We start from the raw sequence: 71,486 nt of genomic DNA, 5'->3' as shown, positions 1-71,486 counted from the left end.
TTTGGTTGTAGCTATGTTAAATAAAAAATGCCTTTTTCTCAAAAGTGCTTTTTTAGGCAGGAGTAGTTAGGGGTGATGGGTCATAATAACTGAAATTCACATTCAAAAGGGTCAACAAATAATCATGCTCAGAGTATGTGTATATATAATTTTATATGTATATTTATGTGTACATGTGTATCTATAGAGATAGATAAAGGAAATGTGAAAAAACACATGTTACCAATTGGCATAAGGGCATCAATTGATCTATGGGTGTGTGTCAGGATTCTACCAGAGAAGCAGAACCACCAGGAGATACATATTAGGTTTCCTGCAAGGCACTGGCATATGCGACTGTGGAGCTGCCTAGGCAAGGGCGGAATCTGCAGAGCAGCTGCCAGGACAGGCAGGCGGGAACTCTTGGGCACAGGTGGAGGGTGTTGTTCTTCTTCCTCAGAGAAGCCTCAGTTCTGCTCTCAACCTTTCCACTGATTGAATCAGGCCCACCTAGTTTATCTAGGATAAGCTCCCTTCCTTAAAGTTAACTAGTATGGACTTTAATCACATTTACAAAATATCTTCACAGCAACACCTAGGTGTGTTTGATTGACTGACTGGGGATGACAGCCTAGTCCAGTTGACACATAAAACTGATCCTCACAGGGTTTTTATTGTACTGCTTTTGCAGCTTTAAATCTTCCAAATAAATATTTTTTTCTTAAAGGTATAAAAGCCTGGGTGGTTGTTACTTGGTAAGGGATGGCACAGTTCTTTTCTTATCCGAGCTGAGGGACCAGACCTTGCTCCAGCCCAGCCCCCTGTGACTGACCTGAGAACTGGGTGACTCCAGGCCACCAAAGGAAGAGAATGTCCTCCTACTCAGTGAGCCAGGCCTCCTGCTGGTGAAAAAATCTAGAACATATTTATGTTGGATTCAGTGTGGCTTCGAGTCATAGAAAGAAGGCCTTCTTCTGTATTCAAATCTTGATTTTAAAATTCCTTTCCATCATTAACTCAGGGGTAGACATTTGGGTGTCCTGGAGTCTATTTTCTGTGCGTGTGTGTGTGTGTGTGACCATTTCAGACCACAGTGGTTAAGGGCTTGGCTGTTAACCAAATGGCTGGCAGTTTGAATCTACCAGCCATTCTTGGAAACATTATGGAGCAGTTCCATTCCGTCCTATAGGGTCACTGTGAGTCGGAATCAGCTCTCACACTTTATGACGGTACTTGTTAATCATGTGTGGGCCTTGCTGACATACAGATTCTGGTGCAATAGGTCTGGGATGGGCATGGGATGCCACATTTCTAAGAAATCCCCAGTGATGCTGATGGTGCTGGTCCTAGGGTTACTTTTAGAGAAGTTAGGGCATGAAGGACTTTCTGGCAACTTATATATTGGCCACAGAAGGCATGCCCATTGTTCAAAGACCTTGTTCAAAGATCTATGCAATAACTAACTGGCTGTCCTGTGCTAAGGGTCATCACTATGGTAACCTAATGAGAACTCTGTGCCTCTGCCTACTGCCCTCGGCTGCTCAGAAGCTCAGCAACAAACGTGTTGGTGGTTAAAGCCCTGAGATTGGATGAGCCATCTATCCAGCAGAAGAAGAACAAGTGGAGCTGAGAAGAGGTCCAAGAACTGGGCCTTGGGCGCACCATTAGGATAGACCTAGGTGAGTTCTCATGGACGAGGCTGAGATTGTGGATATTCTTCGTATCTGGAAAAGCAAAGGTAAGTGATGTTACGCCTTCCCTGGAATGAACAAGTGAATCAGGACCATACTGCTCTCTCCTGGAGAAGCATCTGAGTGAACCGCCCCTGGTGGAATCTGGAGCAGGATTCTGTGTACCTTCCAGCATTTTGTGATAGCAGGAACCACGCTGTGGTGAAGTATCTACTTACATGTCTTTCTCCTCATTAGACCCAGGACTTCTTGAGAGAAGAACTGAGCTTTTTCATCTTTCAAGTCAGCATCTGACACATCATAAGTGTTCAATAAATATTTATTAAATGGATGAGTGAATGACATGGAATTAATAATATTTTTTATGGAGGATTAATAAGTACAAGTGACTCTATCATGGGGTGATTCGGGTAGAAAAGGCAGTTGTAATAAGATGCTGCCCATAAGGTAGCACCACGGGGGGTATCAGGCCCAGCATCTAAACATTTATTCACAATTATTCACAAAGAAAATGAAGCATGAAATGCTATTTTGACCACTGAAACTTTCTCTTTGTGACCTGGACCTGACTGAATCAGGCATGATCTTCCTGGAGAATGACTTGACCATCTCTATTAGGGACTTAAAAATCTTTGTAGCCTTTGACCAAATAATTTCAATTCCAGGAAGAAAATAACCCAAAATACACATCAAGATTTTTTCTTATAATAATATGTATTTTTTTTTATCACAGTATTGTTCATTATAGAAAAAAAAAGTGGAGAACAGCCTAAAATTCTAGCATTAGAGAAATAAATTAAACTATGGAATAGCCATAATATGGACTAAAAGCAGGGATTTCAAAGACTCTTAATACCATGAAAAACGCTAACGATATCACGGCAGTGAAAAAACGCATCGTCAAATTAAAACATCCCGCGATCTCAGTGTGGTAAAAATACCTAAGTGCACACACAGGCAGACACAAACACACACACCTGCACAAACTCACATGCAGGCACATAAGTCATTTATCTTCTTTATTTTCTTATTTGCTTTTACAATGAACAGGTAGTACCAATTTGATCATAAATAAAAACAAGAACTTGTACCTTCAAATGTGAGGAAGAGTTGGAAAATATGCTTTGTTTTTTAAATCAGATTTGGCTCCACTGATGATGGCATCATTTTTTCCCTTCTTCGAGGTTCTGTCTGGAGCGAGAATTAAAAATAGCTTTGTGCAATAATAAAATCTATTAAGAAAACATTCTGCATCCCACTTTGGAGAGTGGTATCTGGGGTCTTAAACGCCAGCAAGTGGCCACCTAAGATGCATCAATTGGTCTCAAACCACCTGGAGCAAAGGAGAATGAAGAACACCAAAGACACAAGGTAATTATAAGCCCAAGAGACAGGGCAAATCACTTGAGCAAAGGAGAATGAAGAACACCAAAGACACAAGGTAATTATAAGCCCAAGAGACAGGGCCACATAAACCAGAGACTATGTCAGCCTGAGACCAGAAGAACTAGATGGTGCCTGGCTACAACCGATGACTGCCCTGACAGGGAACACAACAGAGAACCCCTGAGGGAGCAGGAGAGCAGTGGGATGCAGACCCCAAATCCTCATAAAAAGACCAGACTTGATGGTCTGACTGAGACTAGAAGGATCGTGGAGGTCATGGTCCCCAGACCTTCTCTTAGCCCAAGACTTGAACCATTCCCAAAGCCAACTCTTCAGACAGGGGTTGGACTGGACTATGGGATAGAAAATGATACTGGTGAAGAGTGAGTTCTTGGGTTAAGTAGGCATATGAGACTATGTGGGCAGCTCCTGTCTGGAGGGGAGATGAGAGGGCAGAGCAGGTCAGAAGCTGGCCAAATGGACAAGAAAATAGAGAGTAGAGGGAAGGAGTGTGCTGTTGCATTGGGGGGGAACAACTAGGAGTATATAGCAAGGTGTATATAAATTTTTGTATGAAAGACTGACTTGATTTGTAAACTTTCACTTAAAGCACAATAAAAATTAAAAAAAAAAGCTTTGTGCAGGGGGGGAAGGGGGTAGAGGGGGACAGATAGAGAGGAAACAATTAACAACTTTAATAATATTTTTCTAAATATGACTTTTCCGCCCTTATATTTCTAAGCCTAAAATAAATCTCAAATTTCCCAGCAAGATAAACAGGTTTGTATAAGTTTTTGTTTGGTGAGATAAATGCTCATTCGAGTCCGTGGTGTGCGCTGTCTACCCCTTGGACAGGCTGAAGATGGGGTCTGCCTCACCAAAAGAGCTCTGCTTATTATTCTTATAATTGCAATAAAATATTTAAACAATAAATTTTGAAAAAGCTAAACGATGCTCTGTAGTATGTGGATCTTTAGCTGTGGGCATGTAGGATCCTGTCTGAGCCTCTCTGTTCTGCTCAGACCACAGCCCCTGCCACTTCTTCTCACCTGTCCAGAAGCTTGAAAACCTTATCGGGAACCTAATGAGATCATGAGTAGCTTGGTGCCAACTTACCCGTCAACAGGTGGGAGACATCATCATTTTTAAAAAGAAAGGTTCAAATAAAGCCAGCTTCTGACTAGTTGGGCTTACAGGGAAGACAACTACAACCTCAGGAAATCTCCTTCCCCTCCCCCCACAAAAAGCCCTTTTAATTTTTTTCCACCCAATCTCCTTTAAAAACTAGCAAAGGTAAAATGGTAAATATTAGGGAAGATGAAAGAAAAAGAGAGAGAGAGCACTCCAGAGATAACAGGGGAGGGGAGTTCCAGGTTAAAAAGAAGAAAGGGGAAGAAGAAGCATCAAAAAAGGCACAGTAATCCAGAGTTGCCCTGCTCATGGTGACAAACGCTTCTCGGAAATCCTGAGCGAGAGACCTCCTAAGGTTCTTTTGAGGATGCTCACTGGACTCCACTCGTGACATCTGAAGACTGATTTATAAAAATACAACTTTAAACATGGATAGATCTCTCAAAAACATGCTGAGTAGAAAAAAGCCAGACATAATGTAAAGTCCCATTTACAGGAAGTTTTACAATAGACAACTATTATTATGGGGAGAAATCAGTACACAGTTGTCTCTGGGGGTGGGGACCCAAGTTGACTGAAAAGATCTGAGGGAACTTTCTGGGGTGATAGTCATGTTCCATATCTGTCAGGGGTTCAGGTTACACAGCTGTATGCATTAGTCAAAATTAAGTGAATTTACACTTACGGTCTGTGCATTTCACTATAGGCAAATTTTACAACAAATGAAAAATCTGCAAATAAACACTGAGTTCTAGTTAATGACATGCACGCTGAAATGTTCAGGGGTGAGGTATACCCACTCTTCAATAATCAACATGGTTAGGTTCCAAAGAACAGGTCATTATAGGAAAATTGGCATTACGTGAAAATGGAGGATGCTCACATCAGATCACAAAATGGAGGATGAGTACGTCATTACATAACTGCCAAATTACATCATTACGTAACTGCCAAACCACTGAAGATAATGGCGCAGACAAGTTGACACATAACCTTAACCATCACATCCAGGGTTACTCTCACCTTGCACTCTGGCATTTATTACTGCCAGACGTGTATTGTTAATGCGCAAAATAGTTGGATAGTAGTTTACTATTGTCACAAATGCCAATGTCAGATAAAGAGATAGTTAATAAGAAGTAGGAGTATACTGATGTTTTCAACTTACTTTGAATGCATCAAAAAAAAAAAAGGACGTGTAGATGGACAGACAGGTAATAAAGCAAAGTAAAATATTAGTGGTGTAAACTAGGTGGTGGTGGGTAGGTATTTGTGAGTGTCCACATTTACAACAGAAGGAACAGGGATCCTCCTCCAGCCCCAGGTCGCTAAAGGAAGTGAAACTGAAGGTTACGCCAACAATGAGAAGGAAGTCAGAGCAGTGACATCCCATAGATTTGGAAAGGGAACCTTGACCACTGAGATCTGGATGCCAGTGGGATTGCTCAGCCCCACCCAGGACGCCTGTTCTCCTCATGGCCACGGCTTCTGCAGGGCTGAGGTCCAGAGACAGGCCAGCACTGCACACACCAGCTGCCAGGGTTCTGGAAGCCACTCCCTCCTTCTTCCACTCAGCTGCTCTGGCAAACGCACTGCGTGAAAACGAATGCTGACTTGTAACACGGAGCAACGAACACTGTTCACGTGATGGACCCTGGCCTCCCTGACAGATTGACCAACTGAGGTGACGAGGAAGAGTGCTACAGATCTGTTGGGGAAAGCGAGTTCCAAGAGGAGGGCATAGCTAGGGCAAAGGCCCTAAAGCAGGGTCTTGCCCCTGGCAGGGTCTGGTTGTACCCCACATCCTCCAGCAAACCTCCCAGCTGTTCTGCCAAGGTGGGGGTCTTTCTGAACCCGAAAACACTGAGGTCACCTCATGACACTTGACATGTGCTCCTGGGTGTGTGTGTTTGCAGGCATGTGTGTGGTGTGCATGCATGTGTGTGTGTGATCTGTGTATCTGTGCATGTATACTGTGTGCATGCGTATGTATGGTGTGGCGGGTGTGTGTGCATACATATGTGTGTGGTATCATGTATACGCACATGTGTGTACACGGTATGGGGTGTGTGGAAGTGTGTGGCATGGTGTGGCGTGTGATGCACATGTCTGGGCATGTGTGGAACCATCTGGAAGTGTACATTCACGAAGACGACTTTAAGCCTTGGCACCTGTGATGTCAGACACCTGGTAGTGAACATCTCCCCGCCCCAGGCCTTCCTGTGCTGCTCAGTGTTGCTGCAGAGGGGAAGGGGGGGGAATGATGACAGGACTTCCGCTTCCATGTCCTGTCATGACTGGATGGCAGAGCCAGGCCTGCAAGCAGCCGGCCCAGAGTCCCTGGAGGACTCTCGACTCCCTGGGAGGGCCTAGGGCATGAGGCCCGCCTGAGATCTGAGCTACAAGGAGCCAGAGACCAACATGTTAGGACTTCTCCCACTGCTGCTGTCCACAAACCCAGCCTCCTGCTCCTCCTCACAACAGCCTGGGGAGTGCAGAGAGAGCAGCCTGGGCAGGGTGGAGATGCTGCAGCCGCCACATAGCACCTATGGCACATGCTGCCCTTCTGGGGTGTCCTGGAGCTAAAGGATAGGACTGGGTGTCCCCACACATGCCATGTGCTGGGCATTTACAGGGGCGTGGTGACTCACCCCAACCCTGGCTCAGGTTACCATCTTGTTTTCTAGACAGGAAGGCTACTAATAATAAGCACAAGCGACAGGGCACATCTGAGGTCATTCTCACCAAGCAGGCCCTCTTCCTCCTCCCCCAATGCCCCTGCTTCCTCCACCACCACCACACCCCCATCTTTCTCTTTAACCTTTCTCTGGACCCATTTCTCAGGCTTCTCTCAGGCTCATTCATGGGTGCCTTACTGGGGGGCATTCTAGTCCCTGCACAAGCACCCTACACTCATACCTGCTCTAATTCCCCACATGCAGCACACCTGTGGTCCTGACACAGGGCCACAATAGGAAGCATGCAGGTGTTCAAGCTGCCCCACCAACACACACACACCCACCCCATACTCCCACCATTGGCAGGACCCAAACGTCATTCCTGATGGGGGAACATGCTGTGCGGAGTCCTTAGATTTGCTATCACCCTCTCCACAGCTGCCCGGGGTGGGATGAGAAACCGCGGTAGAGAGCCTATGCCCCATCCTTCAGAGATAACCACGTTCTCAGAAGTGTCTGGCCAGGGGCAGCGTTTGCTCCCTGCTCTGCACATCTCCACACTCCTGCCTTCCTTTATAACCGGGAAAGGCATCATGTGCAGCCTTCTTTGAAGACCCCACACTCCCACCAAGATGCAAGCACTATCCCTGCTACACCCAATGCATATCTAGTGGGCCATGACTCTTCTAGGGGCCCCTTAACCACAGCGGGTTAGTGGTAACTGGGCCTCAGGCCAGCAGGCGTCACAAGCTAACACTTAACATTAATGCTCATTGTTAATATCGTTCCATGTGTCAGATTCCTGCTGATGCAGGCCCACTCGTTGTCTAGCCCCAAGATCACAGCAGGCTTGAGCAGGTGCTGACCATCACCCTGGCCACTCCAAGACAGCCCTTCTGGGTGCCCTTCAGAGGCTCAGAGACCTCCCAGTGTTCCTGGCAAAGCCTGCCATGAGGTCATTTCACAGGGTCACGTGCAGGAATGGAGAATGGGGTTAGAGAAGAAACCAAGCCAATCATCTATTGAGAACAGCCTCCCAAATTCCCCAGCCTTGGAGCCCTATTTCATCCAGGCCTGCACCGGTCCAAGCACAGTACCCAGCTGATCACATTCCCTCAGTCTGGGGAGAAACGGAACTAACAACTGGGTTAACACAACGATATGGGGGAAGCTCGAAAATACAATGCTGAGTGAAAGAAGCCAGACACTGAGGCATTCACACCGCCATGACTCCATTATGAAAAGTTCTAGAATGGGGAAAAAAAAAATAATAGTAAGTCTACAGGTACAAACGGGCACAAGAAAACTTTCTGGGGTAATGGAAGTCTTCTAGGTCTTGATGGAGGGTAAAACTGGTACATACATTTGTTAAAATTCCTCTGTCTATACACCTAAAATGGGGCATTTTATTGTATGCAAATTATATATCCTTAAAGTTGACTTTTTAAAAATCAGATAAATTTTCCAAGCAGTAGACAGAGGACCAGAGCCAGCTGTGTAGCTGGACAGGGAGGATAGGCTCAAGTGCTCAGACACTCATTCCCTCAGCTGTCCACACCCTTCTCTTCTTTCCCCCTCACCAGCTGGTGGGGTGTTCCTGTACCCTTCCACCCCCGGACCCCACAGGTTATTGTCTTTACAGCTGCCAGGGTGAGATTCCAGATCCAATTCCTTTTCTGTTTAAAAATCTTCCAGAGCCTTCCTGTTCCTACAACAGTCCAGTCCAGACCCACCTCAGGGCCTTTGCACTTGCTGTGTCCTCAGCCTAGAGCTCCCTTTCCATGATCTTCTCAGAACTTCTCTCAAATGTCTTTTCAAAGAGGCCTCCCTGATCCAGTTCGAGCAACACTTCCTCCCTCTTTATTATCCCTTCTATTTTATTTTCAACAGCCAGCTGTCACTCTCTGATCTTAATTATTGATCTCTGCCTCCCCCTCACCAAACACACACACCCTAAAGCCAGGCTGTGCAGTACCACAGCCACCAGGCAAATGTGGCTATGGGGAAATTCAATCAACACCTAAGTATAAAATACATACCAAATTCCAAAGACTTAGTACACACACAAAAGAAAATAAAATATCTCACTAATAATCAGTGTATAAGGAATACATGTTGAGATAATATTTTGGCTGTATCGGGTTAAATAAAATATATTATTAGAGTTATTATCACCTGTTCCTTTTCACTGTTTAAAAATTTTCATTGTGCTTTAAGTGAAAGTTTACAAATCAAGTCAGTCTCTCACAAAAACTTATATACACCTTGCTACATACTCCCAATTGCTCTCCCCCTGTTGACACAGCCTGCTCTCTCCTTCCACTCTCTCTTTTCGTGTCCATTTCTCTAGCTTCTAACCCCCTCTACTCTCTCATCTCCCCTCCAGGCAGCAGATGCCAACATAATCTCAAGTGTCCACCTGATCCAAGAAGCTCACTCCTCACCAGCGTCCCTCTCCATCCCATTGTCCAGTCCAATCCCTGTCTAAAGAGTCGTCTTCGGGAATGGTTCCTGTCCTGGGCCAACAGGAGGTCTGGAGGCCATAACCACCAGTCACTTTTATTTTTTAACGTGGCTACTAGAAAATTTAAAATTTCTCATGGGGTGTGATCTACGTATCTATTTGGTAGGGCTGTTCTACAGCTGTACAATGCCAGGTCCATGTCTCACTCATCCACCTCCAACCATCCTCAGGCCCTAGACCACCTGGCCCAGGGTAGAAGCTCAAGGAGCTTTTGTTGATTGAATAAATAAATGAACAGAAACCTGATGAGAAAAAGAGAACTCAGTGGCCTTTTCAAAATATAGATTAATTCAAAACAGGGCACAGGGGCCTTCCTGAGACTAGGAAAATGAAACTGCACCCCTGCCCCCCGGGAATCACTAGACAGTGACCCAGTGACCGAGTGCTTACTTCGCACTGGGAGAGCACTGACACTGACCTCCAGGAACCACTGGCCACCCAGGAAGGAGGATGGCTGTTTTCTCCTCTTCAGAAGAGACAGTCTTCAGAGGTCACACGGCTTTGTCAGGTACGGGAGAGGGGTGACTCAGGGTGAACCAGGCCTAGGAACTCCAGGGAAATAGGAGAGGGGCCAGGGAAAAAGGAAGGAGGAGCAGGGAGGAGGGGCAGAAAGGAAAAGGAGGAGAAAAGGGAGGAGAGGAGGAAGGAAGGAGGGCAGAAGAGGGGGACCAGGGAAAAATGGGAAGGGGGGAACGAGTGAAGGAGGGCTAGGGAGAACGGAATGGAGGAGGGGAGGAGAGAAGAAACGGGGCAACAGGAATGTGCGGAGCTGGGGGCGAGGAGCAGAGGAGAGAAGCTGAAGGAAAGAGGAACTCTCACGGGAGGAGGGATAAGGCCTGAGGGGTGAGGCGGGCGGGAAGAGCGGCCGCCCAGGAAGAGGCGGGCGGAGGGCGGCCGGCCGGGAGGCCCGGCAGATAAAGGCACAGCGGCGAGCGGCGGTGGAGAACCTCTGCGCTCTCGCGCTGCCCTTCGGCCTGTCCGTCCGTCCGTCCGTCCGCCTGCCCACACCGCCTGCCATGGCCGCGCCCCTGCGCGCCCCCCTCTTCCTGTTGGCCGCCCTGGCCCTGGCCGTGATGCTGAGCTCGGCGGGCGCTGCGAGCCCCGCCAGGCCCCCGCGCCTGCTGGGCGGCATCATGGACGCAGACGAGAACGAGGAGGGCGTGCAGCGCGCCCTGGACTTCGCCATCAGCGAGTACAACAAGGCGAGCAACGACAAGTTCCACAGCCGCGTGGTGCAGGTGGTGCGCGCCCGCAAGCAGGTGGGTCCCTGGCCGGCTGGCCCGAGCGCAGGACTGGGCCCGGAGGGCCGGGGGTCATGAGCGCGGGGCAGGGCGCCAGCCGGCTCCCGGGCCGGGCCGTCACGTTCGGACGGTACAGCCCACATTCTCGCCCCGGGCCGCCCGGCGGCAGCTGGTCCACCGCCACCCGAGCTCCCCGCCCCGGGCCCCTCCCTGAATGCCTCGTCCTCGTCGGGTCCCTCGGCTCAGGGTCCCTGGCCGGCCCCTCTGGAGTACTGCTCTCCCACACAGCCTGACCACTTCCGGAGTTCCTGCTCCTCCCAGGTCCCAGGCCCCTCCTGGGTGCCCTTATCCCAAGGTATCAGGCCCCTCCACGAGCACCTCTCCTCCCCTGGTCCCAGATCCCTCCCCCAGTTCCCTTTGCCTGGCCCTGGCATCTCACCTTGCCCTCTCCCAGGCCCAATCCCCTTCAGAATTGTCCCCTCTTCCGGGCCTGGCCCCTCCCTTGGCGCCCCCGGTGTGTCCCCTCTTTGCCATCCTCCAGGCTTCCTGCAGACCAAACCTCCAGACTGCAGCCTGCGCGCATGGGTTTGAACAAGCCTACTGCTTCTCACGCAGCACAGTTTCCCCAGTGGACCCAGTCTTCCGCAGGGTGTCACTGGGCCTGGCCTAACTACTGCCCTCCCTGGAAACCGGGTTGGCACTGCTGGCTTGAGTGCTTTTATTTCTGTTTTAAGCATCAGTGCGGCCAGACGCTCCTTGGCTTCAGGGACAGTGTCTGAGTCTCGCTTAGCCAGACCCCAGTGCATCTTGTGAAATGGACGCTTTGACTGGAGAAGAAGGGAAGACAGACCCAGACACCTGCCTGCCCTGTCTAGTTTTGCCGCTAAATGATTTCTTAAGGCATTTCTTTCGACAAAATTTTGGGCTTGCACAGCAGTTGCAAAAATTGTGCAAAGACTCTCTGTAGCTCTTTAACTTGGGTTCCTCAGGTGTTGATACTTTACTATACTTGCTTTACCTGCCTCTCTCCCCACATGTGTGTGTGCATGGGTGTTGTGTCTATATACATTAATTTTTCTGAACAGTTTAGAGTACACCGTTCAGTGTATTCATCCTAACAACAAGGGGACCTTCTCTTCCATAACCTCAGTACTGAAACCAGGAAGTCAGCACTAATACATACCATCATCCAATGTGCAGACCTTATTCACATTTCCCGAATTGTCCCAATAATGCTTTTATAGCAAAAGACACCCCCATCATGAAGGCACTGAGCCTGTCTCTTCAGCCTCCTTTAATCTGAAACAGTTTCTCAGTCTTTGCTTCCTGATCTTGGTATTTTGAAGAATCAAGTCAATTGTTTTGTAAACTGTTGCTCAATTTGGGCTGGTCTGATGTTTCCTCAAGATTAGATTGGGTCATACCTTATGCACAGATTAGGTGTGTGTCCTCTTGCCAGCGCCCTCTCAGCTGTGCCACCAAAACTCACCAAGCCTCTGTTTTCTCCTCTGTGCAGTGGGAACCTGGCCACCCCTAGCAATCATCCTCCTGAGGCTGGGCCCCTCACTGTGCTCCTGAGTGCCCAGAGGTTCCTAACAAACACCATTGAGTGAATTCCAGAGCCCAGGGTCTTGCATAAGAATCCAAATTTGCTCTAGAGATTCCTAAAAAAAAGCCCCTGGGAGGTGCTTCCCTCCCCTCTGTGGGACCTGGGAGGAGCCTGGAGGGTCTGTGAAGCACATTCCCCCACCCTGATGTGAGCATGCCTCCGCCACCAGCTATAGGAGTTAGGTGCCACAGGGTCAGGTAGAACTGACCACTGCCTTGGCTGTGTAGTGTTGCCTGTGACCAGAGGAGGGGGGTTGGGGGGGAACATAAAGGAAGGGCTCCTGGGCCTTGAACTTGTCCTTGAAGGAAAGCTAGAATTCAGACCTGAGGGCCATCATCCCGTTTGCAGAGCAGGGCACAGCAACACAGCAGCAAACATGTTGCATGGGATGCAAGCACTTAAAGTTGAAAATTGAGATGAGGGGTCAAGACCAAGCCCTGCAACAGTGGGCTGGCACTGTCCCCTTTGGACTGGACGGTGCCCGCTGAACTGCTCCGTGAATATGGCACTAACTTGGGGTTAAGTACAGGCTTTATAGATCGTCAGACCTGAATGTGTCTCATTTAGAAATGGGAAAACTGACATGGGGGGATAGGGGTTGGCAGTGTGGGAGGTCACATGACCAGTGCCTAGCACCCTGGTCCCGTGATTCCTGGTCCTGTGCTTTTCCACAGTTCAGACCATGCTTGTCTGTGAGGTGTCCTGATAATGAGGAGAGGGTTCAGTTGTGTACTGTAATCTCAAATGTAAAAGACAGGCAGATGTGTAAAATACTCTAGAAAGATTTCCCTTAAAAATAATATTTAAAATGGAGGTACTTTGAGGGACAGTCTTTATCGGCCTAAAAACTTCATGTGTGTGAAGCATCTCATTTCCTAATGTCAGGTGACGGAATAAGTAAATCTGTGCTAAACAGAGGAGTGAGATTCTCGACAAAACGCCAGTAACTGGAAGTTAGCTCAAATGGCTGTTGTCGTTAGGTGCCATCGAGTCTGTTCTGACTTGTAGCGACCCTGTGTACCACAGAAGGAAACACTGCCCCATCCTGTGCCATCCTCAGAATCGTTGCTGTTTGAGCCCGTTGTTGGAGCCACTGTGTCAATCCATCTCGCCGGTGGCAACCTTCCTAAAATAGACCCAGTGTCTCTGCCTCCTTAGCAGAACTTAGCTGTACCTGTGCTGGTGGCACAAGGGTCACTGTGGGCTTTAGCACTTGCCCTGTGGGCTCCTGGGACTGTTTATTTACCTGCCTTCCATTCTGAAATCCAGTTAATGGGCTCCATCCGAGTCCCCGACCTTCCCCTTCAGTGTCTGGGCTCCCTCCGAGTCCCTGACCTCCCCCTTCAGTGTCTGGGCTCCATCCGAGTCCCTGACCTCCCCCTTCAGTGTCTGGGCTCCATCTGAGTCCCTGACCTCCCCCTTCCATGTCTGGGCTTGACTGCATGAGACCCCTTGCTGAAGCCATGCATGTTGCTCTCTAAACTAATTACTTGGGGGATGAGGTGGCAGCCACGGTGCCAAGAGTCAGGAGGAGGGTGGCTTGTGTGCTTTGTGGTGGCAGTTCTGGCAGCTCAGGGGTACTGGCCCGAAGGCATTAAGGAGCATGCAGTTCTCACATCTCAGCAGCCACACAGTACAGTCAGAGAGCTGTGTGGATAAGATTGACACACGGTGCTGGAAACAAACCCCGCTCTCCTGCACGCACAGATCGTGTCTGGGGTGAACTACTTCCTGGATGTGGAGATTGGACGAACCACATGTACCAAGTCCCAGCCCAACTTGGCCAACTGTCCCTTCCATGACCAGCCACAACTGAAGAAGGTATGTGCGTGATACGGGGCGAGGGGCAAGTCGTGCACAGGAGAGGGGTGGGGTGCATATGGAGCGCATACAGGTGGGTGTGTGTGCTTCCACATGTGGTACATATAGGTGTGTGCCTGTGTGTGTGGGAGGGTGCAGGTGGTGGGTGTGGGTGCACATGTGTGGGGTGCATACAGGTGTAGGGGGGAAATGCGCCTATGTGTGGGTGATTGTGGGTGTATGATTGACTTGAATTCTTAAGGGGAAGGTTCTAGTTTGGAATTGGAGCACCTTTAAGGAAGCAGTGCATGCATTTGGGGGTGTTGCCTACAGGACGGAAAGTGACAGCTGCTGGGGTGGCTTCTGCAGAGAAAGGGCTGTGCTTAATCCCACCCTTGGCTCACGCTGCCTATAGCCACACTGAGCAGATCCCCTTGGCTCACATTGCCTACAGCCACACTAAGCAGATCAGTGGCTATGTGGAGGCCTGTGAGCAGCCTAAGCCCTGTGGCTCTGCCCTTGCTCACGAAATAAATTCCAGCCTCTCCTGCAGGCTTTGAATGGGCCCTGAGAGGTCACGGTCTTGGGAATAGCTGTAGTTCCCTCTTGTCAGCCTTTCCATGCCCTTCCTTTTTCAGGGGTCATTTTCTGGACCCAGGTCTCCAGCCCCCGGGTTCCTGCATCTGGACCTGTATAGGACTGGTCCAGGCGCTGGAGGTGGAGGGAACACTTTCCCCTCCCTGCACCCCTGGGCTGCAGAAATGCCCTCCTATGGACTCCAATGGGCTGCTCTTACAGGGCTGTGCTGGGGCAGGGTGAGGGGAATTCCTCAAAGCACAGAAACTGCTCCTATACTTAGCACGATGGGTAGGGTGGTGGGAGGTTATGTTCCAGAGTGTTCTGGGACCCAAAGGAGAGGGGGCCAAATGTCTCACCACTATTATTCCCCGCCCTACACTTCTACTTCTAATGGCTGGGACTTTTTCCCTATAACAGTAGCCGTCACTGACCACCCCTCTCTCTTTCCTTCACAGAAAGCCCTCTGCTCTTTCCAGATATATACTGTTCCTTGGCTGGGCACAACCTCCCTGACGAAATCCAGCTGCCAGGACGCATAGAGGGCTGCACAGCAGCCGGCAGCGCTGACCACTCTCACCCTGCCCTTTTAGAGCGCTGTCACTCCTTTTGGGTGTCTTAGCCCTTACTTAGGTTGGTGGTCCCACCCTGCTCTGCCTAGCATGCCAGCACCAGGGGAACGATGAAGGCCTCTCGGTGTTTTTGGAACAGCTAAGTGGCTCTAACCCTGCTCCCTTTCATTGCTTTTCAAATGCACCCAGCCCGTGGTGCACCTATTCTGCTCTTTATTCAATAAAAATAACATCAGCTGCTTCTCGACTTGTTCACTGCCTTCAGGATGTGGATATAAGAAAGATGTAGGCAGTTCCTTGAACAGGTGCTTTCTGTCCCAGTGGCCTCTAGAAGAAGACGAGGAGGCAAGAGCTGGCATGACCAAACATGTGAGACAAGCATGCTATACTGCCATTGTCCAAGTGATCGAAGGCCAGGGAGGTTAGGTCACTGAGCGGGCACAATAGCAGGCCAGGGCTCTGAGCCCAGGCAGCTCAGTTGCGATGGCTCTGGGTGAATAGATGAGGGGGTGGACAGGACCTAGAGCTGGACCTGGAAACTTGACCACTTCCTTTGAAGAGAGAAGTTGGGATAAGGGGGCTGGTCATGAGAAGCTATCAATAGTGCCCTAAGCCCAGGGTCAGTTCTCAGCCCGGTGATAACTTTCATTCATGAACATGGAATCAGTCAGATTCTAGGGACTGACCCTAATCAAGTCTCCCAGAGACTAAACAAATAGTAGTGTCTGTCTACTGCTTTCCACAAAAGGCTTTAGACATCTGTGAAGAAACAAAGGCTGAAAGTCTGTATGTGCATATGTAACTGGTTGGAGAAGACAGCGACTAGAATCCAGGTCTGGCAAGCCACGACTAAAAGCAGCGCCTTCTCCACATTCACTGGGAAACTGTGCTCCCTAAGGGTCTTACCAACGGTTGTCTGCTCCCATCAGTCTTGTGCCTGGGGCTCCAATTTAAAACAAGTTCCTCCCTTAGAGCTTTGTGTTAAGAGATGTAGGATTTTAAAACATCAATGAATCTGACATACAGTGGATGTTCTTTTTCTAAGAAGGATTTTTTAATAAAGAATGTCACATCTTTTGGAGCCCTGGTGGCACAGTGGTTAAGAGTTCAGCTGCTAACCAAAAGGCCAGCAGTTCGAATCTACCAGCTGCTCCTTGGAAACCCTGTGGGGCAGTTCTGCTCTGTCCTAGATTGTGGCTGTGAGTCGGAATCGGCTCGGCGGCAACGACTTTGGCTTTTTACGGGGTTTATCACCTTTTAGTGTCAGCATCATTCTGTAGAATAGTGGATATTTCAATAATCTTAAAATAGGAAAGACACAGTCCTGAACCAAAGACACGTAAACACACACAAACACACCCCTCCCTGCAAAGGCCTTACATTTATTGTCTTACTCCCGAGGGGTGGAAACTCCCATGGACAGGTTCTGCTGGGCTCAGCGTCCCCAAAGCTCCTCCTTCTCAGAGCTTCCAGTACAGCTGTGATGAACACGGTGGGCAAAAGGCCAAAAAGGTATCCCGGGTGCTGCTGGGAGCCCAGCCACCAGGGTGCACTGGGTGTGCTGCTGCTTGGCTGTGACACCCTGGGAGAGAGGGTGAGGGGTCCCTGCAGGTGCTGCTTGCCAGGAACCTGGGACACCTGCAGCATGGAACTTACTGCAGGCCTTTTCTCTGGTAATCACACCACTGCCTTCCTGTGGCACCTTCTTAACCCAGACTTACTTAACAAAAGGACTTCAGGACTTGAGGGAGAGCAGTGTTCAGGGGCCACTGGCTGGTTTGGTGTGTACCAGTTGTGGGCCTGGGACCTGGCTTCAGCACACCCCGGTGCTGGCTGCCTGTATCTGGCCTTTGTTCAGTTTTTTTCTGAATGGATGGTTTCGGTCTAGAGGCTCCAGCAAGGGCCAGGCCTGTGATATTCTGTGTTACCTCAGATCAGAGAAAGGAACTGTTCATGCCTCTCTCCTACTTTCTAGTACCTGCCAGCAATCCTGGGCTTGTAGATGGATCCTCACGGGCCATCTTCCCCTGTGTGTGACTTTGTGTCTGTCCTTTTCTTTTACAAACCACCACTCCACAGGAATTAGGATTAGCAGTCACTAAACTAAAAACACCTGCAAAGAAAACCATTCTTTCCCCAAACAAGGTCACATTTACAGATGCAGGGTTTAGGATTTTAACATGTCTGTTTGGAGGACGCAATTCAATCCATAACACACTCTTCCCACAGCAGGATTTGGGGCAGATGGTGGTTCTACCACACTTTTTTCTTTCTTCCTACATCACCTCAACTTTTTTTTTTCCTACCTGAGGCAGGTGGTCCCACAACCAGGGCTGCAACTACGAGTAACAGAAGCAGGGATTCTTCCTAAACAAGAAACTAACTGTATACCTTTAAGCCTTGTCAGAATTCCTAAGAGCATGGTGGAGTGGGTTGTGCCTTCACCCCGTCTTAAAAAATTGGGGCTAACACTGAGTGCAGCTATATTGCCTAGTGGCTGAGATGGCCCACTAGTTCTGTCCCTATGTGACCCCACCCTGTATGAATGAGTGGAAGTGGACCGAGGAGAGGCACTGGCTGGACTGGTATTGCTGCTGGCAATCTGCACCAGCACTGTGGCCGAACCTAACGTTCCTTCCAAAGGGGGAGAAGTTTGGACATAAATGGTGAGAAGGAGGAATGGTAGCTGAGGGTAAAGGAATGAATAGTGTGTGCAATGCGGAAAATCCAGTGTTACGCTAACACCTCAAAAGAGGCTCAGAACAGGTGACAATACTGTCTCCTTGCTGCATGATACCAGATGACCACCCCTGCTTTTGGAATCTGACAAGTTAGGTGGGTACCACAAACCCGAGTGGCCTCACTCTGGGAGACAGTTCAGTCATACAATAAGATGATGGACTGGACTAGGGGTTAATGACCGACTGGAACTCTAGTCATGTGCCAGCATCTTTTGATTCTTAAGTTTTCAGGTTACACCTACCATCCTGCAAATGAAATAACACTGGCATTGTTGATAAGGTTGTAATACTGATACTGATGGTCAGATGTATTGGGAAAATGAATTAAAAGCCTTCAATCACTACTCTGCCCCCAAATGTTAGGCATATTCATGTTAATACTATTGCAGCATCTCTTATGTAAATTCTAAATGTAGACGCTCAGATAGCTGTGACTATTTTGTTATAAGGTAACCATGGCCGAAGGCCAGAGGGTGGCTTGTGTAATAAAGAATTTGGCTGGCTTCTGTCCTGGGTTCCTGGAAGGTAACCTCTAAACCCCTGGAATTTTCAAGTGATTGAGAGCCTTTATTGGTTAAGGTGGGCCCCTGGACCTCGCCAGATAGTTTATGGTAATGAGATGACTGAGGATGGGGGCTGACCACTCTAGAAAGACCAACCACATGATGAAAGAGTTGGAGCTATGAGGCACAAGATGTATTCCAGTGAGGGAAGGGGAGCCGGAGATTCAGTTCAGTCACGTGGCCAGTGACTCAATCAATTGTGCCTATGTAATGAAACTCCAATAAAAACTGTCAACACTGAGGCTCAGGTGAGCTTTCCTGATTGACAAAAATATTCTTTGTATTGTCATACACCAATGTGACAGGAGGATGGTGTGTCCCTGAGGACAATGGAAGATTCACTTTGGGACCTTCCCTGACTTCGCTCTATGCATCTCTTCCATTGGCTGGTTTTCATTTGTATCCTTTTACTGTAATAAAATTGTAATCCAAGTATAACGCTTTCCTGGGTTCTGTGGGTTATTCTAGCAAATTATCAAACCTTAGGGGACAGTAAAACCCCGGTGCCGTTGAGGACAGTGGGAACTCCTAAATTTGTAGCCAACTGGTACGAAGTGAGGGCAGCCTAGGGACCCCCAAGCTTGTGGATGTGTCCTGAAAGGGTAATGGTGACCCCTGGTTTGCAGCCAGCAGATCGGAAGTGATGGTGGTCTGAGGACCCCCAAGCTTGCAACTGGTATCTGAAGTGAAGGCAGTCTCTGGAGGGCTGAGTCCTTAACCTGGGAAGTTCAGCCCAACTCTGGGTAGTTAGTGTCAGAACTCATTGCACACTGGATCTCAATCCTGGGTAATGTTAGCACGACCTAGGGAGATACGTAAATTCCCAGTGCCTGGGCCTCATCCCAGATCAACTGAATTTCATTATCCTCCCCAGATGTTCTCCTTTGATTTGGAAAATCAACAATTACTTTTCCAGTGGTTCTTACATTGGAATCACTTAACCAAACCAAACCCATTGCCATTGAGTTGATTCCAACTCACAGTGACCCTGTGGGACACAGTTCCCTGTGGGAACTGCCCATAGGGTTTCCAAGTAGCAGCTGGTGGATTCAAACTATGAGTCAGAATCAACTCGATGGCAACAGGTTTGGGTTTTTTGTTGTTGTTTTTGGTGGCTCCAGTGCACAGACAGCGTTGGAAGCCAATGGGTTGAGCTTCCTGGACAGCACTTAGAGAGGGTTTTCCCTGACCTCTTCAAAGGGCTGTGAGAAAGAGGACACTGGCCCCAGAGGCAGGTTTCAAGATTACATGACTATGTTTGAATCCCAAAAGAGTTAAGGTGAAAGCAAATAATCATGATTAAACCAAATATGACTTTCAAATAAAATGACAGTTTATCAATTTCTAACAAAGAGGATTTGTAGTGTGGTTTAGTTATCTAGTGCTTAAATATCACAAGTAAGTGTCTTTAACAAGGAGGGATTTATTTTCTCACAATTTAGGAGGCTGGAAGTCCAAATTCAGGGCACCAGCTCTTGAGGAAGGCTTTCCTCTCTGTGTTGGCTCTAGGGGAAGGTCCCTGACTCTTTCAGCTTCTGTTCCTTGATGGCTTGGAGATCTGATGTGGAGTGACCTCTATCTTCCCCCTCCTCTGCTTGCTTGCTCAATCTGGTCTTTAATGTTTCAGAAGAGATTGACATAAGACACACCATACACTAATACTGCCTCATTAACATAAAAAAGAAAACCCATACCTGAATGCAATTGTAACCACAGGTATGGGGGTTAGGATTTACAACACATATTTTGGGGGGACACAATTTAATCCATAACACAGTACATAAACAGGGTTTAATGTTTAGATAACGTATTTGTTCTTGGTTGTGGCAGCATTACGAATGTTTTAGGATTTTCTAGCTCTACCTCCAGACAGTATGGACGGCGGATCTCAGGATGAGAGGTCAGGCATTTATACTTACACGTGTCCAAAAAGGCTCTACCAGATGTAGCTAGTTCCACCCAAGAGTGTCTTTTTCTCTTACACCCATTCCGCTTTCTTTTCCTCATCCTGATCCAAAAGTCCTTGGCACTCTGCTTTTTTTTTTTTTTTCTCCTTCTCCCTCCAAGCTCTTAATTGGTTCTAAGTCAATGAGTAACTCCTTTCAGGTGACCATAACTCCACAACTGTAGATCAAATTCCATTCCCACCCTCTCGTTGGGCAGTTCCATTTGGTACAGAAAGAAGAGGCAGACGTGGACTAACATCCCAACTCCAATTCAAGGGAGGTGACATGAATACTATTGTAGGTTCAAGGCTCTGTATCAAGAAACAGATAATAATGTCTATTCATCACACTCTCTGTGCTGGCATAGTCCAATGGGACTCTGCAGTAAGGGACACATTCTGTGTCCACACTATCTAATATGGCGGCCACCAGCGACAGATGGCAACGGGGCACGTGAACTGTGGCTGGAGCAACAGAGAAACTCACCTTGTAATTTATTTAATTTTAATTAAAATTTAAAACCTGAAGCATTGTAAAATATTTTTTCTTTGAACGAACACAACTTTATTGCTTTGGTAGGACTACATTTCACTTGAACCGCTGAAAATTTAATGTCTGAGCCAAGATGTGCTGTAAGTGTAAAATACACAACAGATTTCAGAGAGCTGGTGCACAAAAAGGTTTGTCTTATTAATAATTTTTATAGGGATTACATATTGAAACAGTAATATTTTGGCTATATTGGAGTAAATAAAATATATTTTTTAAATTTCACCTGTATGTTTTTACATTTGATAACGTAGCTCCCAGAAAATTCAAAATCACAAGTGTGATTTCCGTTACATTTCTACTGGACAGCACTGGGCAACATGGTAATGCTCTTAAAATGCTTCAGCGTAAACAGAAGGAAGTATGCGTGTTTACACAAACTCTTAAATCTAAGGACAGCTATGAGAACTCAAGAGTTCCTTCATCAGAAATCCACACCCAAGAGAGCTTCATCGGCATAGACAGTCCCTAATTAGGGAAGTGCCAGATGGGCTAATGCCTCCCATTACGGGAATCTACACCAGGAGTCTTAATCAGCACAAGAGATGATAGAATCAATTTTTGTGAAAACAGTCTAGGAGCTGGTTTGGGGGAAAGGTTGCCCTAGCTTTGCCACCTGTAATGCATGATGTTTCGTATCTGGCCAGCCCAGGAGCCCTAGACACTTGGAGCCCATTTACCTGGACAGTCAGGGCAACCAGGGTGCACAGGTCCCACAGCATTCCCCTTCCTGGAGGTTTCCATTCCTGAGCCTAGCCCACAGTGGGCCTGCCTGGTACACGACCCTCTTGGTTCCCACCTTGGAGGGAAACTTTCATCAAAGCACCAGCTGGAGACAGACAGTGAGCGACCAGGGAAGGCCGCAGGACGCCTGCTTGGCAGTGCATGCGTGCATGTGTGGAGGGGCTTGTGCACACCCACACACCTTCTGCCTTTGTTTATGTCCTCTCTCCCTCCTCCTCTCCTAGTTTCCTTTCTTTTTTTTCTTTTTTTGTCACAAGTCACAAACCTCCTCCTTCCCCTACTTCTCTCCATTTTTGTTAATGGAACACCCTTAATTACCTAAACTTAAAATTATTTTCACCTCTCTTCCTCTCTTTCCTTTCTTCATTCTTCTCATATAAAATTCAGCCAAATTTCTTTTTTTTTTCCTGAGGGCTTCTTGCATCTGCCACATCCTTTTCCGTTGTTCCAGGCACTGAAGTTTCATGTTTATGCCAGAAACTATTTTCTAAAACAGCAGCACCATTCCAGTCACCAGGGTGGGAAGTGGGAGAGCCTTCAGATGGGAATCAGCAGGGTATATTTCAGAGGGCTATTTTCACTGCCACAGTGTCTCTGGACTGGAACCCAAAGAGATCACAGTGAGGCACAGGGCTAGTCCCCCTCTTTCCTTGAGCTCATCTTTCAGTTCTCAAACCCAATCACAGCTTTGAGAGGGGGATGCAAGTAAGATGCTTGTTGAGGATGGATGTGTGTGTAGTGACTAACTACATGCTGGGAGCTTGTGACCAGTCCTCTTAAGAACCCCCCAACCACCCACTGGCACATTGTCCTGTATTCAGGATGCATACATTGAATCCAAGCATCACAGACCTGAATGCTCAAAGGACCCTTGAGACCATGTATCCTAGTAGTTCCTGAAGGCTGGCCTGAAGACAGCCCCCTGGTGGCTGCATCAGACTCACCTGGAAAAAAACCTGGAGAGTTTGCAAAACATCGAGGTTCCCAGGCTCCAAATCCAGAGGTTCTGAGTCTATCAGATAAGGCTCCGAAATCCGTAATTTTTTTAACTCCCCAGGTGGTTCTGATGAGCAGTCAGACTTAAGAATTGCTGGCAGTGCCAAAGAAAGATGCACAAAGTCCACTGAAAATAACTTCTCATTTTTGGAGTAGGAAGATTCAAGTTTGAGTCCTGGGTCTTGATGGTCTCCCTGTTACACAGGTGAAAATATACACAACAAAACAGGCGCCAATTCAACAATTTCTACATGCATAATTCAGTGGCATTGATCACATTCTTCAAGTTGTATAACCATTCTTGCTATCCTTTTCAAATTATTCCACCCCCATTAATATGTGCCCCCTTAGTGGAGCCCTGGTGGTACAGCGGTTAAGAGCTACAGCTGCAAACCAAAAGGTCAGCTGTTCAAATCTACCAGCTGCTCCTTGGAAACCCTCCAGGACAGTTCTACTCTGTTCTATGTGGTCCTTATGAGTTGGAATCAACTCAATGGCAAGGGGTTTGGTTTTGTTTGATTTTAATGTCCCCTAAGCATAAACTTCCCCTTTCCCCCTCCCTCCAACCCTTGGTTATTGTTGATATGTGCCATCGAGCTGATTCCAAATCCTAGTGACCCCATGTGACAGAGTAGAACTGCCGCATAGGGTTTTGTGGCTGTAACCTTTATAGAAGCAGATCCCCAGGTTCTTCTTTTACATAGCCACTGGGTGGGTTCAAACCACCAACATTTTGGTTAGCAGTCAAGTGATTGGTAGCCAATAATAATCTTTAGTTTTTATATACAGTATTTGCTTAGGAGTCCCTGGGTGGCTTAAATGGTTAAGCACCCTACTGCTAGCCAAAGCGTTGGCGGTTCAAACCCACCCAAGACGCATGTTAGAAGACAGGCCTGGTGATCTGAAAATCACAGCCTTGAAAACCCTACTCTGCACACACGGGGTTGTTGTCCCAGGGCTCAAGCAGACAACTGAACGAGGCTCATCCCAGGTTTCGGATGTCCACCTAAGGACATATCGAAATGAGGTCCTGGGTCTGAATTTAGTGCTTACCGTTTTTACCAAGGAGTCCATTTTATTTATTTGTTTGTCTAATTTTTTTTTTTTTTTTTTTAGGGCCAGGGTGGGTGAACTCTGTTGTGAATTATCTTCGAAAGCAACATTGGTCACTCATGAGATGGGGGCATGTGCGAGCTCTGGGGAAGAACATACTGACAGAGATAAGGAACACCAGACTGGGCCTGAACTAGGAAGGCCTGCAGGCAAATTCTCTAGTGCCCCAGCCTTAAGCTAGGGCTTCGAAATTTGTGGTAAGTGATGACACATTCCCTATGATTATTTCAGACCATTTAGTCCAGGAAAACTGAAGACACATGCCACAAAATTATTCCCTGTGTGACTCAATAGGTTTTCCAGTAAATTTTCTTACATCTCTCTGGTCTTCTTTATGGGGACTCAAGGTGGAGCAATCCCTTGAGGAGCAGGTCTCTCTCACCTCACACAATTTTCACCCCCCAGGTCCCCAACTACATCTCCCTGTTGGACCTGACAGCTTTGTTTTGTATTCGAGAAGATGCAAAAAACACTGAGAAATTATTTTATTTTTGTCAGAGTAAGGTCTTGATAAAAAGTGCAGATAGGCTTAAAATACAAAGCAAATTCTCTACCTGCTTCAATCCTCTGTTCCAGCCCCAAGAGCAGACTGTTCGTGTTTCAGCTCTTCTCCTGTCTTCCCTTATAACTCATCTAGATCACACACTTATACCATCATAAGTGGATTTATCCATTTTTAGACAATATTGGTCTGACACCTGATATGAAGATGATGGGTGACTCACCTCCAATATTTGATAATTATATTTTTCAGTACTTCTATAGGTTGTCACTGAACTTGAACTACAGTGCATGGAAATTAGAGAAACATATTCCAAATGTAATCCTTTAGCCTTAATTCACACATATTGTGGTGAGGCTTAGGAAGATGTTAGCATAGTGGAGAATAGCTGATATTCCTGGAAAAGCAAAGAAGAGGGAAATAGGCTTAACCAGTTTTTTGTCCGCCAAAAGATAGTTTTATCTTAGCAATGCACTGACTGTCTGATGTTTCCAAAAATAAGTACCGATGTTGGACATTTGAGGTTGAGCTCTAAATAGAACTGAGGAAGTGGAAATTTGGCTGACTCAATGGAAACCACTACAGGAGACTCTAAAAGGGCTCTGAATGGGGTCATTTCAAGGAGAAAACAGCCATTGTCCATGTCTGGACAGCCACTGAGGCTCCAGTTGATTGGTATTTATAGTTGAGATTTGACAAAAAGAAAAGGGACACGTTTCTCAATTTGGCCAAGTCTAAAGAGACTGCTTTGAAAGGAGCAGCTATAAACATTGCCCAGAACTGTCAAACTGAGAAGTATCATGAACACTGCACAGTGTATATGAAATGGCCTAAGGCAGGACATCCCCAAATACCCTATACAGAAAAGACTTATTGTGACAAACAGTCACTGTAAAATAAGTAGAGTGGAATGAAAGGCTCTGAGCCTCTTAGCTGATGACCCCCTCTGTCCTTATGCTTGAAATGAAACTTGCTTCCAATAGAGAACAGGAAGAATCCAGAGGCTGTTTGGACATTAGAGTCAGGGTAGGGGATAGTGAGTATCTTGTGAGAGCTCCCATGCATCTTCACATACAACCCTTCATTTAAACTTGATAGAAGTTTAAACCTGACACAAAACTCTATTACAGAAAAGGAGGAAGGAGCTTAGAAGGGCTAAGTATCGAATCAGGTTTCATAGCAGCAAGGTTACAATGCAGGGACTGAGTCCAAGCCTGTTAATACCTTGAATTGAAACTCATGAGGCTAAGGTCTTCCAAGAGAAAACCAACATGTTTAATTCTTGAAGAATGAGTTTTCTCAACCTGAATTGGGCTGAAAATCTAAACTCAAAGCCAGACAACCTGCCTTCCCATTCCTGTGCATGTGTCTACATCTTCCCAGACAACCTAATAAATGGATACAGAGCCGTGGAGACCTCTGCTCAATAAGCGTCACAGATAGCATTTATTGGGCACTTAGCTCTGTCAGGCATTATGTCAATGCCTTACATACATTATCTCATTAATTTTCATAACAACCCTTTGAGGAGGATCCCAAATAATTCTAATTTTATAGTTGTGGGGCCAGGAGATTACATAATGTAAGTTTGTCCAGGTAATACAACTAGCAAGAGGTGCGAATGTCCAGTTCCAAAGGTACCTGGAACCCCTGCTGTCACCTTCAGTGGTTTTTATAAACTACAGTATACTGACCACAGAAAACCATTTAAAAACTCAAGTCTTTATAAATGGACAGGATAATGGCACAGTTCTTCACCTTTGGTCAAGATTCCCCCTCTGCCCACCAAAAATAAATGATTTCAGGCCATTCTCCCAGTTCTGTACCTTCTGGCCTGCTATGTAATGGACACACCCAGTTCCTGCCCATACACTTCAGGGCAAGTGCTTGCCTGAATCAAGAAGATATTTCCAACTTCCCCAGGAAGACAAGCTCCTCGAAGAATAAAATCACAGATGTTCAGAAAAAGATCAAAGAACAAATTTCAAGTTTCCAAATGATGAAGGAATGGGGTGGAGCTGGCTGGATTAGACGTTTGAGATAACAACAGCACCATAATAATGAGTAGTAATAATAAGCACGAGATACTTCCTAAAAGCTGAGAAACGATCCCAGACCATCCACCCCCAAAGCCTGGGCTCCTAATGCAGAACACAGAGGCCAAAAGGTCCAACAACCAAAAGGTGTGACTAAGAATTAGAGGCTGGGATGAGGGAGGGGTCCTATCTAGTATGCAGGGCCCAAGAAGTATGCTGAGTCCTGAGATGTGTCCATTTTTCTCTCATTCCTGTTGTTGTTAGGCGCCATCGAGACAGCTCCAACTCATGGTACACTATGTACCACAGGATTTCATTTTACTTGGATTTCTCTCCTTCCTAGTCAGGATCAAATGCTCACCTTCTTACTTCAGATATGTGCCTCCCTTCACCCCGCCAGTAAAACAGAAGACTCAAAAAGCACCAACATGTTTTTGGGAGAACTGGTATATGACAAAAATGCCATTGGAATCAGAGGGTAAAGAAGGAACTGTTCATAAATTCTGCTGGGAAAGTCAGCTGTGCATACCGGGGCTCAAACCCTTAGATCTCTACCTCACGCCACATATCCAATCAGGTTCCAGCTCAATTACACATCAAAACCTGAAAAGGAAAATAAATAAATAACATGGTTAGAGGCAAAATATAGGAGAATATAGGAAAAGATTTTTTAAAATAAAATGTAAAACAGCAAAAATCCCGAAGAAAAATAATGGTACATTGGATTGTCTCAATTTAAAAAAAAAAAAAACTGTGTATGATATAGATATGACACCAAAAACATGAGCAACAAAAGACAAAATAGATAAGTAGAGGGAGGGAGCAGGCTGTCTCATTGGGGAGAGCAACTGGGAGTATGTAGCAAGGTATATATAAGTTTTTGTGTGAGAGACTGACTTTATTTGTAAACTTTCACTTAAAGCGCAATAAAAATTAAAAAAAAAGACAAAATAGATAAACAACTTCATCAAAATAAAAAACTTGTGTTCAACAAAGGATTTTAGCAACAAAGTGAAGAGACAACGTGTAGGCCAGGAAAAAGAATTTCAGGAACCATATATTGGATAAGTGTTTAATATCCAGAATATATTAATAACTCTTACAACTTAACAACAAGAAGACAAACAACTTAATTAAAAAAAAAAATAGGCAAGGGAATTGATAGATATTTCACTAAAAAGGCTATACAAATGGCCAACAAACACTTGAAAAGATGCTCAATGTCATTAGAAATTAGACAGATGCAAAGTAAAACTATGGTGAAATACCACCTTACCCCACTAGGATGGCTAAGATGAAAAGAAAAACAACAACAGCAACAAATATTGCTGAGGATGTAGAGAAATTGGAACCCTCATCCACTGACGGTGGGAATGCAAAATGTTACAGATGCTACAAAAAACAGTTTGGCGGCCCCTCAAAAAGTTAAACACAGAGCTACCATACCAAAACCAAACCAAACCCAGTGCCATTGAGTCGAGTCCAACTCATAGCGACCCTATAGGACAGAGTAGAACTGCCCCATAGAGTTTCCAAGGAGCGCCTGGTGGATTTGAACTGCCAACCCTTTGGTTAGCAGCCGTAGCACCTAACCACTAGACCACCAGGGTTTCCCAGAGCTACCATATGACCCAGCAATTCCATTCCTTAGGTATATGCCCAAGAGATTTGAAAGCAGGGACTCAAAGAGACACAGGTACATCAGTGTTTGTTGCTGCCATATCCACAACAGCCAAAAGGTGGAAACAACCTAAATGTCCATCAGCAGATGAATGGATATGTGAAATATGATATATATACACATATATGTATACACACAATGGAATATTACTAAACATAAAGAGAAATGAAGTTCCTATACATGCTACAACATGGATGGATCTTGAAAAGAGTACTCCGAGTGAAGTAAGTCAGTCACAAAAAGGAAAAATATTGTGTGATCCCATGTATATAAAATATCTAGAATAGGTAAATATACAGGGATCAAAGTTTATCAGGGGTTCCTAGGGGCAGGAGGGAGGGGGTACAGAGAAAGCATTGTTCAGAAAGCATTACGTTAATGGTGCTGGGAATTTTGCAGTGGATAAGGGTGATGGTTGTACAACATGATTAAAGTAATTTTTAAGAATCTGTATGGTAAAAAAAATCATTAGCAAAGTGATTACTAATAAAGCTGAAGAAGTGACTATATGGTATGTCCGCAATTTTATTTCTGGTGGCCTACCCTAGAGAGGACCCTGGTGGCACAGTGTTAAGAGCTCAGCTGCCAACCAAAAGACTGGTAGTTCTAATCCACCAACCACTCTTTGGAAAGAGAGGACCCTGGTGGCACAGTGTTAAGAGCTCAGCTGCCAACCAAAAGACTGGTAGTTCTAATCCACCAACCACTCTTTGGAAATCCTATGGGGCAGTTCTACTCTGTCTCTATGAGTTGGAATCCACTCCACGGTAACACACACCCTAGAGAAGCTCTCACACAGTGCAGTTGGAGACCAGAATGAGGATGCCCATTGTAAACTTGATTTTTAAAGGAAAATAATAGAATTACCCTGGTGTCACTCAGCAGTGAACTTGCTTAATTAACTGTGGCCTATTAGAACAAAGGGCCAGAATGAAATAAAGCAGGGGCAAGGAAGGAACTAGCTCAACAAGTGCCAGTAGGGCGACCTCACAAATATAATGTGAATAAAAACATCAAGTTGCAAGAAATGTAGCGTGAGGATTCTGGGAAGATGGCACTGTAAAAAGACCATCGTTCCAACCTTTCCTCAAAAATACTACAAGAGATACAAGGAAACAGTGCTTGGCTTTGAGGTACTCTAAATTGGGAAGGAGGGAAAAGCAGTGGGGAACTGCAGACGGGCAAGATTCAATGAATCAACAAGTAGCATATGGTAGAAAAATTGCTTCTTCCACTGTCCCTGTGCCTCCCTCCCCCATCACGTGGGCCACCAGCTGCTGTGAACTGGGGAAGTGGCCCTAGTAAAAGAATCAGCTTCCCTAACCACCAACCCCCCGGCTTCTACCATTAACAAAGCATACTTCCCCAGGGTCCGTTTGGGGTGCGTCAGCACCCCCACCAAGCAGACACTATTGGCTGCAAGCCTACTGTGAACTGCTACCAAAGGCACTTGCAGCGAAGCCCACTCTGATAATTAACATGCTACTTGCCTCCCTGCACCTCCCACAGCTCAGGCCTCTGAAACCAACAGAGCAATACTCGCAGAGAATCAGTTCTGGTCTCTCTGCTCCCCCTTCTGGTTGGCACTGAGGACTGCTGACTGAGGCTGCTGTGTGCTAGGAAGCAGGCACCTTGCGTGGAGGCTCCAGTGCAGACGGATCATTCTCCAGGATAGATCACATGTATGGGTCACAAACAAGTCTTGATAAATTCAAAAAGATTTAAATCATACAAAGCATTTTCTCTGACCAAAACGAATGAAGCTAGAAATCAATAAGAGAAAAAAAGGCTGTAAAATACACAAAGATATGGAAACTAAACGATATGCTATTAAACTACCAATGAGTCAAGGAAGAAATCAAAAGAGAAACCACAATTTTTTTAGACTCAAATGAAAATGAAAACATAACTGTCTTAGGGTGGGTTCTCTAGAGAAGCAAAACCAGTAAAGCATATAAATATATATAGAGAGAGAGACTTATATCAAAGAAACAGCTCACGCGATTGTAGAGGGTGTATCATCCCAAGTCCACATATCAGGATAGAAAAGGCCTCTCCCAATTCACGCAGCCGCAGAAGCTGGAGAACCCAAGATCAGCAGGCTGAAGAGCAGGGCCCCCAGCTCACAGGCTGTGAAGGTTGACAAATCACAAAATTGGCAGGGAAGATGGCAAGGTTTCTCGTGATTCTCGTAGCTGCAGGGATTGTCGAACCCAAGATCAGCAGGTCCAGGAAGAGGACTCGTGCTCACAGGCTGTGAATATTAACAGATCCCAAGATAGGTAAACAGCTAGCTCAAGTCCAAAGAACCGGAGATCAGACAACAAGAGACAGCTGCTGGATCCAAAACAAGCCTAAAGCCTTGGCTAGGTGAGCAGGAAGGAAGTAGACAGCAGAGGGCTGAGATATAAAGGCTGAAGGGGCGGTGGGCCGCCACAGGTTCCACCCCCACTGGTACCACCCAGCAGATTCCATCATGGGGGTGATCACATCAAATTTCAACAGGGAAGTCATCACAACTTTATACTACGTTAAAACACTGAGAATCATGGCCCAGCCAAGTTGACACACAATATTAACCATCACAATAACATACCAAAACTTATGGGATTCAGTAAAGGCAGTACTTGGAGAGAAACTTATAGCAATAAATGCCTGCATGAAGAAAGAAGAAAAATCTCAAATCAACAGTCTAACTTGACTACATGAGGAACTAGAAAGAGAAGAGCAAACTAAGCTTAAACCTACCAGAAGAAAGAGAATAACAAAGATCAGAGCAGAAATAAACGAGATCAAAAACAGAAAAGCAACAGAGAGAATCAACAAAACCAGGAGTTGATTCTTTGAAAAGATTAATAAAATTGACAAAACTTTAGCTAAACTGACAAAGAAAAGATACAAATAACCAAAATAAAAAATAAATGAAGGGATATCACAACTGACCTGATAGAAATAAACAGAATTATGACAGAATATTATGAACAACTGTTTGGACACAAACTAAATAACCTAGATGCAATGGACAAGTTCTTAGAAGCACACAACCTACCCAAACTGACTCAAGAGGAAATAGAAAGTCTTAACAGACCCATAAAAAGTGAGGAGAAAGAATCAGGGTCAAAACCTCCCAACAAAATAAAAAAAAATCAGTGGTCAAAGCCTCCCCCCCCCCAAAAAAAAAAAACAGACCAGATGGCTTCACTGGGAAATTCTACCAAATACTTAGAGTAAAAATGACACCAATAAGTTTAAACTCTTCCAAAAGATAGAGAAGGAAGGACTATTCCCCAAATCGTTCTATGAAGCAAACATAACCCCGATACCAAAACCAAAGACACCACATGAAAAGAAAACTACAGGTCAATATCTGTTATGAACGTTGTTGTTGTTGTTAGGTGCCGTCAAGTCAGTTCCGACTCATAGCGACCCCATGCTCAACAGAACGAAACACTCCCCCGTCCTGAGCCATCCTTACAATCATTGTTATACTTGAGCTCATTGTTGCAGCCACTGTGTCAATCCGCCTCATTGAGAGTCTTCCTCTTTTCCACTGACCCTGTACTCTGCCAAGCATGATGTCCTTCTCCAGGGACTGATCCCTCCAGACAACATGTCCAAAATATGTAAGACGCAGTCTCGCCATCCTTGCCTCAAGGAGCATTCTGGCTGTACTTCTTCCAAGGCAGATTTGTTCATTCTTTTGGCAGTCCATGGTATATTCAATATTCTTCGCCAACACCACAATTCAAAGGCGTTAATTCTTCTTCAGTCTTCCTTATTCATTGTCCAGCTTTCACCTGCATATGATGTGATTGAAAATACCATGGCTTGGGTCAGGGGCACCTTAGTCTTCAAGGTGACATCTTTAGTCTTCAACACTTTAAAGTTAAAGTTAAATCCTTTGCAGCAGATTTGCCCAATGCAATGCGTCTTCTGATTTCTTGACTGCTGTTTCCATGGGTGTTGCTTGTGGATCAAAGTAAAATGAAATCCTTGACAACTTCAATCCTTTCTCTGTTTATCATGATGTTGCTCATTGGTCCAGTTGTGATGATTTTTGTTTTCTTTATGTTGAGGTGTAATCCATGCTGAAGGCTGTGGTCTTTGATCTTCATTAGTAAATGCTTCAAGTCCGCTTCACTTTCAGCAAGCAAGGCTGTGTCATCTGCATAACGCAGGTTATTAATGAGTCTTCCTCTAATCCTGATGCCCCGTTCTTCTTCATATAGTCCAGGTTCTCAGATTATTTGCTCAGCATACAGATTAAATAGGTATGGTGAAAGAACACCACCCTGACGTACACCTTTCCTGGCTTTAAACCAATTAGTATCCTCTTGTTCTGTCCGAACAACTGCCTCTTGATCTATGTAAAGGTTCCTCATGAGCACAATTAAGTGTTCTGGAATTCCTATTCTTCCCAATATTATCCATAATTTGCTATGACTCATACAGTCGAATGCCTTTGCATAGTCAATAAAACACAGGCAAACATCCTTCTGGTATTCTCTGCTTTCAGCCAGGATCCATCTGACATCAGCAATGATATCCCTGGTTCCACGTCCTCTTCTGAAACCGGCCTGAATTTCCTGTAGTTCCCTCTCAATATACTGCTGCAGCCGTTTTTGAATGATCTTCAGCAAAATTTTGCTTGTTTGTGATATTAATGATATAGTTCTATAATTTCCACATTCAGCTGGATCACCTTTCTTGGGAATAGGCATAAATATGGATCCCTTCCAGTCTGTTGCCAAGGAAGCTGTCTTCCATATGTCTTGGCATAGACAAGTGAGCACCTCCAGCGCTGCATCTGTTTGTTGAAACATCTCAACTGATATTCCATCAATTCCTGGAGCCTTGTTTTTTGCCAATGCCTTCAGAGCATCTTGGACTTCTTCCTTCAGTACCATTGGTTCCTGATCATATGCCGCCTCTTGAAATGGTTGCACATCGACTAATTCATTTTGTTATAATGACTCTGTGTATTCCTTCCATCTTCTTTTGATGCTTCTTGCATCGTTTAATATTTTCCTCATAGAATCCTTCACTATTGCAACTCAAGGCTTGAATTTTTTCTTTAGTTCTTTCAGCTTGAGAAACACAAAGCATGTTCTTCCCATTCTGTTTTCCATTTCCAGCTCTTTGCACATGTCATTATAATACTTTGTCTTCTTGAGACACCCTTTGAAATCTTCTGTTCTGTTCTTCTACTTAACAATTCTTTTGTTTTAGCTGCTCAGTGTTTGAGAGCAAGTTTCAGAGTCTCCTCTGACATCCATCTTGGTCTTTTCTTTCTTTCAGTCTACTTCTGAAAAACATTAGGCAGTGAAAACCTTATGAATAGCAGCGGAACATTGTTGGATATAGTGCTGGAAGATGAGCCTCCCAGGTTGGAAGGCGCTCAAAAGATGACTGGGGAAGAGCTGCCTCCTCAAAGTAGAGTCGACCTTAATGACGTCGGAGGAGTAAAGCTTTACGGACCTTCATTCGCTGATGTGGCACAACTCAAAATGAGAAGAAATAGCTGAAAACATCCATTAATAATTGGAACACGGAATGTACATAGTATGAATCTCGGAAAATTGGAAATCGTCAAAAATGAAATGGAACACATAAACATTGATATCCTAGGCATTAGTGAGCTGAAATGGACTGGTATTGGCCATTTTGAATCAGACAATCATATAGTCTACTATGCTGGGAATGACAACTTGAAGAGGAATGGTGTTGCATTCATCGAAAAAAAGACTATTTCAAGATGTATCCTGAAATACAACGCTGTCAGTGAAGATAATATCCATACCCCTACAATGAAGACCAGTTAATATGACTATTATTCAAATTTATGCATCAACCACTAGGGCCAAAGCTGAAGAAATAGAAGATTTTTATCAGCTGCTGCAGTCTGAAATTGATTGAACATGCAATCAAGATGCATTGATAATTACTGGCGATTGGAATGCGAAAGTTGCAAACAAAGAAGAAGAATCAGTAGTTGGAAAACATGACCTTGGTGATAGAAACAATGCTGGAGATCGAATGATTGAATTTTGCAAGACCAACAACTTCTTCATTGCAAATACCTTCTTTCACCAACATAAATGGCAACTATACACATGAGCCTTGCCAGATGGAACACACAGAAATCAAATTGACTACATCTGTGGAAAGAGATGATAGAAAAGCTCAATATCATCAGTCAGAACAAGGCCAGGGGCTGATTGTGGAAGAGACCATCAATTGCTCCTATGCAAGTTCAAGCTGAAACTGAAGAAAACCAGAGCAAGTCCACCAGAGCCAAATATGACCTTGAATATATCCCACCTGAATTTAGAGACCATCTGAAGAATAGATTTGATGCATTGAACACTAGTAACTGAAGACCAGATGAGTTGTGGAATGACATCAAGGACATTATACATGAAGAAGGCAAGAGGTCTGTTATGAATATAAATAAAAAAAATCCTCAACAAAATACTAGAGACGAGAATCCAACGTACACTATAACCAAGCTGGACTTATCCCAGGAATGTAGGAATAGTTCCATATTAGAAAATCAATCAATGTAATACACCACATCAATAGAACAAAGGAAAAGAACCACATAACATCTCTAAGGATGCAGAAAAATCATTTGATAAAATCCAACACCCTTTCTTTTTTCCTTTCTTTTTATTATCATTGTGCTTTAGGTGAAAGTTTACAGAGCAAATTAGTTTCTCATTAAACAGTGAACACACAAATTGTTTTGTGACATAGGTTGCCAACCCTGCAGTGTGTCAACACTCCCCTTCTCCACCCGATGTTCCGTGTTTCCTTTTGTCCAGTTTTCCTGTCCCTTCCTACCTTCTTGTCTTTGCTTTGAGGCTGGTGTGCCCATTAGTCTTGAATACATGATTGAACCACAAAGCACATTCCTCATGTGTGTTATTGTTGGCTCTATCCAAAAAAACAGAACCAAACCTGCTGTCATTGAGCCTATTCCAACTCATAGTGGCCCTATAAGCCTGTCTAATCTTTGGTTGAACCTCAGGAGTGACTTCAGTACTAAGTTAAGAGGATATCTGGAGGCCATACTTTTGAGGGTGTTCCAGTCTCTGTCAGACCAGCAAGCCTGGTCTTTTGAGTGTGTGTGTGAATTTGAATTTTGTTCTACATTTTTCTCCCTCTCTGTCCGGGATCTTCTATTATGATCCCTGCCAGAGTAGGCTGTGGTGGTAACCAGGCACCATCTAGTTGTTCTGGGCATATCTGGTGGAGGTTGTGATGGTTGCGGTCCATTAGTCCTTTGAGCTAATCTTTTCCTGGTGTCTTTGGTTTTCTTCATTCCCCTTTGCTCCAGCTGGGACAGGACCAGTAGTTGCATCTTAGATGGCCACTCCCAGGCTTTTAAGACACCAGACACTACTCACCACAGTCGGATATAGAACATTTTCTTTATACACTGTGCTATGCCAATTGAGCCAGTTGTCCCCTGAGATCATGGTAACCAGCCCGCAGCCCAGTAACTCGTTCCCTTAGGATGCTTGGATGTGCCTGTGAAGTGTCTGTGACTTTGCCCTGGTCAAGTTGTGCTGACTTGCCTAGTATTGTGTACCATCTTCCCCTTCACCAAAGTTATCACTTATCTACTCTCTATTAGTGTTTTTCTCTCCCCATTTCTCCCCTCTCTCATAGTCATCAAAGATTTTTTCTTTCTATGTGGAAACAGTTCCATGTGTTTTTATAAGAGTGGTCTCATACAATATTTGTCCTTTTGTGATTGACTTATTTCACTTAGAATAGTGCCCTCCAAATTCATCTGTGTCATGAGATGTTTCACAGATTCATCATTGTTCTTTATAGTTGTGTAGTATTCCTTTGTGTGTTTCCATCTTTTTGCTATTGTGAATAATGCTGCAATGATCATGGGTGTGCATATGTCTATTTGTGTGATGGTTCTTATTTCTCTAGGATATATTCCAAGGACTGGATTGCTAGCTCCTATAGTATTTCTATTTCTAGCTTTTTAAGGAAGTGCCATATCATCTTTCAAAACGATTGTACCATTTTGCATTCCTACCAGCAGTACAGAAGAGTTCTAATCTCCTTGCAACCTCTCCAACATTTGTTATTTTCTGTTTTATATTATTTTTTTAATTCGTGCCCATACTGTCAGGGTGAGATGGTATCTCATTATAGTTTGACTTGTATTTCTATAATGGCTAGTGTTACATGTCTGTTAGTCTTCTGAATGTCTTCTTTGACGAAGTGTCTGTTTATATCTTTTATCCGTTTTTTTAATTGGATTATTTGTCTTTTTATTGTAGAGGTATTGGATTTTCCTATAGGCTGTAGAGATTAGATCTTTGTCAGACATGTCATAGCCAAAATGTTTTCCCGGTATGTAGGTTCTCTTTTTACTCTTTTTGGTGAAGTCTCTTGATAAGCATAATATCCCATTTATTTAGTTTATCTTCTAGTGTTTGCATATGGTTAATTATGGTCATTATCCTGTTTATGCCAATATTAGGGCCTTGGTGTTGACACTATTTTTTCTTTCATGAACTTTATAGTTTTGGGTTTTATATTTAGGTCTTTGATCCATTTTGAATTAGTTCTTGTGTATGGTGTGCTCATGAGGAACCTGTACTTAGACCAAGAAGCAGTCCTTCAAAAAGAACAAGGACGTACGGTGTGGTTTAAAGTCAAGAAAATTGTACGTAAGGGTTGCATCCTTTCACAATATTTATTCAATCTGTATGCTGAGCAAATAATGAGAGGCTAGGCTATATGAGGAAGAACGGAGCATCAGGATTGGAAGAAGACTTATTAGCAACCTGCGATACGCAGATGACACAAGCTTGCTCGCTGATTATAAGGAGGACTTAAAGCACTTACGGATGAAGATTAAAGACCAGGCCTTCAGTATGGTACAACTCAACATAAAGAAAACAAACATCCTCACAACTGGACAAATAACCAACATAATCATAAACAGAGAAAAGATTGAAGTTGTAAAGATCTCATTTTACTTGGATCCACAATCAACACCCATGGAAGTAGCAGTCAAGAGATCAGAGGATGCATTGCATTGGGCAAATCTGCTGCGAAAAAATCTTTTTAAAGTGTTAAAAAAAAAAAAAAAAAGAGGTCACTTGGAAGACTAAGGTGCACCTAACTCAAGCCGTGGTGTTTTCAATCATCTCAAATGCATGCGAAAACTGGACAATGAATAAGGAAGACTGAAGAATTGATGCCTTTGAATTATGGTGTTGGTGAAGAATATTGAATATACCATGGCCTGCCAGAAGAACGAACAAATCTGTCTTGGAAGAAGTAAAGCCAGAACGTTCATTAGAAACAAGGATGGTGAGACTTTGTCTCACATATTTTGGACATGTTACCAGGAAGGATCAGTCCCTGGAGAAGGACATCATGCTGGCAAAGTAGAGGCTCAGCAAAAAAGAGGAAATCCCTCAACGAGATGTATTGACACAGTGGCTGCAACAAGGGACCCAAGCATAAGAATGATTGTGAGAATGGCGCAGGACCAGGCAGTGTTTCATTTTATTGTACAAAGGGTTGCTATGAGTTAGTATCAACTAGATGGCCAATCCCTAACAACAACAACGTATGGGATCAAAGTGACAACAGCAACTGGAAAGATTAGGGGTAGGAAACTTGCAGAGCAGTGAGTTTATTTCAATGGGGGAAGAACTCAGCGTAAGAGGGTAAGAATGGTTGCACAACTCTAAGAATTTGGTCAATGTCACTGAATTATACATATAGAAACAGTCAAGTTAGTATATGTTTTGCTATGTATATTCTCAACATCAACAACAAAATAAAGTTTAAAAATAAAGAAATGTGGTATGATATCATTTACACAAAATCTTAACAGCATAAGCCAGGTAATATACACTGTTTTATTTTACTATCTATGTTGTTTTTGTGTGCTATTGAATCAATTCTAATTCATAGCAAGCCTGTAGGACGGAGTAGACTTCCCCACAGGGTTTCCTAGGCTGTAATCTTTATGGGACCAGGTCGCCAGGTCTTTTCTCCTGTGGAGCCTCTGGTGGGTTTGAACTTCTGACCTTTTGTTTAGCAGCCAAGCACTTAACCATTGTGCCACTATGGCTACTTTACTATCTATACAAGAACAATTTAAATGAGTTAATGTGTTGGAGAACCTGAGACAGTGCCTGGCACCTGTGAACCCTGTGTAAGGATTAGCTACCATCATCATCATCATCACTAGGTTAGTGGCATTAATTACATTCGCCATGTTGTGCAACAATCACCACGATCCATTTCCAAAAGGTTTTCATCACCCCAAGCAGGAACTCAGTACTCCTTCAGCAATAAATCCCCATTTTCCCCTTCTATCAACCCCTGCTAAACTGATGTTTATCAGTCAAAATAAACTTACAAGGGTATGAGAAAAAAGTTTACCACTTATAAACTTTAGTCTCTATACAATTTGCATATTTTAGATATTTTGTGTAAGTGGCTTTGTATAGTATTTGCCCTTTTGTGTCTGACTTATTTCACTCAGCATAATATTTTCAAGGTTCATCCACGTTGTAGCATGTGTCAGAGTTTCATTCTTCTTTATGACTAAATAATATTCCTTTGTGTAGATAAACCACATTTGTCTTACCCATTGTTCTGTTGAGAGATGCTTGGGTTGCTTCCAACTTTTGGCTATTGTGAATATAGCCAATGAACATAGGTATACGCATAACTGTTTGAGTTCCTGCTTTCAAGACTTTGGGATATATATTCAGGAATGGAATTGCTGAGTCATGTGGTATGGTAATCTCTCTTCTTGTTTTAATCCTCAAATCCATTTTGTCCACGTAGAGTCCGAAGTTAAACAAAAGCCTTTGTTTTAACATAAACAAACTCAAAAAGGGATGCCTTTATTCAACAGAGATGGAAAATTCGGGTAGCCAACATGACAGAAGAAGAGCAGTCTTCCAGAAGTGAGCCTGGGAGCAGCTGAATGGGACAGCACTTCCCCTCTCCACAGCTCATCTGTGGCTCTGACTTTGCTCCACAGATAGAAATCTGGGCACCCCGGGAAGGAGGCAGGTGGGGAGAGCCCCTCGTATGTAGGCAGGAAAGCAGGAACAGAGGGAAGAAAGACAACTATGCCCTTGTGACTGTAGATCTGTGCATGTTGCAAGCAAATCCTGGTTTGGGCCTCATATATTTCATAGTAATGTTTGTATTTTTATTCTTCCTTCAGTTTATTTTTAGAGTTTAGTTGTTGTTCCTTTTATTTCCATTTAAATTTGCTGCCAGTGGTTGGGAATCATCATTTATATGATCAAAACACAAAATCATGCAAAGCTTGAACTAGGTAGAACCCTCCAGAAGGAACAACTGAAGGGGGTGGGGAGCACAGCAGTGTAATTCCACAACAGTTTCCCAGCCCTTCTGGAAACTGGTTCCCTTGGCCTTACTACTCTGATCACACTTTTCAGAATACTGGGGTTTCGCTGCCCCCTGTCGCTATGAGTCGGAATTGACCTGATAGCCCTGGGTTTAGGTTTTATTTCCTTTGGATGGCATTCACTTGGGACACCATCTTGTTTTCCAGCACATGGGAAACTGGGGAACCTCATATTATTTGGATGGACCCTGTAAAGGACCATCCAGCAGGAAGTGCAGAGGTGTGAGGAGGTGGTTTGGAAGCCTTTCTCTGTGAAGCTAAAGGGAACACATCTCTTGAGGCAGGCAAGAGATCCCACTGCAGCTGGAAGGAAAGTCACCAGCTTGATTAAAGGTGTGTTACTGCACCTTTGGAGCTTCCTGTGACCCCTCAGATCAACACTTTCCCCTGATCTGGCCCACTGTCCTTGCCAGTCCTGACCTTGCTCAGCCTGACTTAGCCACACTCTCCAACTGTCCTACATGACCTTGCCCATTGTTGTCCCTTGCCTGGCCCAGGGTATAGTAGGGCATGTCAGGTTCCAGAGAATGGCTGGTGCTTTGGTCCTAACCATTGCTGAAATTCTTTGCTCAAAGAAATGTTTTACAAATACAGAATTTGTCTCCAGGGACTCAGGTCAACTTCAGTGAGGAGTTACCGAGATCTTTCTGTCTAGTCAGAAAATGAAGAGAACTTGAAGCACTTACTGATGAAGGTCAAAGACTATAGCCTTCAGTATGGATTATACCTAAACATGAAAAAAAATAAAAATTCTCACAACTTGATCAATAAACAACATCATGATAAACAGAAAAAAAAAATGAAGTTGTCAACTATTTCATTCTACTTGGATCAACGATCTATGTCCATGGAAGCAGAGATCAAGAAATCAAACAAAGTGTTGCACTGGGCAATTTTGCGGCAAAAGCCTTCCCTAAAGGTATAAAAAGCAAAAACTCCACTTTGATGACTAAGGTGCACCCAACCCAAGCCATAATCTTTTCAATTGCCTTATATGCATACGAAAGCTGGACAATGAAAAAGGAAAACAGAAGAACTGAGGCATTCAGATTGTGGTGTTGGAGCAGGTTATTGAATATAGCATGGACTGACAAAAGTACAAACAAATCAATTTTAGAAGAAATACTACCAGAATGCTCCTTAGATATGAGAATGGTGAAAATTCAGCTCATGCTTACATTGGACGTGGCATCAGGAAAGACCAGTTGCTTAAAAAGTACATCGTATTTGGTAAAGTGAAGGGTCAGCAAAAAAGAAGGATTCCTTTAATGAGATGGATTGGCACAGTAGTCGCAACGGCGGACTGAAACATGCCAACGGTCCTACAGATGGACGGGACCGGGCAACACGTTCCTCTGTTATACAGAGGGTCACTACGAGTCAGAACCAACTGGACATAAACCAAAGACAACAAGATTTGAAACACCTCTGTCTGGAAAGAGAAATCTCCCTGTTGGGTTACCCGATTAAAAAATAAAAAAGGTAGTAATCAGAGGAGGGAGAGTAGAATAAGGGACAGAAAGAAAAAATGACAGAGACATAAACAGAAGCAACTCCCAGTAATGGCTGAACATGTGTCTGCTCCAGGGTCTCTGGTGGCGAGCCCTGCTGCGAACCAAAAGGTCAGAGTTCGAATTCACCAGCTGCTCCTTGGAAATGCTATGGGGCGGCTCTATTCTGTCCTATAGGATTGCTATGAGTCAGAATCAACTCGATGGCAACCTGGGCACTCACACATCTGAATCTATTGGTTTCATTTCACCCATAAGACCTATGGCCTTGCCAAAATTTACTGCTCCACATCAAATTTCAGCTGAGACAAGGGAACAGCCTAAAAAAGCTGGGTAGTATCAGCAGTGCCCTGGTCAGGGCTTAAGGCTTCAAACCAGCCTCGCCCTGCAGACTCTGACATTGCCTCAGTCAGGATGAACACTCAGTACCTGGACAGTTACATTTATTAATGGCAGTTTTGAGCATTTCCATGCCAGCAGGTGGCACATTTTTACGCCAGCCTAGGGGAACCCACATGTGGCCATGTGGGCCAGGTTCACCTTCAGTGGAGGCTCAGCTGCCTCGGGCAGGTCAGTCCATGCAGTGCGCTGACTCCCACCCCTCCACCTCTTTCCCGGAGACTTACTCTTCAGAGGACAAATGGATGACAGAGAGTTGGCTTTGCCATCATCTCATTCTCTATCCAGGGCTCACAAAGGATTATGAAAGAGGAAAAGAACACAGAGTCTTAAACGTGCCTCCTGAAGCAGACTGGCTTCTTTTCCAGGCGTGAGACTGGCAGAGAAGCCAGGGCTCCAGCCCCACAGGTCTTCCTAGGAGAGTGAGGGGACTCTGAGTCCAGGCCCAAAGTGAAAATTTGAGAGTAGGAAGTTGCTGAGAGTGCAGGTGAAGGGATCGACAGCTGAGAGGGGTCCCTGTGTACATTTTAAGACAGCCCTCCCACTCCCCAGGGCTCCCCCAGGCAAGTGTGGGCAGGCCAGAAGAAAAGGGCTCCCCACAAGGGCAAGTCCCCCAATGCTAGACCCTAGCCATGCCACACAACCTTCAGGGCCCTGGAGAGAGTGTGACCAGCACACCTTCGACCACGTGGAGATGCCCTTTGCAGGCACACACTGAGCAAGCTCACAGTTCAATCTCAGGGAGGCTGGAACTACTGTGCCACACCCAGGGGCCAGAGTCCTGGCTGCTGGTCTTCCTGGCCTCTGTCCCTAGCCCCTTAACAGAGAGATGTCTGCTTGGAAAGGGTCCAGGGCCACATCTCCTTCTGCTGGGCTGACCCCCAGAAGACTGCCCCCCACCCCTGCAATGAGTCCTGCCTGGAAATGACTCTGGAGTGGGATGGGGGACCTCTTTGCAAGACCCATGTTGGAATCAGGGTGGAGTAGGAGCCCTGCTCTAAGCTGCTTTCTGCTGGTTGAGCCACATGTAGGCAAGGACATGGGAGGGAACAGACAGGAAAGGGGATGGGGAGTCTAGAGGAGAGATAAATTTACTCAAAGCTGGGACAGGGCAGGGCAGGGCAGGGCAGCGCAGCGTCCAGATTCTAAAGGGAGAAGCGTCTGCAGCCAGGCCCAAATGGCCGGCAGCGGAAGGCCCGGGCCTGGCTCTCACCCCGGCCCTACCTGCAGTTCGCATTTTGCAGATCCCCCTCCCTGGCTGTCTCTGTGAAGGACAAATTCCAAGAAGCTAGTCTCAGACACCACCTTCGTTTGGTTCCCTGCAGCAAACCCAGAACAAGCGCTGGGTGTGGAGACAACCCAGGAAGCACAGTGGGAACATGAGACTGAGAAGGAGGCTACCACGGGGCAACGTAGTTCATCCTGCTGGGGCGCACTGAGAGTCATGTGGGACAGGACTCTGACTGGACCTCGAGGTGGGAGACAGGGACATTTACCCCCATGATGGAGTCCATCCTCAGGACTTCACCTGTCTCACACCTGCATGCTGTACCTGCTCTGGCACAGCAAAAGCCCTGGCTGAGTAGGAGGGAGACACAGGTGCTTTGGGAGGGAGTATCAGCTGCAGGTCATGGGTGAACCAGACACAGGGCATTCAGGGGTGTTGAGTTTCGGGGTTGACAACTTTGGCCCTTGTTCCATACCCCACTCCCCGAAACCAGTGAACACAAAGCTGTTTCAAATGCTGACATTTAATGGTCTAGTCTACACAAGGAAACCGCAGAAGTGGTAAGTACTTCTACTGAGTCTAAGGCTGTGGTGAGAGGCCCAGTCACCTGGGATCCAGGAGAGCAGCAGCACGGACCGTCAGCCATGAGAAGCTGCTCCCGGAGAGCTGCTGGGGGCCCAGGAAGAGCAGCCATGTCTCTGTGGTGAGGTCAGGAGTCCGGGAAACCCTCCTCACAGGTGCTGTTCAGAAGGTCAAACTTGGTTCTCCAGGGCTGGGTGCTGACGGTGAAGAAGCAGCTGAGAGTCTGTGGGGACATTATGGAGGGACCAGCGTGGAAGAGATTTTGAGAGCTGTAGTCAAGCTCTGAATAGGTGGCATGTCCTTGCGTCCATCTGCAACATGGCTATGCTAGGGGTCGGCACCTCAGGGATGCAGCCCTGGCCCATAGATGAGGGCCCTGGGGTGCTGGAACTTCCTGCCTTCAGCATGCCCAGACTCTTGGCAGAAGCTGTGTGTCCTTTCATCCTCTCCCCAGGCCTGTGGCCCCAGGGGGCCCCCAGAGCAGCCACAAAACCCTAGGATCCAGAGGGCGCTGCTCAGAGAGCAAGGACCCTTAGATGGGGCTAGACTACTTCTGCGGTCACCTCTACTTACACCCAAGGCTGCCCAGCACCCATCCCAGGAGTGGGCGCTGCAGCTCAGCAGGCCCAGAGCAGTGGCTGCCAGGGTGCAGGCGGCTCTCCTCAGCTCCAGCCCTCAGACCTGGATGAGTGGTAGGGAGGCCTGAGATGGGCCCCTTGGGCAAATGCCATGTCTAAGCAGGGACCAGGGCACCTTCCCCCTGGAGGCAGGGGAGGGAGTGAGGGAAGAGATCAGTAAGGGGGGAACACATCCTCTATTCGCTGGCCCCAGAGCCTAGGACTTGATGGGGCAGGAACACTTTGAATACCCATGTGGGCAGGGCTGAGTGGGACCTCTAGACTGCCTGCCTGCTGGCTCTGCACCGAGCTCAGGCACCAGCAGGTGGCATGGTGGTATCTCTCTCACCCACTTTCGCTGCCTTTGGAATCCCTTTGTCAACTGTTCCCCATACCCCTCTCCCCGAAGCATGCAGTGTACACAGCTGTGCAAAAAGCAATGGAAGGTCACCTCTGGGCTTTCCTGGAAGGGGCAGTTGTCAATGTCTTCTTCAAATTTCCCACACGTGGTCTGGCGCAGCTCCAGCTCCATGGAGAAAGCCAGCATGGAATCCATCTACGGACCAGACAATGGACAGACAGACTTGACGGTGGAGACATCCCTCTTGTCCCCCCTCCCCCGGGGAGCTATTAGTGTAGATGTGTTCAGTGTAGGAGAGACCCAGTTTGCTCACTTAGGGGCTCACCCAGGGCTGCGATTCTGTCGCTGGAGGTCAAGGCAGGTAGAACCTTCTCCAGTCAGGGATTTAAAGACAGGCAGGACAGTGTTGGGGAATGGGGGAAAACACAGGCTGAGTCCCACCTCAGGATGTCATGCAGCCTCTCGCCCATGGAGAGCCCTCCCTCACTGGCCCAGGCATCTGAAATCAAATGCACCCCCAGAGCACAAGTGTCTGCTGCCAGTGCTCCCCAGAGCACGGGTAGCTGCTGCCAGTGCTCTTCTGCCTGCCTGGAGTGGTGGGCTGTCCAGGAGTTTGTTGGCAAAGTCAACTGAGAGAGGGAGTCTTGTCCACAGCAGTGTTGTCAAACCTTCTACCTGGACCAACAGCAAGAATACTTCCTACAGAGCCACCTGGTACAAGGGTAAACATATACACATATGCATGCCCCCCCCCCCCCGCACACATGGAACAATGGTTTCAAGAAACATTTGCCCCAAACTGCACTCTGAAATTATCTTTACTTCGCGTCCTCAACTTCACAGGGACTGTGAGCCTAAGCTAGGACGTCCAGTGCAGGCTGTCCCCAGGGTGCTTTGGCCCCAAAGACATGACGAATGCTGAGGACCAGTTTCTTGAGAGTCCTGACCTTCTCTCTCTGTTGGTGGGGAGGAGGGTAAGGTGGTCCTTCGCCTGCCTTTCAGGTGCTGGGCACAGAAGCCAAGAAAGCAATGCCCACCTGCCACACTCACAGAAGTGTCCTTCAGGAGAGGGCTCTTCTGTGGATGCCCAAGCCCAGAGGAAAAGTGCCTTCCTGGGGCAGATCTGTATGATTCTACTTAAAAAGAGAACACGTTGGGATTAAGTACAGTGATCTGGGGCTAGAGAAAAATAGCCTGCGATCCACCGATGAAGCCATCGTAGGTGAAGACCACACCAGACCAGAAACGCTGACCAAAAGGGGGTTGGAGATGAGGAGCTGACTCACAGAATCTCCCTTGGGATGACAGGCATCCTAATTGTTCCTGAATCAGCCCTCCAGCTCCTGCCCTCTCTCGGTTTTCCTAATTATCTTTTCATTTTATTTCCTTGACATGTATCTTCTCAGTCTGTCTCTGTGGACACTTTCTGTCAAGCTGGTTCCCTTACCCAGTATCCTGATCTACTTATTCGTTCATATTTTGAAGCCATTCTTCAGACAAACGATGTCATAAAATTGATGCAGATTGAAAAATCTATCTTGCATGTGAATAAAATATTGACAGAGTTTTTAAATCTTTCATAAAAAGCAAAACTGAACTAACCTGTAATTTACTGGAGTATGGACTTCAAATTCTGAACGAAGTTACCGTGCTAAGTTGTCCCTAATTTAACAGCAAATTCAGGACAGCAGGGCAGAAGCGAAGCTGTTCACTCACCTTTTCCTTCCAGGCCCTCAGGATGCGCACCAGCCTGTAGGCTTGAGTGTCCCTGCTCCTCAGGTTGAATGAGTGCAAGGCATACTCCACGGTGGCTGGGAAGTACTCAGCCATGATGTCTTGGTCATCAAGGTCATTTTCCTCTTTGGTACACCATGCATGAGTCACCAGGAGCAGGAAGCCCAAGCGGAGCAGAAGCACCCAGCAGGGCCGAGCCCATCTCTGAGGCCAGCGGGACATGGCTGCATTGACCAGCTCCCACCGCCTCTGCCTGCACAGCACTGGCTCCCACACAGCCTGCCTGGGCACGGGTCCAGAGCTCACACTGTCTCCTCTAGGATGCCTCCACCCTCCTGGCCTCCTCTCTGCCATGCCACCCTGTCCCTTCATAAATGTCAACCCTCAGACTCCACCCGAAGGTGATAAGTTCCCCTGTCCACAGGGAAGGAACAGCATCAGGTGGTATGGGCTGGGAAGGAGCAGCTTGGGAGCGGTGAGCCACCTGGGATTCATGCCAGCCACAACCTCTATCTCAGAGCCTCGGTGGTATGAGGGGGTCTTTGACTTTGACGCCCCAGAATCACACTCTGAGAGGAAGAGACAAGTGGGAGAGGCGTATGTGGACATGCCTCCTGGAGGCACCAGCAGGACCAGCTGATGAGCAAGGACAGAGCCAAAGGGTTGAGTTGCGGAGAGCTACCTTTGTCGGTGAATAGAAGGCAAACCTGTGAGGTGGCACTGTGGAAAGGCCCCAAACCTTGCCTTCGGATTTCCAGCTCCAGAAGGAGGGCACTGGAGGCTCTGGGAAGGCTAGCCATGGGCATTATTACCTCAGGACTTTTTCTGTTCTCCAGTAGGACTGCCTTGTGGCAGAGAAAAGACTCAAGGAAGGACATATATGTGCTGGCTATGGGGACAGCCCCTTGGGACATGCACTGGCACACACAGGGCCTGCCTCAGACACAGACATGGGAAGGGGTTTAGCAAAGCCAGAGAATGGCTCCCTTGCACCCCTGCTGCCTGAGCCACCACTCTGGAGGGCACTGTTGCTCCTGCCTTCTCTGTCTGTTGTCCCCTCCCCAGGCTGACACTCAGGGACACTTTGATCATTATGGTAGTGAAAATAACCCCCAGTTCTACACTTGGTTGTCATTCTCTGTGGCAGCACTGAGCCCTGCTTTAACTCTTGTCCCCAGGGCTGTGGCCCAGGTCCAGAAATCTATGGAGAAGTTAGAAATGTGTAGGTTCCAAATTCACCCTAGCAGAGGGAAGTAGTTGCAGTGCAGAAAAATTCCCAACCTAAGCTAGAACTTTCCAGTTCAAACAGCACTGCCACCCCAGGACCCCATTTATGCCCCAAGCAACAAGACTTTGAGGTGGCATGGGCAATGCTGTCCCCACTTGGGAGATGGACCTAAGGCGTGGAGGAGTCAGGGACAGGAAGCCTGAGGACTGACGCGTGGGTGACTGGGCTGGCACTCACGTCTCCAAGGCCAGGCCCTGGCAGTCTCTGTGGTTCAGGAAGAACTTACGTGGATTCCTCAGGGGTGGGGGAGCAGCTGCTGTATGTGAACCCTGAGATCTCACCACCCCCTTTCATGCAGTGACATTTCTTACTCACCATCCAGGGTAGAGAGGGTCAGGCTGGGCTGGAGGGGCCTGTGCTGTGGGAGCCTCTCTGACCCCCTCCTTTCCTCACTCCCATGGCTCAGGACCTCCCAGGCTCTCTCCTTCTCCCCTCTTTCCTCATCCCCACAGCTCAGGACCCCCTGGGTTCTTTCCTCTGTCACCTTTCCTTACCCCAAGGGCAGGACCACAGGTGTTAATGAGGTAAAAACAACAGATCCAGGTGTTTAAGCACCCACGTCTCTCCAGATGCTCAATGGTGCTATCAGGGCTCAGGGGTGAATGCCCTTCTCCACAGGCTGCACATGGAACTGGTCGGGCTGGCCCAGTCTGGCTAAGAAGCAACCTGGAAACACAGCTGCACATTCACTGTGCTTTGAGGTTGAAGGGCCAAGATGAGGGGAGAAGTGAGGTGTGCAGGCTCTGCAAGTAACAGCATGGAGAGCTGCATCCTGAGGTGGGGCAGAGGTATTTGAGAAGAACTGCTCTGCTGTGTCTCCAGGGCTCTATGAGCACATGGAGGGGGAGGCCACGTGTGGCAGGGCCCAGATGTATTCCTGCACCTGTCCTCCCTAGGATATGGCAGCTGGCAAGACCAGGGAGGTAGGTGTAGGAGAAGCAGGCCCTGCTGTCTGACATCACCCAGGCAAGCCCTGAGGCTGGCTCCCAGCTTCCCTGCACAGTAGACCTGAGCTCCTCTCTTAGGTTGTTCCTTTAGAAGTCACTCTTGAAGCAAAAATGCATGGGCAAGTGGTGTCTTTAAAGTGATCCCTAAAAATACCAGAAGGGCAATGGAAAAGTAGAACTGGGACAGGAGCAGTACACAGTAGAATAAATAATGTGCACAACTAGGGCTCAATCTTATTGACGACACCTCAGGCACTGGGTAGAAAACACCTCAGTGTTATCTTTCCAGGGGCAAGAAGGCTGGGGTATTTATCCTTCAACTTCTGCCCCTGGATGAGGGCTCCTCCCAGGGGCACTACTCCCCAGCACTTCCAGCTTGTTCCTCACTGACTGACAGAAAGCCTCAGGCAGAGAGTCTCGGATACTTGCAGAAGGCCCTGCCAGAGAGCAACCATCGTGGGATGTTGAGCTGCCAAGATTCCTCCAAGCTTTACCATCTTTCATGAGTCTAAGCTAGAGCCTGACCCTTGTGTTATTGCTGACATTTCACTGCTGGCCTCCGCATGCACAACAGTCCAGTCGTTCCCACGTCCAGACTTGGGAGTGTGCCTCCTTTCTGGTCATGTTATCCTTCATCATCTCAGCCCACATCTACACTCACACACACATAGCTATACACACACGTGCACATGGACATGCACACACACTCACACATAGTCACATAATACATAGACGTACAAACATGCACACACACTCACACACATACATAGACATACACATGCACATACACACACTCACACAAACACATAGATACACGCATTGTAGTAGTCAGCTCCAAGATGGCCTCCAGTGGGCCTCATCTCCTGGTCTTCACACCCCTATAGTGTCTCTTCCCACACTGAATTAAGGCTAATCTAGAAAAGATGATGGTGTGTGACTTCTGAAGCTAGGTCACGAGAGGCATTGTGGCTTGCAGCTTTGTTTCTTGGAACACTCTCTCTGGAAGAAGCCAGCCACCATGTCAAGCACTCAAGCAGCCCTGTGGAGGCCCGTGTACAGAAGCACAGAGACCTCCCACCAACACCCAATGCTGGTCACATAGGGAGCTACCTTGGAAGTGGGTTCTCCAGAACCAGTCAAGCTTTCAGATGATTATGGGCCCCAGCCATGCCCCCACAAATTCCTGACCCACAAAACCATAAGAGAAATAATCATTGTTGATTTAAGACACTACGTGGTAGAGTGGTGTGTCATGCAGCATTAAATAGCTAAAATACCCACTGTGCATACACACACTCTCATGTACACACATACAAGCACACACGTTCATGCATGCACATGTACATACGCACTACCACTCATGGACACACATACACACACTCATATGTATACACATATACAGATGTACATGCTTATGTCCATATATACATGCCACACATACATACTTATACACATACCACACACATACACAGATATATGCACTCATGCATAAACATACACACACCACACACACATACACACACCGCACACACTCATGTACAAACGCAGCCTACTCTCCATGTACCATCACTCTGGCATTTTCTCTGTACAACACAAAGCTCTGAATGACTGAACTTAAGACCTATGTCACTGGGTGGATCTGGGATTTAAAACCAAAATACCCCTAAGCCATTTTGGACCATGTCTTGCCAAGAGTCCTGGGCAGGGAATTTTCTATAAAATCCACATACTAAAGATGAACACACTCAAGGCAACCAAGCCTTGCAGAAAGCACCCACCAGCTTGAAGAAGTTGAGGGCTTGGTCCTCCAGTCGTTACACAGAAAGTGAGCGAGAGCATATACTCAGTTTAGCAGTAGCAGAAGGCCCTGCCAGTAAATGAATCAGTCAACTAGAAGAGGCTGCCCAGTGCTGTAAAAAGCACCACACATTCTCAGCATCAGCCCTGAAGAACACACAAAAAAGCAAATTGGCCACAAAGAAATGAAGGAGATGGGTCAGCTGTGTTGTTTAAATGTCTTGCAAGTATCTTTGCTTCTTCTTTAAAACGCAAGTGAGAGTGGCAGGATGTGCTAGAAGACGATTAGGCATCTTTGCACTGTTTCTTCAGCATATTGAGCTCAAATTTCCAGGGTTTAGATGCAACAATGAAAGTGCAAAAAGCCACCTAAAAGAGACAATAAGAATAATCAACCTGTATTTTTTTAAAAAATACAGAAAAGTTTCAATTTCCCTGTGCTGAGATTTGGCTTTAGGGGCCTAAGAGGTGGTCAGAGGCTGCCATGCCTTGAGGAGTCCACAGAGCTGTTGACCTAGAATCCTGATGGTAAGAAGCCAGCGTCACTCATTAAGGTGGATCCTGATCAAGTCACCATCACTCTCATCCAAGCCACCATAAATGTGGCTCTTGTCCATTCAAAGAGAGCAGGGATGGAAGCCCAGGGCTGGTGATCCTTGAGAAAGTCCTATCGTCAGCTCTAGGTCCTTCATCCAGCCATGCCATCTTCCCTTTGAGCCATGGAGACCCTATAAGACCCAGCAGGACCTGCCCAGGTGAGGCACCCTAACAAGGATGGGACAGAGTCCTGTGCACCTGAGGTGAGGGTCAGAAACTGAACAGAGACTACAAAGAAAACTTGCAGTGGGGAGGGATAGGAACAGATACATGGATCGCTTCCCAGAGCCCTTCAGAGTCCAAGGGTAGAGTGACCAACTCATCCCTGTTAGCCTGGGGCTTTCCTGGCTGGAGTGCTGAAGGTCCCACAACCCAGGATACCCCAACTCCTGGACAAACCAGGATGATGGGTCACCCTACAAGTTTGCCCCGTGGAAGAGGCCCTAAGTGCATTGAGAAAGATAGCCGGTCCCAACTATTTCAGCAATCCCACCTGAGGCCGAAATATCACTGACCCAGCAGGCACCACAGAGGATGGAATAGTTGCCCAGCGGAATCCAGCCCAGATTGCAGAATAGTGAGAAATAAGGACTTGCTGTTGCTCTAAGCCACAGTGTCCAGGCAGAGGGAAAGTGCGGGCGGGACTGGCATCGGCAATAGAAAATGGCTCCAGTGCTCCATGTTTAGAACATGGCCACTTACAATCCTGAATATGAGCAGAATATGGTTTCAAAGAGTCCCTGGGTGGTGCAAAGGGTTAACATGCTCAGCTGGTAAATAGCAGATAGGGAATTCAAGTCTACCCAGAGGTACCTCAGAAGAAACGTCTGGTGATCTACTTCCAGAGAAATCAACCCTTGAAAACCTTATGGAGCACAGTTCTACTCTGACACACATGGAGCCGCCGTAAGCGAGAGTCAGCTCTACCGCAACCGGTTATTTTTATGGTTTAAAAGAAACTAGACAGCAGAAGCCGGGTTGGTCCTGCTGGTTTTCTCTGTCTGGCGCACAAGCTTAACCGGGGCCATCATGCCCCCGATCTCAGCCACCTACCTTTTGCATTTTGGGATCTTGTTGAAATAAGCAGTTCTCATTTTCTCCCGAAATTTTCTTGCACATTGTTCGGGCAATTTTGACTTCAATATAGTACTCCAAACTATCTGTGACCTGTCAATGAATAATTTAAATTTTAGATATCATAAAAGAATAAAACCAAACCAAACCCATTGCCATCAAATTGATTTCAACTCATGGCAACCGTATAGGACAGAGTAAAACTGCCTCATAGCCTTTCCGAGGAACAGCTGGTAGAGTCAAACTGCCGACTTTTTGGTTAGCAGCTGAGGTCTTAACCACTGGGTCACCAGGGCTCCCATAGAGGAGTACACAGTATCAACTGTCACATCTAAAAATAGACATGTCATTTTGACTGTGTAGGGCAAAGAATGTCTTGTTACCCTTCCTCCCCTCAGCTCTCTGACCTATGGTTTACTTATGAGCAGTTTTGGAGTAAATGGGGTTTTTACCTTGATATGCTTCCTCTCTTCCTTTCTCTCTCTCTCCCTCTCCCACTCCTTGCCCCTTCTCTCTCTGTCTTTCTCTCTCTCACACACACACAAACACACATACACAAATTACCCTTGTTTAAGGAAGTAATTCGCATGCTTTAGTGACCATCAGAATCACCTAGAGGTCTTTTTAAAGCAGAGGCCCCTGGGCCCCACCCTCTGCCACTCTTTCTCTGTAGATGGTGAGAGGGAGGGTGCAGAACGAACTTTTCTAACAAGCTGCTAGGTGATGTTAGTGCTGATGGCCCTAGGACCCACTCTGAGAAGCACTGGGTTAAGGCCTAGGCTTCCAAGGCCCAAAACTGGCAAAAGGCAGAAGGGTCTCTCTGTGTTTGGGTTCCTTAAAGGTAAGGCTCTCTTCTAAAGCTTTGTAACCAAACACTGCCCTTAGTCAGTTTTCGATCACTTTTTGATTAATGTTTCAAAAGGAGAATCACTAAGTCCTTGCTCTTATTACAAAAAGGCAAAGAAAAGGACAAGGAGGCAAAGTGAACCTTCACACAAACCATCCCTTAGGCCCCAACTTACTAAAAATTTTATTAATATATTGTAAAATATGATAATAAAAAAGCTTTAAATTAAGGAAGGATGTCATTCCAAAATCAAAAAACCAAACTCATTGCCGTCGATTCAATTGTGACTCATAGCCACCTATAGGACAGAGTAAAATTGACCCATAGGGTTTCCAAGTAGGGGATGGTGGATTTGAACAGTCAACCTTTTGGTTAGCAGCGTTAGCTCTTAACCACTGTGCCACCTGGGCTCCATGATTGAGACAGAGCCCCCACAATAAAAATTCTGTTTCCTTTGCTGGGCTTCCTCCCCCTCAGCTTTGCATTGGAGTTCTGCTTTTCTTGAAGGTTCTATGTAAACCTCATTGTGCCTGTGTGGCATGATTAAGGATGTCGCTGATGTAATTTGTATGAACTCTCCACTTGTAAACCCCTTTAAAACTAACTTGTCTGCTAGCCCTTGGAGAGTAGTCTTGGCGGCATGAGCTCTGAATGGCTCCTTTTCCTTGTACAAAGAAATAAAGATGCTTTTCTTGTTCTCCCACCTCAGCCTCTTGTTTATTGGTTAGTACTTAGTCATGCCAAGCAAGAACCTGGGGTTTCCACCCAGTAACATTTCTGGCGAGCTAGCCAGGAGTCATCTGCTGGGTTCCTGAGGTAGACTGGACAACAGGCAGACCCTAGTGTCTGGTGCCACCAGGAAATTTCTCCTGGAGACCTTGGAGCAGCCCTGGAAGCCGATCCACCCAAACCCAAAAGATGAATCTATGGAAGACACAAAGGGCACCTGGGTTGTTTGATAAGTACCTAGGTAAGGCCTTATAAGAGTCCTAAGAAGTAGGAGAAATTGACCATTGAGGACGTTAGGAATCTGAGGTTAGTTGGTAAATAACAGGATAAGGCCTTAGAAGAGTCCCAAGAAGCAAGAGGACTTTGACCTCTGAGGGCATAAAAGGCTCAATTACCTGCTAGGTTGGCGCACCAGTTTAGGTTGTGTGAATGTGTAAGTGTGTGTATCCAGAGGATGGGAAACGTTCAAGAGATCCCAGAATGCAGCCCACTAAGGTGCATCCTTAAGAACTGGGCACAGAGACTCGGACAGACATGGCTCTGGCAGCATCCTTGTCCCTTTCCTACTTTTGCCTCTTTAAATATATACCAAATAAAACCTTTCTTTTCGCTTCGCTAAACTTCACGGTGTTTTCACCCTACAAGAGTTAATGGGTGGTCACTGCAGGGATTCTAAAGCCATGAATCTAGTCAACCTCAAGGAGACCTGGACTGCAGAGCAGAAGCCAGCAAAAAAAAAAATAGAGACCCACACATTCACACTCCACTCCCCTTCAACATCAACAGGGTGAGTGCCCTCGGAAAATGAGATTTTGCTTATTCTTTTTGTTCTCTTTCTCATGTTTTCTTAAGTTTTGTTTAGCATGTTTTGAAAACCAGCTGCTTGATTAAAGAGAATCTTCCTTGGATTTTGCTTGATCGTTTGGTTAAGAGTGACATTTATTAACTCTTTTGGTGAACCGAAGCTTAGTGTGCAGATTCAGGCACTTGAGACATTGAAGAGGTAATTGTATTTTAAAGAGCTCTGCGTCACTATAAACTGAAAGATTTGGGCATGAGTTGCCCAGTAAAAGCCATTAGGGTACATTCTAGAAGCCAATGGGAGGATTTTAATTCTTCTGCTTCTTACATATTATCTTTGTTTGAACAAAGATGTGTGAATCTGAGCAAGCAGCTTCACTTTTTTGGGTCTTGTCTTCTTGATCCTTAAGAATAGATGTTTTATAATTCACCATGACCAAGTGGGATTCATACCAGGTATGCAGGGAGAGTTTAACACTAGAAAAACAATTAACGTAATCCATCATTTAAATAAAACAAAAGACAAGAACCACATGATTTTATCAATTGATGCAGAAAAGGCATTTGACAAAGTTTGACACCCATTCGTGATAAAAACTCTCACCAAAATAGGAATAGAAGGAAAACTCCTCAGCATAATAAAAGGCATTTATAAAAAGCCAACAGCCAACATCTTCCTAAATGGAGAGAGTCTGAAAGCATTCCCCTTGAGATTAGGAGCCAGACAAGGATGACTTTTATCACCACTCTTATTCAACATTGTGCTGGAGGTCCTAGACAGAGCAATTAGGCTAGATAAAGAAATAAAGGGCATCCAGATTGGAAAGGAAGAAGTAAAAGTATCTCTATTTGTAGATGACATGATCTTTTACACAGAAAACCCTAAAGAATCCTCAAGAAAACTACTGAAACTAACAGGAGAGTTCAGCAGAGTATCAGGACACAAGATAAACATAAAAAAAATCAGTTGGATTCCTCTACACCAACAAAAAGAACATCGAAGAGGAAATCACCAAATCAATACCATTTACAGTAGCCCCCAAGAAGATAAAATACTTAGGAATAAATCTTGCCAGAGATGTAAAGACTTATACAAAGAAAACTACAAGACACTACTGCAAGAAACCAAAAGAAACCTACATAAGTGGAAAAACATAGCTTGCTCATGGATAGGAAGACTTAACATTGTAAAAATGTCTATTCTACCAAAAGCCATCTATAGATTTAATGCAAATCCGATCCAAATTCCAACGACATTTTTTAGTGAGATGGAGAAACAAATCAACAACTTCATAAGGAAGGGAAAAAGGCCCTGGATAAGTTAAGCATTACTGAAAAAGAAGAACAAAATTGGAGGCTTCACTCTACCTGATTTTAGAACCTATTATAACGCTGCAGTAGTCAAAACAGCCTGGTACTGGTACAACAACAGCCACATAGACCAATGGAACAGAATTGAGAATCCAGACATAAATACATCCACACATGAGCAGCTGATATTTGACAAAGGCCCAAAGTCAGTTAAATGGGGAAAGGACAGTCTTTTTAACAAATGGTGCAGTCATAACTGGATATCCATCTGCAAAAAAACAAAAAAAGACCCATACCTCACACCATGCACAAAAACTAACTCAAAATGGATCAAAGACCTAAATATAAAATCTAAAATGATAAAGGCCATGAAAGAAAAAATAGGGACAATGCTAGGACCCCTAATGCATGGCATAAATAGTATACAAAACATTACTAACAATGCAGAAGGAAAACTAGATAACTGGGAGCTCCTAAAAATCAAACGCCTATGCTCATCCAAAGACTTCACCAAAAGAGTGAAAAGATTACCTACAGACTGGGAAAAAGTTTTTAGCTATGACATTTCCGGTCAGCATCTTGTCTCTAAATCTACATGATACTGCAAAAACTCAACTACAAAAAGACAAATAACCGAATTAAAAAATAGACAAAGGATATAAACAGGCACTTCACTAAAGAAGACATTCAAGTAGCTAACAGATACTGAGGAAATGCTCGCGATCATTAGCCATTACAGAAATTCAAATCAAAACTACAATGAGATTCCATCTCACTCCAACAAGGCTGGGATTAATCCAAAAACACAAAATAATAAATACTAGAGATGTTGCGGAGAGACTGGAAAACTTATACACCACTGGTGGGAATGTCAAATGGTACAACCACTTTGAAAATTGATTTGGTGCTTCCTTAAAAAGCTAGAAATAGAACTACCATATGATCCAGCAATCCCACTCCTTGGAATATATCCTAGAGAAATAAGAGCCTTTACTCAAGCAGATATATGCACACCCGTGTTTAGTGACGCACTGTTTACAATAGAAAAAAGATGGAAGCAACCGAGGTGCCTATCAACGGATGAATGGATAAATAAATTATGGTATATTCACACAATGAAACACTATACATTGATAGAGAATAATGATGAATCCGTGAAACATTTCATAACATGGAGGAATCTGGAAGGCATTATGCTGAGTGAAATTAGTCAGTTGCAAAAGGACAAATATCATATGAGACCACTATTATAAGAACTAGAGAAATAGTTTAAAAAGAGAAGAAAATATGCTTTGATTGTTACAAGAGTGGGGAGGGAGGGAGGGAGAGGAGTTTTCACTAAGTAGATAGTAAATAAGCACTATTTTAGGTGAAGGAAAAGACAACACACAATATAGGAGAGGTCAGCACAACTGGACTAAACCGAAAGTAAAGAAGCTTTCTGAATAAACTGAATGCTTCGAAGACCAGTGTAGCAGAGGTGGGGGTTTGGGGACCATGGTTTCAGGGGACATCTAAGTCAACTGGCATAATAAAATCTATTAAGAAAACATCCTGCATCCCACTTTGGAGAGTGGCGTCTGGTGTTTTACATGCTAGCAAGCAGCCGTCTAAGATGCATCAATTGGTCTCAGCCCACCTGGAGCAAAGAAGAATGAAGAACACCAAAGACACAAGGTAATTATGAGTCCAAGAGACAGAAAGGGCCACATAAACCAGAGACCCGAAGCTAGATGCTACCCAGCTACAACTGATGACTGCCCTGACAGGGAACAAAACAGAGAACCCCTGAGGGAGCAGGAGAGCAGTGGGATGCAGACCCAAAATTCTCGTGAAAAGGCCAGACTTAATGGTCTGACTGAGACTAGAAGGACCCTGGAGGTCAGGGTCCCCAGACCTTCTGTTAGCCCAAGACGGGAACCATTCCCAAAGCCAACTCTTCAGTCAGGGATTGGACTGCACTATGGGATAGAAAATGATACTGGTGAAGAGTGAGCTTCTTGGACCAAGTCGGCACATGAAACTATGTGGAGGGGAGATGAGAGGGTGGAGGGGAGATGAGAGGGCAGAGGGGGTCAGAAGCTGGCCGAATGGACATGAAAATGTGGAGGGAAGGAGTGTACTGTCTCATTAAGTGTATATATTTTTGTATGAAAGACTGACTTGATCTGTAAACTTTTACTTAAAGCACAATAAAAGTTAAAAAAAAAAAAAATGACCAAGTTAAACACAATAACTGACTCCAGAAGAATAAAATATAGTTGAGAAAATATAATAAACATTTTAGAAATCCTAGGAGAGCTGCTTTGGCATTGAACAAAATGGTGTGGCAGGCAGAATCCTATGACAGCTGTCCCCTGTGGTGCACGTTCTGTATCATCCTGGGACTGGGGATATGACAGATTTCACTCCCATGATTAGGCTATGTTATACGGCAAAGAGAGATTAACCAGGTAGGCCTGATCTAATCACATGACCCTTTAAATATGGGTCTCAAGGTTAGAGACAGGAAAGTCAGAGATTTGCAGCATGAGAAAGATTCAATGTGTTGTTGCTGGCTCGAAGATGAGAGAGGGGCCACAGGACAAAGGAGGAAGTTAGCCCCCAATTGATTTTAGTTGTAGGAGGTATTAGCCCTACAATTATAAGAAACTGAGTTTTGCCATTAAAAAGGAAGAGCTCGAAAGCAGGTTTTTTGGGGTTTTTTTCCTCCCAGGGGCAAGAGCTCAGCCCAGGCATCACCCTGTCATACTAATCAGCCCTAAGATACTCTGAGTAGAGAACCCAGCCATGCCACGTTGGATCTCTGACCTACAGAACTGTGAGCTAAAAAGTGCGGTGGTTTTACAGCGGCAAGTTTGTGTTAATTTGTTATGCAGCAATAGAGAACTAACGCATTGGCTAGGAGGAACCTATAACCAGCCTTCTATATGACAACGAATAAATTAATTAAGATGACGCCACTAATTCGAGGTGAAAGGGCTGACTGCTCAGCAGATGATGTTGGGAAAAATGACTCACTATATGGAGAAAAGTAAAACTGGGTTCCTAACTTACTAATGGGGAAATCCAGAAGTACTGCAGACCTAAATATGGCAAACTAAAACTATAAATATAATAAAAATGAATGTAGAAAATTATCTTTGTAAGCCCCAGTCAATAAACAATAACAAAAAAAATGAAGAAAAATAATTTGACTATATCAAATTAAGTATCTATCAATAACAAAGGATAACATGGACAAACTTAAAAGACAGATGGTTGAGTAGGAGAAGATATTTTCAATATTTTAAAACAGACAAGGTACTATAAGCTAGCATATACAAAAACATCTGCAATAAAAACAGGGATACCAAGAGAAAAGTGAGTTATAATATTCACTCCTGGGTATCTCCCAGAGAAATCCTCCCACAGGCCTGTAAGGGTAATATGTATGTTCATAACAGCACTGCTTGTGGAAGCAAGAAAGTGGAGTTTAAGTGTTGTTGTTAGGTACTGTTGAGCCAATTCTGACTTACAGTGACCCTAAGAATGAAACACTGCCCAGTCCTGTGCCATCCTCATGATCATTCTTATGCTTGAACCCATTGTTGCAGCCACAGTGTCAGTCCATCTCCTTGAGTGTCTTCCTCTTTTTCACTGACCCTCTACTTTACCAGGCATAATGTCCTTCTCCAGGAACTGATCCCTCCTGATAACGTGTCCAAAGTGTGTAAGACAAAGTCTAGCCGTCCTTGCTTCTAAGGAGCATTTTGGCTGTGCTTCTTCCAAGACAGATTTGTTCCTTCTTTCGGCAGTTCACAGTATATTCAATATTCTTCACAAACACCATAATTCAAAGGTATCAATTCTTCTTTGGTCTTCCTTATTCCTTACCCAGTTTTTGAATACATATGAGGTGGTTGGGTCAGGCACACCTTAGTCCTTACAGTGACATCTTTGCCTTTGAACATTTTAAAGAGGTCTTTGTAGATATTTGCCCAGTGCAATGCATCAGTTGATTTCTTGACTGCTGCTTCCATGGGTGTTAATTGTGGATCCAAGTAAAATGAAATTCTTGACAACTTCAACCTTTTTTCTATTTATCCTGATGTTGCTCATTGATCCAGTTGTGAGGATTTTTGTTTTCTTTATGTTGAGGTGTAATCCATACTGAAGGCTGTGGTCTTTGATCTTCATTAGTAAGTGCTTCAAGTGCTCTTAACTTTCGGCAAGCAAAGTTGTGTCATCTGCTTATTGCAGGTTTTTAATGAATCTTTCACCAATCCTCATCCCTTGTTCAGGGGATGTTTCTTGGGTGTTCACTTAATAACGATTCATTCCTCTTGACATGTGTATTCTATGAATTTTCCTGTTTTTATGTGAATTTTACAACAAAAAGTTTTTTTTTTAATGCACAGTCATATTTTTTAAAACCCCCACCCATCTATCAGTTTGTTGTACTGTGGGGGCTTGCATGTTGCTGTGATGCCAAAAGCTATGCCACCACCAGTATTCAAATACTAGCAGGGTCACCCGTGGTGGACAGGTTTCAGCTGAGCTTCCAGACTAAGACGGACTAGGAAGAAGGACCCAGCAGTCTACTTCTGAAAAAAATTAGCCAATGAAAACCTTATGAATAGCAGCAAAACATTGTCTGATATAGTGCCGGAAGATGAGTCTGTCAGGTTGGAAGGCACTCAAAAGACAGCTGGGGAAGATCTGCCTCCTCAAAACAGAGTCCACCTTAGTGACGTGCATGGAGTCAAGCTTCTGAGACTTCCAATTGCTGATGCGGCATGACTGAAACTGAGAAGAAACAGCTGCAAACATCCATTAGAAATCAGAACATGGGATGTTTGAAGTATGAATCTAAGAAAATTGGAAATTGTCAACAATGAAATGGAATGTATAAACATCCATATCCTAGACATTAGTGAGCTGACGTGGACTGGCATTGGCCATTTTCAATCAGAGAATCACATATTCTACTATGCTGGGAATGACAAATTGAAGAGTAATGGCATTGCATTCATCGTCAAAAAGAACATTTCAAGATCTATCCTGAAGTACAATGCTGTCGGCGATAGGATGATATCCACATGTCTACAAGGAAGAACAGTTAATATGACTATTTTTCAAATTTATGCACAACTCACTAAGGCCCAAGATAAAGAAATTGAAGATTTTTACCAACTTCTGCAGTCTGAAATTGATTGAGCATGCAATTAGGATGCATTGATAATTACTGGTAATTGGAATGTGAAATTTGGAAACAAAGAAGGATCGGTAGTTGGAAAGTATGGCCTTGGGGATAGAAACAATTCAGAGACAATATGATAGAATTTTGCAAGACACATGACTTCTTTTTTCAACAACATAAGCGGTGACTATACACATGGTACTTGCCAGATGGAATACACAGAAATCAAATTGATTATATCTGTGGAAAGAGATGATGGAGGAGCTCAATATCATCAGTGCAAATAAGGCCAGGTATAGACCACAGAACAGGCCATCAATTACTCATATGCAAGTTCAAGTTGAAGATGAAGAAAATTAGAACAAGTCCAGAAGAGCCAACGTATGACCTTGAGTATATTCCGCCTGAATTTAGAGACACTCAAGAATAGATTTGACACATTGAGCACTAATGGCCAAAGACCAGATGAGTTGTGGAATGACATCAAGAACATCATACGTGAAGAAAGCAAGAGGTCATTAAAAAGACAGGAAAGAAAGAAATGACCAAAACAGATGTCAGAAGAGACTCTGAAACTTGTTCTTAAACATCAAGTAGCTAAAGCAAAAGGAAGAAATGATGAAGTAAAAGAGCTGAATAGAAGATTTCAAAGGGTAGCTCGAGAAGACAACATAAAGTATTATAATGACATGTGCAAAGATTCGGAGTTAGAAAACCAAAAGGGAAGAACACACTCAGAATTACTCAAGCTGAAAGAACTAAAGAAAAAATTCAAGCCTCGAGTTGCAATAGTGAAGGATTCTATGGGCAAAATACAGAACTCCACAGGAAGCATCAAAAGCAGATGGAAGGAACACACAGAATCACTGTACCAAGAACTGGTGGACATTCAATCATCTCAGAAAGTAACATGATCAGGAAGCAATGGTTACTGAAGGAAGAAGTCCAAGCTACAATGAAGACATTGGTGAAAAACAAGGCTCCAGGAATTGACGGAATACCAGTTGAGATGTTTCAACAAACAGATGCAGCGATGGAAGTACTCACTTGCCTATTCCAAGAAATTTGGAAGACAGCTACCTGGCTAACCAACTGGAAGAGATTCGTATTTATGTCTATTCCAAAGAAAGGTGATCCAACCGAATGCAGAAATTCTCAAAACTGGATCAATAAGCAACATCATGATAATCTGAAAAAAGGTTGAAGTTGTCAAAGATTTCATTTTACTTGGATCCACAATCAACACCCATGGAAGCCGCAGTCAAAAAATCAAATGGCGCATAACACTGGACAAATCTGCTGCAAAAGACTTCTTTAAAGTGTTCAAAAGCAAAGATGTCATTTTGAAGACTAAGGCACCTGACCCAAACCATGGTGTTTTAAATCACCTCATATGCCTGTGAAAGCTGGACAATGAATAAGGAAGACTAAAGGAAGAATTGACTCCTTAGAATTATGGTGTTGGTGAAGAATATTGACTATACCATGAACTACCAAAAGAAAGAGCAAATCTGTCTTGGAAGAAGTACAGCCAGAATGCTCCTCAGAAGCTAGGATGGCGAGACTCCGTCTCACATACTTTGAACATGTTATCAGGAAGGATCAGTCCCTGGAGAAGGACATTATGCTTGGTAAAGTAGAGGGTCATCAGAAAAAGAAGACCCTTGAGGAGATGGATTGATTGATACAGTGGTTGCAATAATGGGGTAAAGTATAACAATGATCATGAGGATGGTGCAGGACCCGGCAGTGTTTCATTCAATTGTACATAGGGCTGCTACAAGTCAGAACCAACTCGATGGCACCTAGCAACAACAACAATTTTTTTTTTTAAGTTTTTAAAAAGAATAATATAGAAGACTTGTCCTCAGTAACAACATTATGATATTAGTCCAGGAACAGAGAAGCAGCTCAAGGGAAGACTCAAGAGTTCAAGTATATATGGGTATTTAGTCTATGGAGAGCCAGCTTTTCAAATCATAGATGTTCTTTCCTGTGGGGAGTTGGAATATCTGCCTCTCTATTTCCAAACTTAAGATTAGATCCAGTGCTCACATAATAAATAAAAATAAATGGAAGCTAGACTAATGAGCTAAAAAAATTATGAAATTTTAAAATTATAAGTAATTTCTATGCTCTATGGATGGGAAAAAACTTCTTAAGCAAGACACTAAACCCAAACAATGAAGATAAATACATTGTCTTAGTCGTCTAGTGCTGCTATAACAGAAATACAACAAGTAGATGGCTTTCACAAAGAGAAGTTTATTTTCTCACAGTAAAGTAGGCTAAAAGTCCAAATTCAGGGTGTCAGCTCTGGGAGAAGTCTTTCTCTCTCTGTTGGGCTTCTCATCAATCTTCCCCCAGACTAGGAGCTTCTCTGTGCAGGAACCCTGAGTGCAAAGGACATGCTCTGCTCCCAGCACTGCTTTCTTGGTGGTATGAGGTCCCCAACTCTCTGCTTGCTTCCCTTTCCTTTTATCTCTTGAGAGATGAAAGGTGGTGCAGCCCACACCCCAGGAAAACTCCATTTACATTTCATCAGGGATGTGACCTGGGTAAGGGTGGTATTACAATCCCATCCTAACCCTCTCAACATAAAATTACAATCACAAAATGGAGGACAACCACACAATGCTGGAAATCATAGCCCAGCCAAATGGATACACACATTTTTGGGGGGACACAATTCAATCCATGACATATATCGATGTTGTTTTAAATCTTAAAGACACCACCATAAGCAAAATTAAAATGCAAATAATAAGTAAGTACAAAATATTAGCAACATATTTAAAATAATAAATTAATATGCAATCCACACAAAAAATTCCTACTATCCTGTAAGAACAAGGCAAAAACACAGAAGACGAATGAAAACAATTCACAGGAGAGAATACATACTAGCAATAAACTCAATAAAAGACACAGCACTTCACAGGTAATACAAAATACAAAAGGGACAGCAAAAGAGAAATACAAAAAGATGTCATTTTTTGCATCCATTGGTTTAGCAAACATCTAAAAGACCCACTGTTGGTGAGAATGAGCAAAAAAAGAGGTGCTCCCAGGGCTGCACCATTAGTGAGAATCTAAATTGATTCAGGCCTTTTAGGGGACACTTTGCCATTGTCTCGCAAATACACTCCTTAACCAAGGAATTCAAATTTAAGATATATATTCTAGAAATGTATCTAAAGGAGTATTAATTGCTGCACTTTTCCTATCAACTAAACTTATTGTCTTTTAGGAAAATGGATGGATTATGGCATATGAATTTCATGGAGTGCAACAGGTTCCAAAGCGTATTTTAAGTGACAAAAATATTATATCACAGAATAGTACCTAAAATATGATTATATGAATATAAAAATATAGTTTTAAAATGTTCAGGCATGTATGTAAGTAGATACAAAACATCTGGAAAGACACACAACTGTGGTCTCTGGAATGACAAGTGAGACTAGAAATCCCTGAGGGTCAGTGTTGACTCAGTTTACTCAATGACTTCCATGCATACTCACTGAACTGTTTCGTGACTGTGTATCAGGTTTTCTCAGCCTCTGCACTATTGATATTTGGGGCCAGATAACTCTTTGCTGTGGGGGCTGTCCTGTGCATTGTAGGGTGTTTAGTGGCATCAACCCACTAGAAGCCAGTAACACCTCCCCTCTCTTCAGCCTCCGCCATCTCCACACCAGTTGCAACAATTAAAAAAGTCTCCAGATGTTGCCAAATGTCCACTGGGTAGCAAAATTGCCCCCATTTGAGAACTGCTGCATATTCAACTAATACTTCCAAGTTAAAATTATAATAAAGACAGACTGATCTAAGACACTCATCACCTACCCAATCAACCAAGCACCAGTCTTAATTCAGCCTCAGAAGTCCAGGAAAGGGAAGGCAGAGACTGAGGACACCCCTCCCTCCTTTCATAGCAGGACTCTCTGACTCTCCTGACTTGCTGTGACATCACCACCTCTACCCGGCTGGACTTGTGTCTACTACCTTCACACTGTCTGCATCATCCAGAGGTGGTAGTATGTCCTGACTCAGAGCGGGGCAGCCTGGGTTTAAATCGGGGCTCTCCTGCTTACCGTGCGACTCTGGGCAAGATACTTCACCTCTCTGCCTCAGTTTCTTCCTCCGTAAGACTTGAGTGAGCACATGAAAACCAATGGGACTTGGAGCAAGTAAACGTTATATACTTGTTGGCTGTGGCTGGAGGCTAGGTAGATGTTCATTTTTACCAGCATTGCCATTCTTTAAACTCTGTGCTCAGAACCTCAGGCAACTATGATATCGAGCTGTGTCAGCAATCCTTTTCTTAAAGGACCAGAAAGTAAATATTTTAGGCTTTGTATGCTGCTTGCTCTCTGTCGAAACCACTCAAATCTACTGTTGCAGCGTGAAAGCAGCCATAGAGAATACGTAGGAACAAGCAGGGCTGTCTGCCAATAAAATTTTATTTATGAACACTGAAGTGCAAATTTTATATAATCTCCATGTGTCACAAAATATTGTTCTTTCTTTTCATTTCTTTTAGCCATTTAAAAATGTAAAATCCATTCTTAGCTCATGGGACATATAAAACTGGCCACGGGCCAGGTTTGGTTGGCAGCCCATAGTATGCCAACCAAATACAGATATTTGTGCTTTTTACTTAAATCACCCAATAAGAAAGGCTGTTTTCTTTATGTAGGGCCTGTATGTATGTTATTAATTTTATTTCAAATTACCACCAAGAATTGTTCTTTTTGTTTTGTTTTATTTTTGTTTCTGGGAGAGGTGCATTTGTCTCTCTTCAGTATGTTTTCCAATGGTATAAAGCTTAAGTGTCAAGAAATTTTAAATGTCTGTGTTGAAACCAAGGAGCCCTGATGGTGCAGTGGTTAAGAGCTCGGCACTCCTTGGAAACCCTATGGGGCAGTTCTGCTCTGTCCTGTGGGGTAGCTATGAGTCAGAATCGACTTGGCAGCCTTTTTATGAACCTATTTCTATCTGATTCCTTTGAATTCTCATCTGCATACGAAAGTGTACAGTGAACTAAGTAATAAAATATACATACATGAAAAGATGAACAAATAGCACAAAATGTAGATAATTTTTGAGATATACAGGTATTAAATTTACTTTATTATTAAATACCTGCCCACGAAGCAGAAATACCTGTTTCTCTTTGCATAGGTAGGGAAGCATAATACAGAGGAAGAGGGATAATTCTGGAAAAGTTGGGAACTTCACCAAGAACACTCACTAAATATGCATGAGGCATCTCCTGGCCAGGTAAGAAAATGGGAAATGAGGGCAGGTGGTCTGGTGGCCTGGGTGGACAGACCACAAGGGTTAAGGGAAGAGATGGAGAGGAGGTGGCGGCACTGATGTGCACTGAACTCCATCCAGCACAGCGCCATTCATCCCCGCCACTCTCTCCTGGTTCATCAGCCTCCAGGCTGGTGGATCTAGTTCCCGTGTCTGTGATGCACCCTAAAGCTTCCTACATCACGGGTGATGTGTGTGTTTAATCCCACGTTGTCTGTGAGAAGTTGGCTGACCACCTGAGGCTCTTGGCCTGTGGGTAGTACCTCCTAAACAGTCACAGTGCAGCAGTCTCTCTCAAGGAACTTAAACTGGACCCAAGGCTCTTTCTCTGTCACATAGCCAGAGTCCAAATGGCCCCAGTTGTCCTAATAATGCCTTCATGATTGTTTTTTCTTAATCCAAGATTTCACCCAGGCTGTACTTGGCATTTAGTTGTCACATTTCTTAAAATCTCCTCTAATCCAGGACCAAAACCAAAAAAAGGAAACCCTGGTGGCTAGTGGTTAAGTGCTACAGCTGCAAACCAAGAGGTCGGCAGTTCAAATCCACCAGATGCTTTCTGGAAACTCTATGGGGCAGTTCTACTCTGTCCTATAGGGTTGCTATGAGTCGGAGATGACTGGACGACAGTGGGCTTGGTTGTTTTTTGGGTAATCCGGGAGAGTTCACCGGCTTTTTACTCCAGTCTTAATGACACTCATATTTTAAGTGGTCTCAGAGAATATCCCATTCCGTGGGTTTGTTTAATCGCTCTTCGTTATGGCATTTGGGGATACATTTCACGGAAGAAGACATCGAGGGCGTGCCATGTCCCTCGGCCCATCACACCAGGGGCACATGACAGCGAGTCTGAGCATTTGGCGAGGATGGTCACAGAGTTCCTGACTATAAAGGTATTCTTCCCCCTTTGTAATTAATTAGCAATTGCTGCAATGATTTGTTTCCCAGCACTTGCTCATCTAAGGATAGTGGCACCTATTGATGACCTTTGGCTGAATTAATTCCACAAGCGGTTAAGCACTCGGCTGCTAACTGAAAGGTTAGTAGTTTGAGCCCACGTGACAACTCTGCAGGAGAAAGACCTGGTGATCTCCTTACATGAAGATTATAGCTTAGAAAACCCTACGGGGCAGTTCTATTCTGTCTCATGGGGTTGCAGTGAGTTGGAATTGACTCAGCAGCACCCAACAACCATACATGTTTGCAAATGGTGTTTTTCTAGTAAAATTCCTTCTTTCTCACCTATTAGTAGGCCCTGTTCTGTAAAGAAGAGTCATTCCCACTGCACCAGCCCCTTTTCTCCGTGTCTGCTGGACCCGCAGTCTCCTTGCCTGCCCCCTGGGTTATGACCTGTCAGTCCTCCTTCTGATGCTCCGGCTGTCCCAAACTTGGCCTCTAAGAGCCCCTAAGAGCTGTCTTCTCTGCTCTTATCTATACTTTTTGATGTGACTATACCAATCTTAAGTTATTTTAATAAAATTTTATATTCCAGCTCCATCTCAAAATAATAAAGGATGAAGTATAATTAATTTTTCTTCAAAAACTCCTAAAATAAAACTATTTTCAGCTGAAGGCCTCTCAGTTGTGTTTTCCATTCCCACATTCCCATAACCATCCATGGACAACAGGTTCCCACCCTGACAGAGGCCATGGAGTAAGAGCAGGGACAGATGTGACACCCACCTGTTCCTGGGACTTCATGATTTTCATGACCCTGAAGGTGTACTTGTCCTTGCTGGCCTTGTTATATTCCTTCATGGCATACCAGAGTGCCTGCTGCACGTAGACATAGGTCTCAGGGATATCTTGGAATTTTCTCACCACCTTTGGTGAGCCCCAGGCTTGGGCACTCCTGGACACAAAGGCCACGAGGGCCCCCAGAAGCAGCAGGGTCTGGCAGGGGCTGGCCATGGCCGTCCTTCCAGGTCCAAGGCTGGAGGTGGGCTGGGTGCTCCTGCCACCTCTGTTGAGGCACAGTTCTCTGCCCCACACCTTCTTGGAGTACTGCTGGGGTAGAGGAATGACCTACTGGTAAAACTCTCTCTTACAGCTTCTCCTTTTCCTCCACCTTAAAAGAAGCTGAGTGAATAAGCTGCAGTCACAGTCCAGCCCATTTTCCCATCTTGGCATTTTCCTTTCTGAGTAGATTCATACCACCACACACTCATATGCACACACATGCATGCACATGTACACACATGTATGCATGGGCACACACATGTGCCCAGGCACACACACATGCACAGACAGGCACAGGGTCTGCAGCTCATGCTTCCACTGGAGAGCATGGGTCTCAGAACGCACCTTATTCTCCCAAAGCACATGTGGAAACCCTCAGCCATTATTCTAAGCCTTTGCACAGGCCTCAACACTACACCTCTCCTCTTCCTACCAGGCTCATTAGTAACGACACTAGCGTCTATTTGTTGAGTATTTTTGAGACTTATGAGGTCTTAATTCGGCCACCCTTGGTGACACCATTCTGGCTCGCATGTTTTTTGCTCAAGAAATCCAAATAAATCCACATCTGTGCAGGAGGCTGTCAGTGAGCAGTAACAGCTGTGGCCAGGCTGACACACCTGCACCTCTGCCATAGAGCAAGGGAACACTACTGGCTCAAGGCACCTTTGGTCTGTGAGCCCCCGTGCTCCACTTTAGACCTCATAAGGACGCTGGGGAGGGTGGCGCAGCAGAGAGACGGTGATTTCGAGGTGTGAGCACCAGACTCCAGGGCCAGGTGCTGTGGGCTCTCCACCCCACCCTGCCTGTACCTGTGTCTGAAGTGTTTTCACCTACTCCACCCCATCGCCTTGGTTTTCACTCCATGTTCCAAACTGACTTAATAAGCCATATGATTGAGGCATCTAACTTTGGTCTGTGAGTGTTTCTGCCTCATAACAGCTCCATGATGTCTGAAGTAACTTGCCTAGGGCATACTTGGAGGGAACCCTAACTTTCAGGTAATTTCCCACACAACTGAGCTATACCTCAGACCCACCTCAAACTCAAGTCCTTCGCCACATTCCTGGTTGTGTGGGCCTTGAGCTGGTTGTCGGGCTGCAGGAGGTTCCTTAGTGAGCACTTGTGATCCTGGCCACTCCACCCCTCAGTTCACTCTGTCTCCAGCAGACTCAATTCTTGCCCCTGCACCTGGCTGGGATCTCAGGCTGCGCTCTGGGCTGTTTTGCCCTCTGATACCACTCCCCAAGGTGGTCACACCCTCGGCCCTTTGTGAGGTAACCCCAAGCACCTCTGATGCTGCCCAAGCAGGGGGGCACCTTGGACAGCGGTGCCTCCAGCCTGCAGAAGCCTAGGCTTGCAGAGAGCCACTGCATCTGCCCTCAATGCAGAAGTCCTCCACCCAGTTCCACACCGCTTGACTTGCTAAATTTCTGGGCTTTGGACAGAGCCAGTTGAAGTGAAAACATATCCATGGCCCTTTTTATCATATTCAAAGCACTGAAAGAAAAAAAATGTCAAGCAAGAATTATATGTGCAACAAAACTATACTTCAAAAGTTGTACATGTAAAAAAGTTGAAATGGCAAGTGTTTTATTACATATATATTTACTACAATTAGACAAATAAGATATAGAAGATATTTGTTTCATGACAACAAGGCAGAAAATCACATTTTCTCCCTCTATTACATGATTAAATATTGCGGGAAATGCATAATCAGGTTTATAGCCCTAAAAAAAAAAAAAAAAGAAAGGGAAATAAATATATTCCCTGACGAACAAAAACTGAGAGAACTCATGGCTAGCAGACCTGACCTACAAGAAATACTACAGGGAGTCCTTGAGACTGAAATGAAAGAACACTAGACAGTAACTCAAATCCACATAAAGAAATAAGGAGAACTGGTAATGGTAACTACGTGTTGTTATTAGGTTCCGTCGAGTCAGTTCCAACTCTTGGCGATCCCATGTATAACAGAATGAAACACTGCCCAGTTCTGGGCCATCCTCATAATCATTGCTACGTTTGAGCCCATTGTTGCAGCCACTGTGTCAATCCATCTCTTTGAGAGTCGTCCTCTTTTTCGCTGACCCTCTACTTTACCAAGCATGATGTCCTTCTCCAGAGATAAGTCCTTCCTTATAACAAGTCCAAAGTAAGCAAGATGAAGTCTAACCATCCTCGCTTCTAAAGAGCATTCTGGCTGTACTTCTTCCAAGACAGAAGTATTTGTTCTTCTGGAAGTCCCAGGTATATTCAATATTCTTCACCAACACCATAATTCAAAGGTATCAGTTCTTCAGCCTTCCTTATTCATTGTCCAGGTTTTGCATGCATATGAGGCAATTGAAAATGCCATTGCTTAGGTCAGGCACACCTTAGTCCTCAAAGTGACATCTTTGCTTTTCAACACTTTAAAGAGGTCTTTTGTAGCAGATTTGCCCAATGCAATATATCCTTTGATTTCTTGACTGCTGCTTCTATAGGTGTTGATTGTAGATCTAAGTAAAATGAAGTCTTGACAACTTCGATCTTTTCTCCGTTTATCATGATGTTGCTTATTGGTCCAGTTGTGAGTATTTTTGTTTTCTTTATGCTGAAGTGTAATTCATACTGAATGCTGTGGTCTTTGATCTTTATCACTAAGTGCTTCAAGTCCTCTTTGCTTTCAACAAGTAAGGTAAATGTAAAAGACTGCATATTTGTTACTTGTTTTATCTTCCACATATTTTTTAAAGACAACTGCAAAAAGTAATAATTATATAACTATGTGATGGGTACACAATATATAAAAATGTAATTCTATAATAACAACAGTGCAAAAGATGGGAGAGGAAGAACTATATATGAGCAAAGTGCTGTATACATTGACATTAAGCTGGTGCTAATTTGAAATAAAAATAGAGTGCTATAAATTAAGATGTTAATAGTAATCCTCTGAGATCACTGAGAAAATAATGCAAAAACATAACAAAAAATGACAAGGAAATTAAAATGGTCCACTAGAAACTATCTATTCAAAACAAACAAAAAAAAAGAAGGTATTAATGAAGGAATAAAAAAGACATACAGGAAAATGGCAGATGTAAATTCTACCTTAACAATAATTACATTACATGGACATTGACTAAGCACTCCAGTCAAAAGGCAGAGACTAACAGAATGAATTAAAAATATGCTGTCTACAAGAAACACAATTTAGATTCAAAGACACAAATAGGTTGAAAGTAAAAGGGTGGAAAAAGATATGCCAGGTAAACAGTAACCAAAAGAGAGCTGGAGTGGCTATATTAATTGTAATGCTTAATTTTATGAGTTAATTTGGCTCGGCCATGGTGTCCAGTTGTTTGGTCAAATACTAGTCTACATCCTGAGAGGGAACACAACAAAGACCTCCTGAGGGAGCAAGAGAGCAGCGGGATGCAGACCCCAAATTCTCATAAAAAGACCAGACTTCGTGGTCTGACTGAGACTAGAATGACCCCAGAGGTCATGGTCCCCAGACCTTCTGTTAGCCCAAGACAGGAACCATTCCTAAAACTAACTCTTCAGACAGGGATTAGACCGGACTATGGGATAGACAATGATACTGGTGAAAAATGAGCTTCTTGGATCAAGTAGACACATGAGACTATGTTGGCATCTCCTGTTTGAAGCGGAGAAGAGAGGGTAGAAAGGATCAGAAGCTGGCTGAATGGA

The 71,486-nt window shown here is 44.9% G+C and overlaps 3 protein-coding genes across 3 annotated transcripts; 1 reads left to right on the top strand and 2 right to left on the bottom strand.

Moving 5' to 3' along the window:
* Positions 1–10,276: 10,276 nt before the first annotated feature.
* LOC126067555 (cystatin-C-like) lies at positions 10,277–15,427 on the top strand. The gene is made up of 3 exons (XM_049869591.1): positions 10,277–10,648; positions 13,947–14,060; positions 15,074–15,427. The coding sequence occupies exons 1-3, from the start codon at positions 10,406–10,408 to the stop codon at positions 15,155–15,157; spliced, it is 441 nt and encodes a 146-aa protein (XP_049725548.1). The 5' UTR covers positions 10,277–10,405; the 3' UTR covers positions 15,158–15,427.
* A 27,918-nt stretch (positions 15,428–43,345) lies between these two features.
* Positions 43,346–46,152, bottom strand: LOC126067368 (cystatin-9-like). The gene is made up of 3 exons (XM_049869161.1): positions 45,913–46,152; positions 44,287–44,391; positions 43,346–43,441 (listed from the first exon to the last, which is right to left on the bottom strand). The coding sequence occupies exons 1-3, from the start codon at positions 46,150–46,152 to the stop codon at positions 43,346–43,348; spliced, it is 441 nt and encodes a 146-aa protein (XP_049725118.1).
* A 4,095-nt stretch (positions 46,153–50,247) lies between these two features.
* On the bottom strand, positions 50,248–67,736 carry LOC126067367 (cystatin-13-like). Its single transcript, XM_049869160.1, has 3 exons — positions 67,509–67,736; positions 51,613–51,726; positions 50,248–50,331 (listed from the first exon to the last, which is right to left on the bottom strand). Exons 1-3 carry the CDS (start codon positions 67,734–67,736, stop codon positions 50,248–50,250), a joined length of 426 nt encoding a protein of 141 aa, XP_049725117.1.
* Between the last annotated feature and the right edge of the window lie 3,750 nt (positions 67,737–71,486).

The sequence above is a fragment of the Elephas maximus genome, chromosome 25 (genome assembly GCF_024166365.1).
Source record: "Elephas maximus indicus isolate mEleMax1 chromosome 25, mEleMax1 primary haplotype, whole genome shotgun sequence".
NCBI classification, from domain to species: Eukaryota; Metazoa; Chordata; class Mammalia; order Proboscidea; family Elephantidae; genus Elephas; species Elephas maximus.
Note: the sequence above shows the minus strand (reverse complement) of the source record. Positions and strands in the feature narration are given on the sequence as shown.

Excerpts from the sequence above, each read along its gene's own strand:
- LOC126067555 (XM_049869591.1), top strand. The coding sequence starts at position 10,406 with ATGGCCGCGCCCCTGCGCGCCCCCCTCTTCCTGTTGGCCGCCCTGGCC. Across the intron at positions 10,649-13,946 it reads TGGTGCGCGCCCGCAAGCAG|ATCGTGTCTGGGGTGAACTA; the intron begins GTGGGTCCCTGG and ends CTGCACGCACAG. Across the intron at positions 14,061-15,073 it reads ACCAGCCACAACTGAAGAAG|AAAGCCCTCTGCTCTTTCCA; the intron begins GTATGTGCGTGA and ends TTTCCTTCACAG.
- LOC126067368 (XM_049869161.1), bottom strand. The coding sequence starts at position 46,152 with ATGTCCCGCTGGCCTCAGAGATGGGCTCGGCCCTGCTGGGTGCTTCTG. Across the intron at positions 44,392-45,912 it reads TGAGGGCCTGGAAGGAAAAG|ATGGATTCCATGCTGGCTTT; the intron begins GTGAGTGAACAG and ends TCTGGTCCGTAG. Across the intron at positions 43,442-44,286 it reads CCTTCCAGGAAAGCCCAGAG|ACTCTCAGCTGCTTCTTCAC; the intron begins GTGACCTTCCAT and ends ATGTCCCCACAG.
- LOC126067367 (XM_049869160.1), bottom strand. The coding sequence starts at position 67,736 with ATGGCCAGCCCCTGCCAGACCCTGCTGCTTCTGGGGGCCCTCGTGGCC. Across the intron at positions 51,727-67,508 it reads TCATGAAGTCCCAGGAACAG|GTCACAGATAGTTTGGAGTA; the intron begins GTGGGTGTCACA and ends ATTCATTGACAG. Across the intron at positions 50,332-51,612 it reads AAGATCCCAAAATGCAAAAG|GTGGCTTTTTGCACTTTCAT; the intron begins GTAGGTGGCTGA and ends TGTCTCTTTTAG.